This window comes from Stegodyphus dumicola, chromosome 2 (genome assembly GCF_044657685.1).
Source record: "Stegodyphus dumicola isolate Sdum_Otavi_A_Nest chromosome 2, ASM4465768v1".
Classification (NCBI taxonomy): Eukaryota; Metazoa; Arthropoda; class Arachnida; order Araneae; family Eresidae; genus Stegodyphus; species Stegodyphus dumicola.
This window is the reverse complement of record NC_140769.1, coordinates 113,845,614-113,917,702: the sequence shown is the minus strand read 5'-3', so window position 1 is coordinate 113,917,702 and position 72,089 is coordinate 113,845,614. Positions and strand designations below refer to the sequence as shown.

The 72,089-nt window shown below is 33.8% G+C and overlaps 1 long non-coding RNA gene and 1 other non-coding gene across 2 annotated transcripts; both read right to left on the bottom strand.

Annotated features, from left to right (window-relative positions):
- Positions 1 to 33,133: 33,133 nt before the first annotated feature.
- Positions 33,134 to 53,918, bottom strand: LOC146998548 (uncharacterized). Its single transcript, XR_015039323.1, has 2 exons — positions 53,440 to 53,918; positions 33,134 to 33,531 (listed from the first exon to the last, which is right to left on the bottom strand). It is a non-coding gene; the product is annotated as an uncharacterized LOC146998548 (long non-coding RNA).
- Positions 51,630 to 51,702, bottom strand: TRNAS-CGA (transfer RNA serine (anticodon CGA)). Its single transcript has one exon. It is a non-coding gene; the product is annotated as a tRNA-Ser (tRNA).
- Positions 53,919 to 72,089: the final 18,171 nt, after the last annotated feature.

The following is a 72,089-nucleotide window of genomic DNA, read 5'->3' as shown; positions in this document are numbered from 1 at the left end:
GACCATAAGTGCTGGTCTCTGTATCCCGAAGTGCGGCAACGGCTGTACCCTGTGAGAAATTAACTCTTCATATTTGTGTTGTATCTCCACACACACGAGCATAGTTTCAGTAAGCTCCCTGCTATTTAGAAGGATTTGAAGCCTCGACACACTTACCAACAGCATTCCTTTAACTATTGCATTCCAGCACGGAAAACAGTATTCCTTCACCTTCAAACTATTTGTGAATAACATCCTTTAAATCATCCTTATCGCTGTCTCGTAAACCATGTGAATGCTGCTTTCGGTTTTGAAACGTAAAGAAGTCACTTGCGGCCGTATTAGATAAATATGGCGTAAAATGGTTAGCTGAATAGCAGTTTAGGAAATCTGAGCTTTGTGTCCAGAAATCATTGTTGTGCAAATAAAGTAATATTTGTTTGCTATCTCTGCCAATTATCAGCTTGTGGGAGTTCACAGGTTACGATAATAGACAACTATTATTATGGTATTAAGTGGCTTATAATGTACTAGAAAGCCCGGCGGTCATACTAAATGACCGCTGTTCTAATTATTATAAATTGTAATTAAAATTATTTTTGCAAAGGTATCTGCTAATTCAAACTGAATTACCCAGGGCAGGCGGCGAGGACGCCCCTTTGCTTACTCACCCATGGGGATTCCCCCTTCTACTTGCTTAATTGCTTAAAGTAGTGCAGTGAAGGAAACTACTGGCGGTACATTTCTTAAGAGCTCAATAAAGAAAGATTATTTAAATAATAAAATGTTAATTCACATATCACAGATCTCTTTGTATGCAACATTTGTGTAGATCTTTCCATCATTTTTAAGCTCGCCTTGCAGAGGACCATCCATTATTTTTAATTTTACATCCTTCTTTCACGAACTCTTGAACAGGCAACATAAAGCTGACCGTGTCCAAATGCAGGCTCAGGTCAAAAAAATGCCAACACGCTTAAGTGTTTGGCCCAGAGACTTATTGATCGTCATAGCAATGCAAGTTTTACAGGAAATTGTCTACGTCTCATTTGAAACGGCAACCCTGTGACATGGCAACTTCACCCCATTGGCTAGTACAGTTACGCAAGCAGGCAATAAACTGTCGGCGACAAACAGGTACTTAAGCCGCATATGATAAAGATAAATTCTGATTCTTCCTCATCACAACAGTTTTTCCGAAAATCTCCGAGGTAGATTTCTGAGTTCTGAATTTACGGAAGAGGGAAGATCCGCCGTATTTCCATCCTGTGCTCTCATAATTCGCTTCCGGATAAATAAGTTTCATTTGCTACTAACCTGGATAAAGGTTTCTCTCGTTTATTTTAATAGAAAACATTTTTATTTTAATGGAAATTTTTACTTTTTTTTGTAATGTTGCAAATTATTAAAAGCTTTATTCACGAAAATCACTCACAAGATTGGATATATGAACCGAAGTGTCTTCACTTCCAGCATTAGTATTCTAGATGTAAATAGACAGAAGTAGACCTACGACATCGCCGTTTTTCCGGTCAGAATTTTTTCTATCAATCTAACACTGAAAGTCATTTCTACTGCAAACTGAGAAATTGAGGCTCATCTATTTTCCATCACTTAACCTTCGACTTAGGTCCATCACTATTTTCCATACACTATTTTCTATCACTTCGAGTAGTCATATCCACATTGCTGCCTGGTCTGGAATCCTTTCCGAGTGACTTTCCTTTGTCTAAACATACAGTCCGTCAACTGATAGTGGTATGAGAAGGTGCTGTATCACTGTAAGTTATAAGCATGAGTGTATGGATATTTATTTATGAATTTTTTTTACAAGATCTCGGTCATTTAAGGATTTTTTATTAATATAAATATTATTAATAGACATCAGTAACAGAATTACGTTAACATTCTGTCAAATGTCAAAATAACACCTTATGCGTGTGTTTTTCATTTCATACTCCCAATATATTATGCAATTATTTTACCTCATTTTGTTAGTCTTTAATCATACTTATTAAATGTCTGTCATATAAATGTGGGAGTTATCAACATCCAATGCCGAATTAGAATACCAGATGACGTCATTAGTACAGCCCAGCGCAGCAAGAATCATCCCAGACAGCGCTGAGACCTGGTCGAGAGTGGAGGGCAGACGTGAGCAGACGGCTAACACATCTTCAAGAGTTTATAAAAGGACTGTTGGTGCATCATTATGTTAATCCTGCATACCGTTAACTTCATCTTTATATGCTTTTCTTAATTACTTTTATTTCTTTCTATTAAATAAACCATTTAAATATTACTTCGTGCTCTCATGCTGTGAATTAAGTCAAATTCTACAAAAAAATATGGCGACCAACCGTGCGGCCTCGAATTCCAAAATGTTCGAGTAGTAGAACTGTCCTTTGAACTACTGAGTGAAAGTTATTCGATTTATTGGATTACTCGTGTAAAGTGTGGATTACCCAATTGACGACGATCATCTGTCGGGTGAGTACAAAACTTTCTTTCCAATATGAAGTTAGTAGAAATTCCAGAATTGGAAGCAGCTTTAAAGAACAGTAAAAGTTCTGAAATCAAAAGTTTGCATAAGCTTATTTTTAATACTGATGGAGACCGAAATAACCGGAAAAGATTACGTGAATTTTCTGGCTTTATATTTAAACCAGATTCTGAAGAATTTAATAAGAAAATAGATGCAGTGCAGAATAGTTTTACTTTGAATGAGTTAATTAAAATTTGCAATGTACTGTGCATAAATTCAGAAGGTTTAAAAACGGAAGTCGTAACCCGAATTGTCTCTTACCTATGTGATTTATCTGTATTATTTGAAAATATTTTGCATGAAGAAAATAGTGATATTGAAGATGAAACTATTAATAAAATTTCTGAAGTAATGCTTGATGATAATCAAAGAGACAATCCTGGTGGTTTTAATGAGTCTCAAGTAAACAACAGTATGCAGCTTCCAATTCAAGATCATTTTAAACCTCATCTTAGTCTTTCTGATATTGAAAGTATTGTTAATCCTTTTTCTGGTAATGCATATGAAAATGTTGATAAATGGATTGATGAATTTGAAGATGTTATAAATTCTTTGAAATTAAGTGATTTGCATAAATTAGTTTTTGCTAAAAGATCATTAGAAGGTAAAGCGAAACTATTTATTCAGAGTGAACCTAAAGTTAATGACTGGTGTAAGTTAAAAAAGCTTTTGAAATCTGAATATGGTAAAGCTTTTAATTCTGCTGAATTGCATGAAATGTTATGTAAACGTAAATTAATGCCTAATGAATCTTTAGATGAGTATTTTTTGAAAATGAAAGAAATGTGTTCGCGAGGTAACATTGAAGATGCTTCATTAATTAAATATGTTATTGATGGTATTCCTGATTCTGTGGTTAGGAAAACTATACTGTATGGTTGTGAAACAATATCTGAATTTAAACAAAGGCGTAAAATTTATGATAAAATGAGATCGGACAATGATAAGTTTAAAAATCCGAAATCGAAAGTAGACACTCAAGTTAAAGGTAGAAGTAAGCTTTCGTCATCAAGCCGAAATCAATCTAACGTTAATAAGGTCAAATGTTTTAATTGTCAGGAATTTGGGCATTATGCTAAGCATTGTGTAAACAAATCAAAGGGTGTAAAATGTATAAAATGTAAGAAGTTCGGGCATTATTCAACGAACTGTCTAGAGCAGACCCCCGAGACACAACAAGCAGCTTTATTACAACGAATTTGTGACAAGGATAGAATTATGAAGACTGTAGAAATAAATAATCATTTAGTTGATAGTTTAGTTGACACTGGTTCAGATGTAACGATATGCAGCGTAGAGTTACACAAGCAGATTGGTTCTCCTAATTTAAATTGTAGCGATATCACATTAAACGGAATTGAATCAAAGCAAACGTACCCCATCGGCTTTTTCATTTCTGATATTTTAATTGATAGTTTTTCACTGCGTACTAAAATTTATGTTGTTAAGTCATTATGTAATCAAATTGTATTAGGTTTAGATGTATTGAATCAGTTTAACTTCTCTTTTACCGAGAATGGCCTTCAAATAATTTCTCATCGGAATAAAAGTAATGTAAACTTGATAACTGCTGAGTCATCTCGAAATTCTAACGTTCGTTGCGTTATGGGAAATTTGAATATTGCTGTATCATTGAAGAATGCTTATGATCCTTCGCGATCGTCTGGCGTCTCTGTTAATGTAAACAAAAGTCCCGAAAGCGGAAGTAGCTCGACGTTTAATTACCTTTCACATCTGGTGAATGCTATTTCTGTCAACGAGATTGATTTATCGCATATTTCGAATGCAGAACATAAAGAAAGACTGTGTAATTTAATTAATTCGTACCAACCACGGAAAAATAGACAATCTGACTTCAAGATGCAAATAAATTTATGCGATGATATTCCTGTCTGTCAAAATAGAAGATACATGTCTTTCGCGGAACAAAAAATTGTTGACGATCAAATTAAGGAATGGTTGAAAGAGGGCATAATAAAGCCTAGCAATTCTAATTATTCGGCGCCTATTGTTTTGTGTAACAATCGTAATAATTCGAAACGTTTATGTATAGATTATCGGAAATTGAATAAGAAGATTATTAAAGACAAATTTCCACTGCCTTTAATTCCGGAAGTACTTGATCGCTTAGAACAGTCAAAAGTCTTCACGACACTAGATTTGAGAAATGGCTTTTTCCATATAGACATAGACGAAAATTGCACCAAATATACAGCATTTGTAACACATAATGGTATTTACGAATTTCTTAAAGCTCCTTTTGGTTTATGTATTAGTCCAAATGTTTTTCAAAGGTACATTTATTCAGTATTTCGTGACTTGTTAAATGAAGGTGTACTAATTATTTATATGGATGATATAGTCATACCGGCTAATGATGAAGTTGAATGTTTAGACAAATTAGAAAGAGTACTCAAAACTGCTTCGGAGTATGGATTACAAATAAATTTCAAAAAGTGCCAATTCTTAAAACGTAAAATTGAATTTTTGGGACATGTAATTGAAAACGGAACTATTCGACCATCACCTTCCAAAACTGTTGCTGTTCGAAACTTTCCACAACCGCGTAACTGTAAACAACTACAAAGCTTTTTAGGACTAACGGGATATTTTCATAAATTCATTCCTCAGTATACTAAAATAGCTAAACCTCTTAGTGACTTGCTTAGAAAAGGTATTGGTTTTAAGTTCGATTCCGAACAACAGGAAGCTTTTTGCAGATTAAAAGAAATTCTCTCTCAGGCACCTGTTCTACACATATTTAGGCAAGGATATCCATTAGAACTTCATACTGATGCTAGTAGTCAAGGCTTTGGTGCGGTATTACTCCAATTGTCTGATGATGGTAATTATCACCCAATCCAGTATATGAGTAAGAAGACTTCACCGCAGCAAGAGAAACTCTGTAGTTACGAATTAGAAGCCCTTCCAGTAATAGAAGCTCTGAAGAAATTTCGAAACTATTTGTTAGGGACTAAATTCAAAATTGTAACTGATTGTAGCGCTTTTCAGAAAACTTTAGATAAGAAAGATTTAACTCCTAAAATTGCGAGATGGGCAATGTTTATTGAAGAATTCGATTATGAAATTGTACATCGTTCAGGAAGCCAAATGAAACATGCTGATGCTTTAAGTAGAAATGCTTTAATTTTAACATCATACGCATCCGATGTAACTGAGAAGATTCGGTTAGCACAACAACAGATTGAAGATGAACATGTGAAATTGATAAAGAATTTAGTTGCGAAGGGAGAAGAAAATGGATTTTTCGTGAGAAATGATATTTTGTACAAATTTGAAAATAGTAAAGATCTTCTAGTAGTGCCAGAATCCTTACAGAACGAAATCATACAGAAGGTACATAAAAAAGGTCACTTTGCTGTAGATAAAACTGTGAATGTTGTAGAGCAAGAATTCTATATTCCCAGACTGAAATGTAAAGTTGAAAAAGTAATTGCTAACTGTATAGAATGTATACTGTACAACAAGAAGCAAGGAAAAGCAGAAGGATTTCTTCATCCTGTACCGAAAGAAAACGTTCCCTTGAGTACGTATCATATCGACTTTATTGGACCTCTTCCATCAACGAACAAGAGATACCAACACATTCTAACTGTTGTCGACGCTTTTACGAAATTTACTTTGTTCTATCCAGTGAAATCACCAACTGCGCAAGAAGTTATTTCAAAATTGAAGCAACAACAGACTGTATTTGGAAATCCAGCCAGAATCATTTCAGATCGAGGTAGTGCCTTTACATCGAAAGAATTTTTAACTTATTGTACTGAAGAAGGAATAGAACATGTCAAAATTACTACCGGTATTCCAAGAGGTAACGGACAAATTGAGCGAATTCATAGAATTTTGATTCCTGTTTTCTCAAAATTATCACATGAAGATTCAACGAAATGGTTTAAGTATATTTCAGATGTCCAGAGGATAATCAACAGTACAACTACAAGAAGTACAAAATATTCACCGTTTGAGCTTCTCGTAGGCACGAAAATGAAGAATAAAGAAGATTTGAGAATTAGTGAGATATTGAATGAAGAATATCTAAAGCAATTGATGCAAGAACGTGATGAAATGAGAGAAGATGCGAAAAACAACATTTTGAAGATACAAGAAGAGAACCGAAAACAATTCAACAAGAAATGTAAAAAACCGAAACTATACAAGATTGGCGACTTGGTAGCCATTCAGAGAACTCAATATGGGACTGGTTTGAAACTACGACCTAAGTTTCATGGACCGTATAAAATCATAGCTGTTCGACCAAATGACAGATATGAAGTCGAGAAAGTAGGATGCCATGAAGGACCAAATTTGACATCTACTGCGGCTGACCATATGAAGCCATGGTCAAATTGATTTGATGTTTGTATCAGCTCAAAACTTAAGGACCTGATACTCTCTCTTTCTTTTTTTTTTATCTTTGCAGGTACATGATAGTGATGTCCATTCAACAGACATCGAGGACGATGCCTCTTCAGGCTGGCCGAAGCTGTGGGAGTTATCAACATCCAATGCCGAATTAGAATACCAGATGACGTCATTAGTACAGCCCAGCGCAGCAAGAATCATCCCAGACAGCGCTGAGACCTGGTCGAGAGTGGAGGGCAGACGTGAGCAGACGGCTCACACGTCTTCAAGAGTTTATAAAAGGACTGTTGGTGCATCATTATGTTAATCCTGCATACCGTTAACTTCATCTTTATATACTTTTCTTAATTACTTTTATTTCTTTCTATTAAATAAACCATTTAAATATTACTTCGTGCTCTCATGCTGTGAATTAAGTCAAATTCTACATAAATATGACGGTAAAACGAGAAAAGGCACAAGTGTTTTAAATGAAAATATAGGAAAGCACTTTTAAGGTGGATATGCAATAAAATTACCTAAATGTACATATATATTTAAACTAAATTTTTTACCTGTTTTTTGGGATGTTGCAACTTATTAAAAGCTGATACTGAAATCATTTGAACATATCGACTGCTTTAAATAGATGAAAATTCTTATTTACGAGAATCGTTCTCAAGATTGAGCATTTTCTGTGAATCACAGAGATGCGTTAAACTAGTAGTTTTAAACCCGCGGATCGCGTGTGTTACCCGAAGCAAATTTATGCGGTCCGCGAATACATTTATTTCAATTATGTGTTTGTTTCAAATATGGTGTTGCAAAAATTTAAAGATTTTAGTCATTTGAAGTTCAAGTTTACATTATTTGCATTACCATTAAAAACACATTACCGTTATTTGCATTACTATTAAAAAGGGGCATGAATAAAATCCGTAAGTATAGATAATTAATTTACAGTGCGATAGAAATCTTATTCAAAGATTTTAACTATGCATATTTTATTAATATTTTTACAAATTGTGCACCTAGATAGATAACTTTAGTAAAAATGTATGTGAAATTGTTGTATTTTTCTGTACAATGTAGCATGAAAAGTTGAGAGTAAAGGTGCTTTAATGGAAAAATAAGAATACAGGAGTAAGTCTATTTAACGTTGCGTAATGGCACATTCAGTTAATCAATTTTAAACAATTTCCCATACTGCTCATGCCCAGAAGAAAATTCGGCGTAATTACGACTTTGGTGCAATTTTAAAAGAAGACAAATACGGTGTGTGGTTGATATTCTGTTATCTGGGCGAAAACAGTTCGGGGTTTTAAAACTTGTTAGGTTGTAAGTTTCTTTATTACTTAGAGGGTAACTATCGATTGTAAACTACTCAAAGTTTCATTTAAGAATTGATTACAAAAGCGGAAGCATTACAGGATATATTAGCTGAATCCTTATTGAATATACTTTTGAAGAATAAAAGCAATTGCGTATGGTAAATAACTATATGTTCCATTCGTATATACTATAACTATTCGTATATACGAGTATATAAAGAATAAATCCAGTTTAAATTGCTGAATTAAAGTCAAGGAAATTATTATAAATAACTGATATTAAGTATAACGTTTATGAACAAAATAAACCAAAATGAAATGAAACAGAAGCAAATGCATTAAGCACAAATAAATTTCGGTAGTATTGTTATTGTAAATAGTCGATAAAACCTTCACGATAAACAGGCTGGCTATCTCGCTAATTTGGCGAGAAATCGTCCGAAATTACCAAACTTAACAATCATTTGGCGACATTTTGGCCCGGTTCTTGTATCACAGTAATATGTATTGTAATTAAATAACTGTAATTGATTTAAAATATAACTGTAACTGTATCCAGTCATCGCATATGCCTTCGAGCGATTTCAAAAAAGCAGAAAGTACTAGAAATATCTCGGCGGCCGAGGGAAAGATACTATATAAGACAGGAGAGAGTGTCTGCTCTCAGTTGTTGTAGTTGTTAGCTTACAGCGACTTTCGAGAGTTGCGCCTTTTAGATGCGTTTGCATTCTGTTGTGTTTAACATTTTTAGTAGTTTGAAGTGCCCCTACGGAATGTGCTTTGTGATATTGTGAAGAACTATACTAATATTTTTGTGGAAAGTTTATAAGGGGCTTGAATAAAATCCGTAAGTATAGAAAGAGGTATTTCTCCCGCCTTCTTAGCGTGCTTTAATTGGTGTAGTGGTCTGCGCCCTGAGCAGGGGTTTCAGAGGTCCGTGGCTCGATTCCCGGCGAAGGCGATTGCTAATTTTTCAATCTCTCCTGCTTCCAAAAAATCCTAATGTCTCTACAGGTTACCAAACTGTGACGTGTTTATTTGATAAAATAAATTTTATTAACCTATCATCGGACCTGTGTGCATTCAATCGATTACGTACCCGTTTGCACGCAACAATACTTTTTCATACTTCAGGTAAAAAATAAATAAACTCAGTTAGGAATTTTCGCCCTGAGAATAATTGCTTTGTTTGCGAATACATATGTGAACAGCTTTTCTTTCACAATTGAAAATTTATAAAAAAAAAGGAATTGGATTGATTTTAATAGCTATAAAAGTGTCAAGATGCAGTTAGAAATGAAGAAATTTGTAAATTTTCAATTATAAAGATACTTTTTTATTTAGGCGTCGGCGAAAAATTTAAGTAAGAGAAATAGTTTAAACTGTCATTATTTATTCTCAACTTTTGCTCCACTTGGAAAATTTTCACTAAAAACTTGCAGCAAAATTTTTATAATTTATATATTTTTTGCTTGTATTTAAGTAAAGTATTTCATAATTAATGAACCATGCTGGAACTATTATAAACAAATTTCAGTCTGAAAATTTAATATTCAGAAATCGGCTCTATTAATTTTGTAACATTAGGTGTGCAATTTTGTAACATTAGGTTATTTCGTAACATTTTAACGCTCAGCAGAACTATTACAATTACGAAATGCTGTTATATATTAATGTTTAGTGCTTTTAGAAACAAAGCAATACTCCTTCAGTTTTAGAAGTTTTTTATTTTAATACTTATGCCATAAGAAATCAGTTGCCGAAAATTTCCCCACGTTCGTTATTAAAGGAAAAAGCACACATAAATTTACTCATTCTTTAGTTTCCGACTTGAAGTGACACTATTTTCTTGGTTAAACTATAACGAATAGTCTAGAATCATTCTTTCAAATTTCTTAATAAAATTTTTAAACATATTCTTACAGAAAATTACGTGAACTAAAAATCACCAGAGTAGCGCAGATCATATAAATAATGATCTATGTCAAGGTTCCTTCCGGATTTTGAAATATGAATTTCAGACTTCTTAAAACGTAACAGTAGAGGTCCTTGTTAAACTGCCTATCACTTAACTGATTCTAATAAAAACACCAAATACCTTCTTTTACAAATGTCATAAACAAAGAATACTTGCGCATTTAAAATACATAAAGTTTCTAAAACTGAATTATGTTTTCGTTTAAATTATGAATGCATTTCAGCGCGAAGCAGTTACACAGGTTTTTAAATGTGTCTCAGTTCCCCAGGAAACATAAAATTTTATTACCATGGATGAACGCAGCAAAGAAAACAGTACTTTAATAAATCTATGGAACAGTACATTAGATACAGATCAGAAAACATAAAAGTCAGTAATGCAATTTTAAAGCAACATTAAGCCAGATGAAGAGTAATATTTGCAGCTTTATGAAAATAAATCTTCAAAGCGTTCTTTATTTTTTCTAAGCGAGAATACTTTTAAGCGCAAAGTCGAGTGACTTTTAATGCAATTGCGTTTGAAGTAAAGGCAATTCAAGAAGATTTTTATAAAAAGCCTTGAAGCAAGCTATTGTTTATGCTAATTTTTAGCTCTTTGAAATTGTAAAAGCTACTTAATTTCTGTTTAAAAAAAATGAAATACGCCTTATTCAGTGTAAATGTTTTCCAGTTCTAAGGTGCATGGTAATTCTTGAAATGCTTTAGACTGAATTCGTTTAAAAGAAAAAAAAAAAAAAAAAGCGTTTTTTTACACATACGTACACATTATTCGAAAGCATTCGGACGGCCCTTTGGGCTAAAAATATTTAAAAGCAGCGTATCTTTAGCATTTCCGACAGACAGTCTTGGGCGCTGGAGATTCCACACAGTGTGTTGCCCCTACTCCCTTTGAAATCGTTGAGTTTCGTAATAAAAAAAACTAGTTAAAGTTTAAAAAATATTAAATAGGTAACAAAGCAAATTGAAAATTCAAGATTCGAGCTTTCAGGTGCCCATATTCGGGTGGAGGACTATGTTATTCAAAACTTCACAGATGTAGATATCGTTGTTTTTTATACTGCGAGAAATATACATGCAGTTTCTTCATCATTTAATTTCTTTAAATATACAGGGCGATAATACTTGTTAGCAACAGTTTTAAAAGTGATACAGCTGTTTATAGTGATTCGACACAAAATACCGTTTCGAGAATTATAAGCCCAACTGGGCTAACGCCCCTTTGGACTAAAAATTGTTTGAAGAATCAGTTTACTAATTTGTAATTTTGCTTAATAAGAATTTGGTTAAAAAAGGCATTACAAATTATATATCACGTACTATCTGTATCAGACCTTAGTATAAGCAATGTATGTATATGATATTTTTCCATTGAGGTGCCAAGAAAATAATTTTGGTTTGAACAAACAGTTATGTTTATTTTGTAATTCTTCAGGCAATCTTATATTTTTTTTTTCTTTTGATGATTTGTTTTTCGCAGCTGACGCTTTTGAGTTGCTATAGAAACAAATTCCATATATTTTTGTTTACAACTGTTAGTTTACGGTCACTTTTAACATGGGGTGCAGAAATAAACATTCTCGACATATTTTAATTTTTTATTTTTATAAACACAAGAAAGCGACTGAGGCTCATAAAGAGATATGTGAAGCTTATGGTGTTGGTTGCATAACAGAACTTATGTACCAGGATTGGTTTAAAAATTTTCCCTCGATAATTTTCAATTGAAGTTGACCAACCTTCTGAAGCTGATGATGACAAAATTAAAGCCATGATTGAATCAAATCGTGAATTACAAATGTGTTGTGTATTTTGAGCTGCTTCCAAGCAACTAAATGATCAACTCAGGTGTTTACGGCCAACAACATATGCAACTGTAGGAAAGAATGAAAGAGAAGAGGCGCGGACTCACAAATCGCCAAAGGAATGTTACACCTCGACAATGCTAGGCATCACACATCTTAAGCCACACATACGAAATCATGAAATTTATTTAAGAAACACATACGAAATCATGAAATTTATTTAAGAAACACATGCAATCATGAACTTATTTAAGAAATGATGTCTCATCCCCCATATAGCCCCGACCTTGCACCATCGGATTATCATTTATTTCGAAATTTACAAAATTTCTTAAATGACAAAAATTTCACAATATTGATGACCTCAAATAGCACTTGGTAGAGTATTTTGCTGATAAAAACCAGAAGCGGAATCATGAAGTTCTCAGAAAGATGGCAAATGGTTATTGAATAAAAAATTTTATTTCATACTGTTACGAAACGCACAGCCGCGGTAAGATAGCTTCCCCGCAAAGTAAGTTTAGGGTTTCCAGAAAATGGCAGAGGTGGGATTGCCATATATGGCGAGAAATAGCCCATTTGGTGACAAAATTGGCGATATGCCATAGACGGATGGAGAACCTTCTAGAACGAATTCTTACCGGTTTGGACCAGAAGGTTCTCGAACGCAAGCCAAAAGATATATAAACCTTGCTGGTATGCGGGGAGTCAGTTAGTATCCAGTTGATAGTCGGTCAGTGCCCTAGTCGAGTATGCTAAAAGCGAGTGTCTCGTAGTCTAGTGCCGAGTTGGTCGTCGAGTGCATCGAGATAGTCTCTTAGTGTATCGCGAGTTAGTGCATCGTCCAGTTTTCATCTTAGAGTATGCTGAGCTCCGAGAACGACCGAACAGATTCGGGAGCTGTATTCTAGTGTATCGTCGCGTGCATCACGAGTTGCATAATGGAGAGTCTCGAGAGTACGTAGAGTTCCGAGAACGACCGATCAGAGTCAGGAGCTGTACTCTAGTGCTTTGCCGTGAAGCTGTCTTCACTGTTATAGCTTGATAGCCTGAAGGCTGTGTCGCTAATTGTTTCAGCTTGTTGATAAATATTTTTTACGACTGTAAAGCGTGTTATTGGAGCTGTCTTGAATAATACTCGCTAATAAATTGTGTTTGGATATTTCATCAAGCGTCTTCGTTATTCACTCCAAATCCAGGAACCCGTACGTAAAAACAAAACGTAACAATACTAAAAACTGAAAAGATTTTCGTCCTAAGTCGATATTTTGCATCAGTCTTTCTAGATGTTATTTTCGGCTTTAGTGTAGAATTGGGTGCCCCTTCGATTCGCAACAAATTTTCTTCAAATTTGGTGTGAAACCCCATTTCTGCTTACCCTAATAGTTTTAACTTGTTTTTAGTGTCCTGATTTTTTTAAAGTGAAAATAGATCGATGTGTACATGGACAAAGTCGAGGCAGTGCGCAATGCCTAGTTTGGGTAAAAGTTTACAATTGGGTGCCCCTTGTTTATTGGCGATTCTTTTTTGATGCCAAGATCGGCGCCAGAAAATCACAATTTCAAGATGGCCGCTACACAAAACCAAAATAAGAAGTCGAAGAATTGCGTAAGATCTGTGTCCATGTACACATCGATCTGTTTTTACTTAAAAAAACATCCTAGAATTGCACAAACTAGGCATTGCGCACTGCCTTAAATATGTCCATGTACACATCAATCTATTTTCATTTGAATAAAATCGGGAAGCTAAAACAAAGTTAAAACTATCGTGGTAACCAAAAGTGAGATTTCATCGCCAAAATTTTTTTTTAAATGTCGCCAATCGAAGGGGCACCCAATTCTACACTAAAGCCTTATTTTCATACATCCCCTTAGTATATGAGATGTTGGTTTACGATATTAATTCCATTTTTCATGTGCAAATATGATGCATGAAAATCTTATATGTCTGAGAGATAGTCTCATGAATATATTTCCCATTTTCTGGGTTGTATATGTTTTTGAAATATGAGCTTATGCTGGAAAATTGAATTCGTCTTTTTCGCTCTGGCTTATTCTTTTTTAGTCATTTTTTTCTCCATGCAAGCATATCACTGGATTTTTTATAAGAACATATATCTCCAGTTTTATTTTAGATTCATATAAGGAAATGTCACTATATCTTGAAAATCTGTTTCTAATACTTATCCTTCTAATTAAGTTGAATACATGCCGTTTTTCAAACTAATCATTTATTTACGTCCTTTCAGTAAGTGTTTGACTGCAGATAAGAATAATAACAGACAGTTGGGAGTGTTAGAAAATAATTTAATAATTTTGGTCAGATTTGTGAAATATAATTATTGTAAAATTCTAAAAGCGATCGCGCGGTATCTGTCACATACTTTTTAAAGCATGATAGATTATATCCAGTAATCATATTATGTTATGTGCAGTACTTAAGTTATGCGTTTTTAACCGAATATTTATTCAAAATATTCATTAACAAAATCGAAATGCAGTCTAAATCTTGAGATCTCAGTCCAGCATCTCAAACAGTTTATCAGGTTCAATGTTCCGTCTTACTTTCTTCGGGAACATGCAAGGACCTGACTCGGAACAGAGAGCTTACTAAAGCTATGTTCAATAACTGTGGAAAGTAGACAGGATACACAAGAAGGGTATACAAAACCTTTTATTTTTTCTCTATTTACAATAATTTCCGTACTTCGGAATACAAAGACCCACTACTTGTGGTCTAAACGTAAAAATATAAAAATAAAACTAAACTCTAATTTAACTTTAAAATAATAAACGTGGAAGATTGGCCTTATATTAATAGGAAGCCGTATGTAGTACAGAGAACTGTGAACACTACAATACGTTTAAAGTTATCAAGAGGATTAAACCTCTGACCTGGAAGGCAACCAGCAACTGAGTAAAACTTCTAAGGTAAGTGGCCTGCTTCGACTAACTGCTTCCTCTCTTCGCTTGGCAAAAAGCCACAACTTAAGTACTTGGCGTTCGCCAGACAAACTTTGCATAAATACGTTAACGCTTATAATTCTGCCCGGAAGTAGAAAATAAGAAGTGATAGTAAAGATTTAAAATAAAATAAACGTTAGTAAAACTTAAGATCCTTACAAGTTTATCATTGAAAAGTTTTTACAAAAAAATTTTATTAGATAAAAAAATGCCGAACGAATAAAGCAAAAATAAAATGTATTTTTTGCTTTTAAATAAGCATAACTTTTACTGCTGTCAACTCATTAAATTAAACTTTTACTGCTGTACAACTGAAACTCCAGTTCAAAAGGAAATTCGATCTTAAAACATTATTTTCTTTATCTCTTAATTTCATTTTTAATGTAAAAAGTTACACTCAGAAAAATAATATAAAAAATATATATTATCATTTCATCAAATTTAAAAGTAAAAATATTAAAAGAGATTTGAAATCTGTATGTTGCTACAAAATTTCATCATAAAAGTTAAATTTAGTGTGGATCCAGCATTACCGAGAAATACAGTTAAAATTTCTTGCAATACAGTAAAACACAAAGTTTTACTGTACAAACAACTACCTTATAATACGATATCGTTAAGACGTCCAGGTAAAATGAGTTTTTAAATAATTCCTGTTATACCGAGCAATGTGCTTTTACAAGAAATAAAGAATTTAACGAACCAACGTTTGGCAAATCAGACAAAGTGAAATGAGTTTGTAAAAAATTTATTTCAAAAACGCAAAACTGAATATTATTTTACCGTAGAAAGATACCACATCTTTCTGGCATACTCATGCAATAACAATGCTGTATGTTTCATGCGACAATGAAACAGATGAAATAAAGAAAAAAATAATTAAAGTATTATAATAAAAATAATTATAGTATTAGTCAAAGTAGAAGTTTAAACGTTGCAACAATTTTAATTTATCTCAATCTCTCAAATGCAACTCTCATAGCGATGTGCTTTTATGTAAAAATAAATAAATATAATTATTTGCGTATAATCCGACGCAATCCACTTTTAATCCGACGTTAGTCTTTGACAAATATTTTATGTTGGGATTCTCGCAATAAAGGCTAGATCCAAAACCTAACACAATAAATAACGTCTACCCGACGTTACTTCGGTAGCTAATAAAATAAAGAGCTAGTTTGACACGTAACAAGACACAATTCAATTATGTGGAAAACGTACATTAAAACATTTTTCTGGCCATCCAACCAGTACAGTGGTTAGCGTCGCTGACTGCCGTTCCGAAGGTCTCGGGCTCGAATGCTGGAGAAGGCATGGATGTTTGTAAATGTGATGTATCGGTGCGGCTTGGAGGCGTTCTAGATATGCGGCGAGCCGAAGGTTCTCTCTTGCGGTTTCGTGGAAGGGAAGAGAGGTGGAAGACCCTTGGACCCGTCCCCCCTGCGGTGCTTTCCATCAAAATTTGGGGCGAATTGAGGTAAATCGCACTGTCACCTGAACGGTGCTGTTGCCGACGCCTGGCGTATTCCTGGCCACGAGGAATTTCGTGGGCTTGAGCTGACTACGTCAGACAAGTGAGCATAAGCAACAACAACAATATTTTTCTGACTACATCTGGTTATAAAGCAAATTACATCTCGTTGATACATTCTAAAGATTTCAAACGCACCAATCCATCTCGCGACGTCAGTCTTTAATCGGTGCAGGTTGGTGAGTAAAATGATACCCTTCGCAACATATCCTCTCTTTACAGTATGCATGTAAATAAGTTTATCACTAGAAATAGAACAGTCTTTTTCAGCAGCACCTCTTGAATATCGTCCCGGGATTTCAGCTGAGCCCGCACACGGCAAGGTTAGACGTTCCCCCGTGATTCATAGCTGATACCTGAAATGATCTTAATGAGGTAGCATGTAATCAGCTCTACCATTTTAGTTCCAGTATAACTCGTTAAGTATTTAAACAGCTATAAATGATTTTCAATAGGGAGTTAATTGTCACATACCCCTAATTAAACAAATTTTCAGGATGGTATGACTTTTTCCTCTCTAATTTATAAATTTTAAGTTTTCGTTCAATTAAGCAGTTTTAGAGTTTGCTTTTAAATATTTTTTTAATTTCTTTTAGAAGGTCTTTCTTTAATTTTAAATTGTCGTTTCATTTCATTAAGTTGCTGCTACCGTGCATTTTTAATAAAATTGACTATTTCTCTAGATTATTATGTTCCAAGAAAATTTCCAGAATGTTAGTCATTAGGTTATTTTGAAGTAGATTTACGTAAAAAATGAGCAATATCCTTGGTGGGACTCGAACCTGGACCTCTCTAATAGGCGCCGGAAGTGCTACCGTTATACAACGGAGGCATGCTAGAAGGAGGGAGAAAATACCTTATATACTCCCTCTTTTAAAGAGCGACTGGGGATCAGCGAACAAAATTGCCAAATCCTGGTGGTGAAGAATCATCATCCACCACTTTTAGTTCGTGTGCCAATGCAGAGTCATTGGGTTATTTTTGATCTAGAAAATGTGAAAAATGTCAAAGAAAATCCAGAAAAAAATTCAGAAATGTTAAAAACTCTCTCGCCTTGACTCGATCTTGGACCTCTCGATTATGCGCCGAGCGTTACACCACGAAGTCATGCTGGAAGGAGAGAAAAAATACCTTATAATGCATAATTTTTTTTATAATTTATGAATTTTTCATAAATTATAAAAAAATTTTAAATTTTTAAATTTTTTATTTTTTAAAAAATTATTTTTTTTATAATTTATGAATTTTTTTATAATTTATGATATGTATTCAATATCGCCAATCAGTATTTTAAACGCCGCCAAATACGTGTAATTTTTATTTTAATTTACACTTCATTTTTATGTTAAATTTGTACTATACTTCTAATTCTTCTTTCGACCCATCAAAATCATAAATTAAGTTGATTTTAAAGAAGGAGCGAAAATATAAATTACACAGAGAACGTTTGGCACTGTAAATATCATACTGCTTACTTTGTGACACACTTAACAGTTATCCACGGGGAATTTTTCTGCCTTCTGGTGTTCATTAGTATTTACACTCAGAGATCAAGCTCTTGTGTTTCTTCTATGCAGGGAATCTCTAGCATACAAGATGAATAAGAGCAACCAGCTGAAGTGGCAATGAAAAGGACATTTTGCATATTGAGATGTGAAACCTTTTGAAATATCTTGCAGTCGAAAAACACGACTGAAAGCCTTTAAAAATTTAAACTGGATTGTAAAACACACTTCGAATGGAATAAACTTTTTTGCCTTCAGAATTTATAAAGCCTCGTCATGAAACTTTATCAAAAATAAAGTGCAATAGTTCTAAAAACTATTTTTCAGGATTTAAGACATAAATCCCTTTTATAATGTGTCAGACTCAACATAACAATAACTGTATGCACAAACAGAAATATTGAGAAATTGTGTCCTTTGATAATTTTATTTATTAGAGAAAATTGTATTTTTATGTATAGCGATAGCTTTTTACTGTTGCTAGATGGATATTACCCTTTTGTAAAATTTGTTAGAACTTACAAATTATATTTCTTTTCAGACGAAAGTTATAATAAAATTCAAATTGCCATATTTTAAAACACAGTTTGATATACGGCGCTGCCTAGCGATCTGATAGTGTACGAACTGTCTATAATTTAATTTTATTTCTAAACAAAATAAATGAAAAATTTAAACTTTACTTTATATTAAGTTTATTTATCTTTATATTACCTGTACGAACTATATATTATTTAATTTTATTTCCAAACAAAACCAATGTAAAATTTAAATTTATCTTTATATTAGACATTAGGAAAACCAGAAGCCAGAGACCGAGTAACTAAAAACGTTAATAAAGAAGCTAAAAAATATAATAATATATATTCAGCCCAAAGTGTGTTAGACATAACTCTGAAGACTGGCTGAATTTAACGGCACAAAAGGAGAGCAAGAAGAAATTAAATTAACTAACTAAACATAACTAAACAAGTATTAGAAAAGACTAAAATATAAGAAAATGGACAATACAACATAAAGAAAACATATAAATACAAACATGAAAAAAGACATAAACAACGAACACGAACGTAAACACCGTTGACAGTTTTCATAATTACACAACAAAATTTTTTCTAATTGCTAAATGTTAAAAAGGGTTCATCTAAAATCTTGAAATAATAAACATCTCTCAAGGAAGTGTTTTGTGTCCCCCATCTCTCTATAATTCAAGCAAAGTTTATTATCTCAAATTTTAAATGTGGAGAGATATTCCAGGAAGCTCCCGTGTCTAGTCAAGAATTGGTTTACCATTTATATCGTTAAAAATAATATGTTCTTTTTTCGAAATAATATTTGAATTTACAAGATATTTTATTCGTTTTATGCAAAATAACCATTTATTTTCCCACTCTTTAAGGTAATATTTATAAAAACTGGATATCTGGAATAACTATTGGGGTAGCTCAGTCTATCGCGTAAAATATTGCCACTGTGGTTTGTAATACATCTATTGCATAACGGCTTATGCACATATTTGTATGCGTGAAGTTATATGCTTTAATGCTGCAGTCTAGATCTGACTAATCACTTTACTTTGTCTTATTACTATTGTATCCAAATTCAAATTATGAATTTAGCTTAGAAATGCAAAAACCAGGCAAATGTTCTTAGGTTTTTATGATTATACCTTTAAAAAGTTAAATATTCAATGCAAACGCTGATGTCTCAAAGTTATTTTTTAGATTTTAATTGGTTTCTTCATACAAGAAACAGTGCAGAGAACAGTTACTACTTCTATATCTTTGAAAATTAGATTGATATACTGTTTATTTTCCTTTTATTTATATTTCAATGACGTTATTCTTCAGCAATTATAAAACTTTGCATAAATATTTGGGATTTGCATTATGTTTTTAAGCATACCTCGAAATTTTAAAAGTTCTGATACAAAGTTTTCATACTTTTCCACGTTTCTTGCGGATCAGTCTTAATGTAAAGGAAATAAAATCCGACGTAATACAGAAGAATCTGCTGAATCCTTACAGGTATAAAAATTAAAGAACGCAGTATCACATACTAAACGAAAGATTAAACATGAAATAAGGGAAAAATTAGGAAATATTAGTGTGTTTATAATAATAACACTCTCGAGTGTTTTGATCTCGAGCATCAGCTACACAGAATATCGGAATGTTAATAAAATAACACATAATGAAGAGCATGACATTTAAAGATAAGTATTTGAATTTAATAAAACCTAAAATTTGTAAATATTTTCGTCCTCCTTCCAGCATGTCTTCGTGGTGTAACGGTTAGCAAACTCGGCGAGTGTTCGACAGGTCCAGGTTCGAGTCCCGGCCAGGGCATTGCTCATTTATCGTGTTTCTTAATTCAAAAAAACTTAATGACTCTACAGTGGCGCCCGAACTAAAAACAAAGGTAGTGGAGAACGATTCTTCACCACCAGCATTTAGCGACTGGAACTCTAATCCCCAGTCGCTCTTTTAAAAGATATTTTCTCTTTCCTTTCAGCATGCCTTCGTGGTGTAACGGTTAGCACACTTGGCGCGCATTCGAGAGGTCCAGGTTCATGTCCCGGCGAGGGTATTGCACATTTTTCACATCTCCTCCTTTAAAATAAGCTAATGACTCTGCAAAACAACTAAATTGAGTAACTATATATTTCTATATATAGATAATATAGAAATATATAGTATATATTTCTATATTATCTATATAATTTAGTAACTATATATAACTTTATATTTCTATAAAGTGCAGTTATTTTTATGAAAGTAATATGTTGTTCAGTGTTTGATTTCCTTGTAGGCTTTACGATCTTGGGAGTATTGTTACAAAATTTCCGTTTTTGTTATTTAATGAAATGTGAAATAATTTGTTGTACTGTGAAGCTACGGTGAATGAGAAGCTTTAATTTTACTTTTTTTTAAAATAATGCATAAATCCATGGAAAAAAAACGGAAAAAATGAAAAAGAGAGAGGGCGTAAGGAAGATATTCTTGTAAATGAAGATGCATCGTCATCTCCCAAAACGCAAGGTATCGGCTTTTCGATTAGTTAATCAGATATTGAAAAAGTGATAACTCATGTTCTCCTATGAAGAGCTTGATGGGAAACTAATAACTGATAATATACCGATGAAGATTGCGGAAGGATTAAATACGATGCTGTAAATCTACAAAGATGCCAATGGGAGTAAAAATCTCATTATTAATTCTTATCACTACGAAATGGTAAGCACATCGAATAAATTAATGCATGCAAGTGTCATTCTAGTCGCACCTTGTATTTAGACGGTGGAAATAAACGTACTTTGAACGACAACTAGAGATTAATATTTGATTGTTGAATAATTCGATATGAAATAATATGAAAGCATCCCTGAATTTTTTGGAAATAAACATTCTGAAAACTTTTCATTTATAAAGTTGTAACATAAAATGCATTTATTTGTATGTGTGGTGAAATCATTTTTCCAGAACAAAAAATATTAAATTAAAACTTTTCCATGATTTTTTTTTACTTACGCTACCTATACACTTGCATGTTTAGCTTACTTATTTAAGTAATTCGATGCCTTAAAATTGAAGAAGGAAATGCTAGAGAGGTACATTTTTCCTGATGGAAATATTTAAAATGAGAATAAAGTCGCATAAAATATTGCAATTTTTTAACGACTATACATATAACATATATTTAAAAGGCGTCTGTTATAATTCTTTTCTACAACGATAGGAGATATTGAAGATGATCATTCTCTTTTAGTAGTTTTTAGATCTTTTTCCTTTGCTCCAAACTGATACTTTAAAGAAATTCTTAATTATAATTTTTGATGTCTCTTTTCCTCACACCAAGATGAATAATAAACATTCACAGCGTTTAAAAAATATCTGGTAAAAATGTTAAGGCAGTTAGCGAAATAAACAGGTTATGTAGTGGAATGTCTGTGCAGAAATGGCCAACTGAGGTCGCACAGGACCAGCAATTCTTTTGCTAGCGCAATTCATCATTCTTCGTGCTGTCTCTGAACAATATGCATCACTATACGAGTCCGAAGCTCGTCGATATGCATTTTGTCTAAGGGACTGCAGGTAAAACGGAGAAATTACTCAAAGGAAGTACAGAAAGCAATTGCTGAGTACCTCTTCTGAGCAGGTACTGACATGAACAGACTGAGTTTTAAATCATGTCAGATTTTTGGGCGGTAGTGGGTGGCGTACCCGGCCAGACATTGTGATCTGGTAAAAGAGGACATAGCTGGAACGGGTCTTTCTCTGCTGGTTTTCATTTATGCGAACTATTAAAGTTTGTGCGAATTAGAGCTTTTTATTGATTATTGTAAAGTTGTATTGGCAGAGGACGATTCGTGAACTGTCCTCTATCCGTCCACGTGGCATTATTTTGATCCTGCCCTAAAACGGGTACGTTACTTGTAGTTTAAATGAGACTTGTGTTAAGTCTTTTGTTTGATTACAAAAAATTTTTATGCATATAAACTGATTACACGGCAAATTGCTTGTAAAACTTGAGAAAGTTGTGATCTCTATATATAATAATGTTGAATTGCCTTAACATTTGTTATATGCATTGGCATATATGTAATCTGAATGAGATATTTGTTATATTTTTAATTAATTGTATGATATATTGTGCATGTAGCAATTGATTTATTGGCAAAGTTTGTAGACTTTGAAAGAGATTTATTATCTTTTATTGTGAAAATTTGAACGCATGTTGGCGTTTACTATATGATTTGGCATATTCGTTGGTCTGTATTTTGTCTTTGGTCTTTCTCTGCTTTGTATTTTTTGATTTTCTGTATTTTTGTGGGTGTTTTCTTTTTCTCTTTCGGGTTGGTAGTTTGTGTGTTTGTGTATTTTATTGTAATTTTATTGTAATTAGTTTTTAAGTTAATTAATGTTTAAGGTTATAGGTATGTAAGTCCGTGTTTAAACTACATTTGTAGGTGCACGGCATTTTATTATGTAAAACCCTTTTAAACTGTCCTACGACAGGTGAAGGTGTTAGGCCCTGTGGGCACCATTTTTTTTTCATAAATTTGAATGCTTAGAGGTTCTCCTTTATAATGTATTTCATGAGTCTTATTGTACTTTGAAAAAATTTTTTTAACTTATTTGACTTGTACTTATGTATTGATTTTATCTTTGGATTGGAGCCCGATTCCGAGAAATTAGTAAAATAGATGGCGGGATCAGAAAAAGGTGAGTTTCGCGAGGAGGACGCATTTGATAGAACTTTGAGAGAGACTAATAGTATTAATGAAGTTGTAAAGGAACTTTATAAAATAGTCGATAAAATTAAAACACAGAAAAAAAAATCGGAGCAATGCCTCCGGACAAAATTACTCTGGGACTTGATAAGATCTTGGAACTGGCTACGGCCCAAAGTTTGCATGTCTTGGAGTTGGAACTTAACGCTAATACTAGCTGCGAGATAAAAGATATTAAGAGCGAGATTCACGACCTGCGAGGAATAGTTACTGAAAACTTTGAAAAATTAACTTCTAAAAATGAACAAGAAATTGCGGATGTAAAAGGTTCAGATGAACTGACTCTTAAGCCTTTGATTCCAGACATAGATGTATATGATGAGATTGTAGGGGAAATTGATCCTAATGAGTTGGGAATCCACATTCATAAATCCAGGAGATTTGAGAATGGTGAGCTTAGGCTCAGGCTGGCCAACAAGAAAGAGGTATCAAGACTTGAGGAGGCCATACATAAAAAGAATCTCGCATCTAGGATTTTCATGAGAAAGAAGCGCTTTATAAGACCAAAAGTGATTGTTTATGATACCAATAAAGATTTAGAAAATGAAACTTTGATTACGACATTCTGTAAGAACTGTGAATGCAACAAGAAATGTGTTAGACATTTATTTAACATTACTACTAAAGAAGGGAAATTTCACAGAGTGTTTACTGTTGATTCGAAATGTCAAAGAGAAATTTTGAAAAATAAGAGGATTTTGATTGACTGGCAATCTTTCAGTGTAAAACTGTTTTTAAGACCTCGTCAATGTACTAATTGCTGGTCTTTTGGTCACACAAAAAGACACTGCAAATCTGAGACATGTTGCTCTCAATGTTCGGGAAGTCACTTTAAAAAAGACTTTAATGAGAAAAGTATAAAATGTGTTGATTGTGAATTCTCTAATAAGAAGTATAACACTAAATATAATGTGTCACATCGCGCCATTGATAAGATTTGTCCATGCCTTGTGAGCGAAAAAGATTTTATCTATGAGCATCTGGATGTTGATTTTAATATATGAATTGGAATTGCTTCGGTCTCGGGTTCCAATTTCTTGTATATATGCTTTTAAACTTTTTAATTCTTGTGTTTTATTTGATTTTTATTAATTTTAATATGAAGATTGTTAGCTTGAACGCTAACCACTGTTCTCTTGCTGCCGCCCAGCTCCCCGTACTAGATAAAATCTTGGGTTTTGTCCCTGATATTTTATGCCTACAGGAGCCCTACTTAATCAATAGAAATCTGGCCTTTAGTCAGAATACATGGTGCGTTGCTTTACACCCTGGTGGACGCACAGCCATTGTGATTATAAATAAAGATATTGAGTGTGCTTTTGATTTTAAATCTGATGAAATTGTTTGTATTTCAATTTTTGGTGTAAACAGGATTGGCATTGCCTCCTGTTATTTTTCTCCTGCTGCGGATGTTTCGATATGCCTTAGTCGGTTAGAAGATGTCTGCCCAAATTATGAGAGATTAATTATATTTGGTGATTTCAATGCAAGGCATTCATCATGGGGTGCTCCTAATATTGATCCTAGGGGGACCTTAGTTTTCGATTTTATAATTGCCAATCGATTGAATCTTTTGAATACAGATCATTCGCCTCCATCCTTTCCTTTTCTGTAGGAGTTGGGTGGACGGATTTAGTAATGGTTTCTACGAATATGAATTGTCATCCTGACGATCTGGTGATCTCGGAAGAAGAATCTATGAGTGATCACAAATTTTTAATACTTGAGATTGATAGAGATATTCCAGAGCCAAATCACTTCGGAATTACAAGAAATTTATTGAGAATAGAGAAGTTTTGCCGTGGCTATAAATCTGAAGTTTTAAAATATCATGATAATTTAAAGAAGATTAGATCGGCTGATGAGATGAATGAATTTGTTGAAGATTTTGTAAGGAGCCTACGAAGTCGGATTGCTCGAAAATTACGATCTAGGCATAAGAACAGGACTGTTTTTACTTGGTGGAATGACAGCCTTTCGAAATTACGCAGACGTTTGCGTGCTCTAAGGAAAAAAATCTCAGGTTTCTGGCATCTCTGATGCAGAGAGAATACAGAGGAAGATAAATTATAAAAAAGAGATGGCTCTGTATAAACGTATCATACGAAAGACCAAATTTGAAGCCACATGTAAGATCTTTATGAATAACAAGTTTTATCATGACGGATTTTTGAAAATTGCCACTGTTAAAACTAGAAATAAAAATATGATAGTGGCTCCTGAGATAACGAGCAATAAAGTCGAATTAAATAGGAAAATTTTAACTGATACCCTTGACCTAGGCACACGTGAAAATTTTGATGGTTTTAGAGTCATTTTAGAGGGTGATTCCGTGATGGACCCAGATTTGAAACAAGAAGAGGTTTTATGGGCAGTACAGGAGTTCCGCAGTAATAGCGCCCCTGGGCCAGATGGCATTCATGCTGTTTTTATAAAGGTTTTTTATGGTTTTTATCCTGAATTTATATATCTTCTTTTTAGCAAATGTTTTAGATTCTGTGTTTTTCCAGATGCTTGGAAGATGGGAAGACTTATAATGATCCCTAAGTCGAATGGAAAGAAACGTCCTATTGTACTTTTGGACTTTTCAGGGAAAATATTGGATAAAATATTGGCGAATAGAATATTGTATTGGGTTTTGAAGGACAATAAGCTAAGCCCAGACCAACATGGCTTCCTTCCTTGTCATAATAGCGATACTGCTTTGTATGAAGTTACTAACTATATAATAGAAAACAAAACTGATAAACATGTTGTTGCTCTTTCGCTTGATATCTCATCGGCTTTCGATTCGATAAGTTGGTCTTCCCTTCTGCACACTTTGTTTGATTTGCAGATTCCAGGTAATGTTATTAGAACATATATGACGTATTTTGAAAACAGGACAATTTTGTTTAATGATATTGGTCTTGATGATAAGGATGACGCCATTATGAAAATTTTTAAAGGTTGCCCGCAGGGTTCCTGTAGCGCACCCCTGTTCTGGAACTTGATCATAAATAAATTGCTTAAATCCGATTTTTCTGAAAATGTTAAGGTTGTTGCCTATGCTGATGACATTCTTGTTCTTTTAAAAGAGGATTCTTTAGAAAAGCTGGAGAGATTGTTTCAAGAGACTACTTCATATCTTGAAAAATGTAGGAGAGATGAAGGTCTCCAATTTTGCTTGGAGAAAACCAATGCTTTATTCTTCCCTAGGGGTGGCAGGAAATGCAGAACACCTCAATTAAGATTTAATGAATCAAGGATCAAATTTGTTGCCAATTTGAAATACCTAGGTGTTATCCTCGACTCCAGACTTACTTTCGCGGAGCATTTTAAAGCTGTACAGAGGAGGACTAATGAAATTTTAATCAGGCTTTTACAAACGTTCATTTTCTGCGTATACTTTGAACATGAAGAGTAACATAATACGTGAAATTTATAGAAATGTTATTGTACCCATTATTATGTATGGCATAGGATCGTGGGGTTCGAGGGCAGGGGAACTCTGTGGAATACGCTTGAAATTGAACACTATTCAAAGGAGCTGGTGCCTGGCTATGACGCGTAGCTTCAGGACGGTCTCCACCGAAGTTTTATGTGTCCTGGCCGGCACTCCGCCTCTCTCTATTCTCTATAGCATGTATTATGATAAGTTTCTTTTTAGAAATAGCAGCATTGATTTTAAATTTTATGGAGACACATTGATTACCAGGCATGCATTCGAAAAATTTAATAGATTACTTATACATCCTTCCTGTAACATTACCTGTGATTTTGATAAAGATCCTCCTGGTATTGGAATGTTTGATATCTATACAGATGGCTCGGGGATCGATGGAAAAATAAGAGCTGCTTTCGTTGTGTTTTACTATGGTACCGAAATCCATTATGCATGTTATAAGATGAATCATTATAACTCGGTCTTTCAGGCCGAATGTTGTGCTCTCGAGAAGGCCCTAAACTATGTTAAATCTAAAGTTCCATGCTTTTCTGTTGTCAATGTATATAGCGATTGTCTTTCTCTGCTACAGGCTTTATCTCGTCCTATCCCTACAAATCTCACCATTTTTAACATTAAGAAACTGTATAAAGATATTCTTGGAAATGCTACCATTAAACTACATTGGATTAAAGCCCATGCAGGTTTTGCCGGTAATGAGAGAGCGGACATGTTGGCCAAGGAGGCTGCTCTGTCTGACTTAACTAATTTTATTGAGATTCCTGGATCAAAAAGGATTGCCAGTGGAGTTATGCTAGAGGACTGTCTAAAGAGATGGAATTGCATGTGGTTTGCGTCAGAGAAGAATAAAGATAATTTACAGTACATACGGATAAAGAGACATATGCCGCTCTATAACAACATTGATGTCAACCAATTTCTCTCTGGCCATGGCAGATTCCCTACCTATTTGAAAAAATTTGGTCTACACGAATCGGACCTGTGTCCAAAGTGTGAAGTCCCTGCCGACTCAAATCATTTCTTTTATTACTGTGATATTTTAAAGGATTTAAGAAATCTATATGGAATCACAGATAGTCATGTCTTGGATATGAGGAAATATGTTAAATACGCGGAGGCCGTTCTGAGCTACTTGAATGCAAATAGAAATGAATGTGGTATTTTAATTTGATATCTCTATTACCTTTATGTGTACATCTTTGGATTTTATTATGAATGCTTTTACTGGAAGATTTTAAAAATTTGACGTTGTTTTTAATGTTTTTTTTGTGTCTTTAGTAATTATGGATATTTTACTGATTTTATAATTCATTGACTTTGTATTGTTTTATGAATTTACATTGTGATTTTAATATTTTATCTTTGATATTCAGAATGTATACAGAAGGTATTATTTTAGCTTTGTGTCTTTTATTGTGAAGCTTTGTTTTAGATTTTGAAAATTTTAACTGTGTTGTGAAATTTATGTATTTTATGTTTATATTATAAGGTACAATATGTGCCTATGGAGTAAGACATATGATCTGAAAATTTTATTGTAAACCCGAAAGAGTTTTGATTTTTTCTGATTTTATTGTGTTGTGTCGTTTATTTTACACACTTCTACTGATAGGTTATTGTTAGGGCAATATTGTACTTAATTTTGTTAGCGTTAGCTCATGGAGTGTTAACCAATGTGTAACTAAATGCTTTGAACATGAAATCATCCCTGAGAGATATATTAATTGTTTATAATACTATATTTAATGCTTAATTTTTACATTTTGAATTTATAATTTGTATAGTACTACTGAGAACTAGTCTCTCAGCAGTCAAATCGGGGGTGATCCTTCTATCGGTTCAACTCGTTAATAGTTAGTTTTAACTTCTTTTGGGAATTCCTCGAAGCGCGTTTAGTTTTGCCCTTCCTGATGTTTATTTTTGGGAGTGTGATTTTATGTTTATGTGTGTGGTTTAATGTGGTTGTCTGTTGTATGTTTGAATTTTGTTTGATCTTTCCTTCTCTTTTTAGTTTATTAAACTAACAATATTATTTTGATTTAGATTTCTTTGGTTTCTCTCACTTTCCTTTTGTTTGAATGTTATATCAGCTTTGTGACCATTTAAGGTCTGTATTTTTTGGTTTTCTTTTGTTTCCTTATTCTAACGTTTAAGTTACCGGATTCAATCTTTGGTCTCCCGTGATTTAGAACAATATCTTTGCTCGGAGATCATGGCCGGGCCGCTGGACGCCATCGTTTGTGGATGGATGGAGGAGGGTCCTTATAACCATGAGGTAAACACTGCCAGGCGGGTGGACCTCTCTCTCCTTTTCTTACCTCTTCTGAGCAGCCTTCCGCAGCCCAATGTGTAAAATGCAGTTCGGAGACTCAGGGTCATGTAGTTATGGATGTCACTATAAAACAGCACGGGGAATGATGGTTTACGTCAGTAGAAATGTATTGCTTAACAGCGTCTTATGTCATATCAAAGGGCCATTTCTGACCACTGATTCCTTCACAAAATCTGCTTAACTCGGTCCCTCTGTTTGCTTTATATGTTTTACAGATCATTTTGACACATCCTGTATATTTCAATGAAATGAAACATTTCCGTCTCTTAGAATAGGAATAATATACCCCCATATCACGGGATAGTTAATCTTTTCATGGAGGAATTCTTCTCACTCAAGGTTTTAAGAAGTCAGGCTTCCATATTTCCTTACGTAATAGGGTAAGGATTACTGCAAGAACCTGTAATTTGGTATAAACTGAGCAACTTCTACCGAGAGCAGCATTATGAAGGTGCGTCTTCATAATGCTGCTGTTGGTAGAGGTTGCTAAAGCGTGAAAGAATCTGTTTCCTAAACTCAACGTTAAAAATAAAGTTTCAAATGATATACTAAAATTAATAGAGAGAAAATAAGTGAGTAAACAAGGTATTTGCTCTAATATAATACTTTATAAATAAAAGTCTTGTTCAAACTTTATTATTGCTATATCTCACATTACTTGATATCTTAAAAGCAGTTTAATGCTATTTACTGATATAAAATCCCGTTAATACTCTCAGTGGATATTTTAAGAACTATCATGATGGAGAACAGCATTCATTTTCTAATGAATTTCGATGGTACCACAAATGTATTTTCTCTCCGTTTCGCTCAAAATGTTCGGTTGGGTAATTTTTCAAAGAAACTCCTGTGTATTTAAATTCCTATGCCCATTCGTAAGGAAAAGTATTTGCGACTACCGATTCAGTGTACTTGTACTCCTCACATAATATGACCATAAACATTCTAATAAGCATTCTGAGAAATGCAAATACTTCTTGAAGTTTCAGCTCCTAAAAACAGTTGCTGGGAAAGGCAGAGACAAGAAGATATCTTCAGGACTATTTCTTTGAATGTTATTGATGGCATGATTATGAAATGGGACTAGCGAGATATTTCTCATATTTTTAGCATTTTGAATAAGCAAATTCAATATAATCATCAGCCTTTCAGATCCTAAAATTTCAATAACTTAAGCTATAAAAGTAAAGCCAAATGTAAACCATTAAAAAGGTATTGCTGTTTTTCATGTTGTACAGAAATAATTCAACCGCTCCTCAAAGTTAAACTGTACTAAAAAAATAATGCATACTCTAACTTACTGGCAAATGATTAAAATTGTTTGTTATAAATTTAGAAAAGCATTCTTAACATAAATTTCTACAATGATAAGTAATTAATCCTAAGATATTAAAGTAAAATTTGTGAAAATTTGAGTAAAATGAGAAAATTATGTATCTTGTTTTACAACTAATCTTTCTTTAACGCAATATATGGAAGATATGGAAGCTTCACGTCTAAAAGAGCACTTTTCAAGTCCTGTAGACTTCGGGGAAGCACTGGGGGGCTGTATTTCGGCGAACCAAATAATTCCGCATATGAACAATTCACTTAAATTCAGTGCTTTTTAGTAAGCTGTCCAATGCTTTCGAGTGGTTGCCTCTGTTTTCAGACTTCCCTGCTCCAGAGGTATGCGACCGAGGCATTTTGATTATGTAATGTAGAGGTTACAGTAAATTGCCTTTGTAATTTACTGTAACCTCTACATCGTCGTAAATAAGGAAATAAGAGAAAGCATTCGCTAAAAAAAGTGAAGGAAACCATTAGGGGCTGGAGAACGGAACTGAATAAGAGGTCTCTTGGGTACAAGAGATGACTATCTACTGTTAACGCCAATGAAAAGTAGAGATGCTTGATTGAGGTGAGAAGTTTTGTTCCGCTAGAAAATATTATGGCTCAATAAAATCAGTAAACAACTTTACTTGGGGTCACAAGACCTCGTTCATATATCAACGAAGGTATTGCTTTTTTGATTGCATAAACTTAACCGATAATTACAATCATATGTGTTCTAGGCTTTAAATGCAATAGAAATTATTCAGTGAGATCTAGAATGCATACTCTCTCTAATATAACACAAGTTTTAAAGCTAATATAACTTCGTAAAAGTATTTATTAGTTTCCACGAAATACGTTTTTCGATTGCGCAAACTGAATAATTTTTTACAATAAACTGATTCTAGATTTTAAATGAAACAGAAATTATTCAGTGAGTTGTACTGTGTATGTTTTATCTAATATAACAGCTACTTTCAATCAGGCACAGAAAAAATGAAATGAAGAAAACACCGTCTCATTTATAATATTTTTATTATATTATTGTTACGAATTTTGTAAAGAGACACATAATTTTAGCGCAGCTATATATAAAACCGTTGTAATTTTTTTTGTGTAATGAAACATGAAAATCTAAAGAAGCGAAGCTTACTAGAAAAGTAAGAATTCAAGGGAAGTCTATTTAACAGATCGAATATCTCGTTAAATTGGCAAGTTGTGACGACTAAATTTGTAGCCAAACCGCCCAAAGTCATCAAACTTGGCTATCATTTGGCGACATTTTCATGGGGTTCTTATGTAACCGTAATGGATATTGCAACTGAGTAACTGTAATTGATATTCCGGGTAACTGTAACTATATTCTATATTACTGGAAGGCCTGAGATGCCTTCCAGTAATTTCAAGAAGTAGAAAGTACTAGAAGTATCTCGTTCTCAGTTGTAGTTATTAGTTGTTAGTTCAGCGCAAGTACACAGTACTGAGATATCTCCCGGTTAGCTTTGCTCTTTAGATGCGCTTTGCATTGCGTTGTGTTTAACATTATTAGTAGTTTGACGTGTAACTACTGATTGTACTCTGTGATAATATGAAGAGTTGTACGACTATTTTTGTGAAAAGTTATAGAACTCTGGAGTGTTTCTTTTGATGATATAAATTTTATTAGCCTATAATAGGAGCTGTATGCATTCAAACTATTACGAACCTGTACGCACAGCAGCATTATTATATTTTTCAGTATATACGTAGTGCTACGTTCAATATTGATGTTAGTTCAAGTTTAAAAAATGTAAAAAATTGAATTTTTTACATTTTTTTGTTTTTGTTGAAGAATTCAATTGTAGAGGATGCAAAATTCACTCTATAGGAACAATCATATATATTATTTCTCATTCTAAATTCTTTTATTCTTCTCTCTCGCGCTTTTTCAAAACTCGCGCAGCAAAACCTAAAGAAGTTTTCTGAAAGGAAACAGAAAAAGATCAAGAAAGGAATTGAGCAATAATATCATGAGATATTGGATAAACTGGACGTATTAAACCTAACGAATACTGAATAATTTCTCAATGAATTGTTAGCAAAGTTTCAGACAGTAAGTCAGTTGCATCTAAAAGCTTCAGTTTGGAATACAGCATTTCAAAGAATGATTTGCCCTTAAAGATTTTACCATATGGTGATCGGCAGTATTTTTCATAAATTTAAAAAGTACATAAAATTACTAATTAGATATAATATGATATAAAGGCATTTTATTTAAATCAATTAGATTAAAAAGTTTAAAAATATTCTTAAGGTCTGGTCGCCCGGACTTTATAGTGGTTAGGGTCGCCTGAATGCGATACCGAAGGGCCCGGGCTCGAATGCCGAAGACACGGATGTAAAATTTTCTTTCTCTTCATAGGAGGTAACGAAGCCACCTGTTAGGTGCCTCCACAATAAAATGGACACCACTTGTGGCTTTAGGAGTGGCCAAAGCCGTTACAGGCAACTGCCCGCCATTTGGGGAAAACATTTTTAAGGACTGCGTTTATTGTTTTTAAATCGCCTTATTTGTTAATCAAAAAAAAATATTAAATCTGAAATAAATCTTACTCTTTGCCGAATGGTGACTCACTGGCACCTGAAAGATAAAAGTATTTGAGTATTTTATTTCAGGCAGTGGCAATCCATTTTATTTAAATAACCTAGCTTGTTGATCAAATGTGAAAACTAAGTGTCTTATGATATGACAAATGACAATACACTAGACTATCGAAGATAAAACTATTTTATTTATAACAGTTGTAACACATAGCTTTCAAACTGCTGCAAATATTACTCAGAATTCATTAAATTTGCTCAAAACATGCAGTAAATAAAACACAAATTCAAAATTCGATTCGGTTTTCTGGAAGCAAATGTTTGAGTGAAGATTTATGTGTATTCAAAATTCGAAGGCCCTGAGTTCCGCTGTTTTTCCACGATTACAACAAGCAAATAAACGAATATCCATCCATCCATCAATCTATGCTTAAATCCATCTATCCATCCACACATATGCATTGGTTCTTCACTGTTTAATATTAGCGAATGAAGTTTTTCAGGTACAAATGGCACCAATTAAGGCAGTTGATAGGCACTCCAGTCTTTCGTAGTCTACTATTCGCTCGCTATATGAGAAAAAAATATTATGATTAGCTGTACGATGATTTGGAAAGCTTAGTTATGGCCTCGTCTTAAGCATTAATTTTAAGTCTTGCATAACCTAAATTCTAACTCAGAGTTGGTTCATTATTCAGCATGAGCAATGGAAAGATGTTATGTATATTTAAAGTGATATGACAGCCTGCTTTATTAATTGTAAAGTTATCTGTAGGATTAATTGGAGGGCTTAGTTATGGCCTTGGCTTAAGCGTTCATTAAGTCTTGCGTACCCTAAATTCTAACTCGGGGTTGGTTCATTATTCAGCATGAGCAATGGAAAGATAATATGTACATTTAAAGTGATAAGATATCTCGTTTTATTAATTGTAAAGTTTACGTTGGCAGCTTAAGTCAGAATTCTTTCGACTAAAAGTCGGAATATTTTGAAGCATTTGTACGACTTTGTGCAAAGAGTTTCGTAATTCTGCCAGAGGTTCTAAATTATGATTCGTACTTTATTTCATTTGCGTATTTAGACCAAGAAAAACTTCTTTAGTGCTATTCAAAATGTTCTAACAATTTAAATTTCTGTCAAAATTTTAAATTTTCTATGACTTTTCAAGCTAGCAGAATAAGAAGGAAAAATAGACTTAATGATTAAACGTCAGTGTAAAATAATTACTGAGTACTAATTAAATTTATGTCGTTATAGACGATACTGTAATTGTATAAAGAAATGAGTATTTTTTAGCTATCCTAAAGCTGTCGTGTTACATTAAAGATTACAATTTAAATGAGAATGATGAAAGCCTAGTTGACCACATTGTAAGCGGAAGCAAAACAATTAGTAATATGTAACGTTTAGGGTAGATAAAAATCCTTTATTTCAATAACTGAAAATATACGAAATAAATCATTACACACTTTTACAAGAAAACATCCATGGCGTTTTAAAAAGCGCAAAATATTTCCTTAAAATGACGTTGAAACTATAGCACATCTACAGCTCGTGTCAGTGTTTCTTAAGGCAAAACTAATCCTGTCAGTCAGACGCACTTAGGCAAATCAGAGCACTATCGCAACTGAAGCTTATTTGCTAATTATTTTTTCGTAACATATTGCTTGTCTTCTATAATATTGAGGAAACAATGATAGAGCTTATTAAAGCTGACAGTTCGCTAACACTAAATCATATGCATCTCTGAAGTGAAGAGTTTTCCTACATTTCTTAATGGCTGCTGTAAATCTTAGCTGTCAGTCTATTTTATTCATAAGTGGAAGCTTTCTTATTTCCAAAATGCTTTCTAGAAAATGTTTTTCAAGACAGTTAAGCTTCTGAAAAATGTCTTCTCGAGTTTTTCAACCGTCACTTCACGGATTAAATATACTTATCAATTCTGGAATGCCAGATGATGTTATTTTTCTGGTGGAAAATATATCCCTGACTTTCGTTAAAATTTAAGTAGCTGTCAAAATTCACTTTCATGGAAAGCTGCGAGTGGGTTACTTAACACTGCATTTTAAACCGAATTTTATGCTTCAAAACTAACACTAGCGTATTGATCGATTATTGTATAATATGAATAAAACTAGGCTTGTCATTTTTTGTTTTGACGTTTAAAAGAATCCTCAAATACAAGTACGTTAAATCTTTTATTCGTGACGGAGAAGATTTCTTGTTTTAAAATTGATCCTTTAATTTAAATGAATTGTACTAGATTGATAAATTATTTAGGCAGAAAGCCAAATTACGGAATATTGCTTTAGGATCCATATATTAGAAATTATAAAATTATATTATAGAAAACGTATTTTTGACATTCTTTAAAAATTTATCAATCATTTTTTTATAAATCAAATTGGAAGTTTTAATGCATTTTGAATTTTTTTAAAATATATATATATCTGAGAGAGAGGGCGAATCTACTGCAGTTGCTGTTCAAATAAATTGACATAGATAATAAAAAAAATCTTATAAAGTAATAATTTTGATTACATTAAACATCTATAACCTGCATTATTAAATCAGATCGGTAAATTTTTAATCTATATTGTAGTAGCGTATTTTCCGTAGAAACTCAGAAAGCACTTTCTCCCTCCTTTCTGCATTTCTTCGCGGTGTAAAGGTAGCACACTCGCGCGTATTCGAGAGATCTAGATTCGAATCTCGGCGAGGACACTGCGCATTTTTCATATCTCCAGCATTAAAAAACGCCTACTGATTCTACAAACTATTGAAATTCTTACTGAAATAAAGCCCAAAGAAAATGTAAATGTTTCCAATAAAAATAAATACGCGGAATATTGTTTAAAATCTGCATTTTATATTTGCGCGGTGCTGACGATGACATTTTAGGACAAGTTTATATAAACTCAACCATGAAGCCCTAGAAACAGAAGGAGCGGCAGAACTCGGAAATTTAGACTATATGCTTCTTTTCATATCCTCAAAGTTGCGTTACCTGCTATTTGGATTCCAAATATGTCAATGCCTTTGGCTCCTGAGGTGTGTTACACCTGAGGTGTTAAGCAAACAATATCGTATAGCGCATCTTTGAATTCTAAAATGCATTTGTGCCTTTGGCTTCTGAGGTGTGTCCCTGCACTAGACAGCACGTAGGCAAACCATACCGTGCAACGAATCCATAGAAAAACCCGTTTTTCTACCATGATGCGTTTTAATATATCTTTTCTTCTTTGCTAGACAACGTCTTAGTGTCGTCTGGTCTCGAGAGCAGATCTTAATTATGCTTGTTTTGCGTTTTTAATTACAATTTTATCATTAAAAAGACTATTGATGCTAATGAAATATACTCATGTGCGTGTATCCTACCATATGATTGCATTTGTTACACTAGCGCTGTAGGAATATGACATTAACGATGCAAAGTTTTTAGGAGAGGATAAATGGAGCGGTTATGTGTATGCTAATTCCATCAATGGGTGTAACTGATGGGTTTAGTCATCGATAAAACTTCGAAAGTCTATCAATAAATGAACTCTTGAAGAGTTATAATTTCACATTTTCGTAAATAGTAAAACTACTGAAATCTAAAGGAAACGAGATTCTGATTTAAAACTAAAATTTTAAAAATGTGGAACAGAGAAATAAGAACATACTTGAATGAATTGCTTAATCCTCCCTCCCCCAAAAAAATATGACATCATATGTATAAAAAACAGTGTTGATTAATAAAAAAATCCTTTTTGCTGTACTTGTGTAATTTTTCTTTAATTCTTTTCTTGTGTATAAAGTTCCACGCACGCCATGGCATGTGCGGTGTCGAAGCTTGGTAAGGTTCTTTAGTTGGGTCCATGATGCGGTAATACCATTGTGGAACTTGAATGTTTCTTATGTGTTAGATATTATGGATTCATTCTATATAATTTATTTGAATTTAATAAGAATATCAGAGTGATTTTCTTGATTGCAACTAGTGTGGCCAAGATGGTAGATTACGATGACGACGCTTTTCAGGCTTCAATGGAATCCTTTTCAAATATTAGTGATGCTGCCTTCTTTCCAAAGTGTAGTATCAACCAACAGTTATGGGAAGATGCAAGGAAAGCACTGGGTGAGTTGGAAATTCTTGTTATTAAGCAAACTGAAAAGATTATGTCTGTAACTTACTGCAATATTTACAAAGAAATTCATATAAATAATACCCAGAAAACATCTTACTGAGAGCTGGTAACACCATCCATTGCTTTAAGAAATGATAAACAAAATGCATAGAATTTTTCCTATATAATGCCGGCTGAAAACTAACTCGAAAAATGTTAAAAAAGTTTTAGGAATCAACTTGATCCCAAGAAAGGAAAAAATGGAATTCGTCACATTAAAAGCATTTGCGAAAAATAGAACTTTGATCAAATGTGCCTCAGAAAGGGACAAAAAGAACTAAAGAGGATTCGGCTGTATTGAAACCAAACGTTTCTAAGCGGAAATATCGCCCTGTATTAATTAAAAATATTCTGAATGATGTTAAAAATTCAGAAATACTGGACATTCTGAAACTGATATTCGAATAAATCAAGATTACGTTTAGGTTTGAAGCAACTTTAACATATAACATCTGTCGTTATTGAAGTCAGACGAAAATTCTTAAACATGTACTTGCCTTGTTATCATTGAAATTGTTGTGGAATATGTGCAATATTTAAATTTTGTACCATTAGCAAGTGGTTTTCATCTCTCGGGTATAATCACAAGGCTGTAGACTGTAGAAATAATTTGTCTTGCTATTTTTGCCCTGGAGAACATAAAAGCTCAGAATGTCAGAGTCTTAATGAACAAGTTTGTGTGAACTGTATAAAAAAGTTGAGAAGTGAATCTAAAAAAGTAGAAGTTGAAGAGAAATTTTTCTCTAGCTGCTATAGTAGTCACATCTTTATGAGAGAACGAAAGCCTGCTTGAATTGATCATGGCAAATGTATTTAAGGACTGCTTCAGTTTAATAGTTCAGCTTAACTGCGCAAGTCAAAAACGATATTTAACAGCTTATTTTTAATTTTGAAAGTGATAGTATTAGCTTATTCTTATTCAATAGTCTTATTTTTTTTGGCAAGCTTCTTGGTCTTCCGAATTCTTACATACGCTTCTTTGACAGAAACTCTGTAGCTTTTAAACCAGCAATTACTTTATGATCAAGTGTGACTATCGCGTTTTCATCTTTTTATAATTGTGATTATAATCCTGCTATTGCTGACATTTCTTTAAAGGATTTGAATTCAGGCTTTTGTGTTATTATTTTCAGCTTTCTGTTAACACTGATGCTGGTCTGGGTAAAAGAGATTATATTTTTTCAAATAAAGCGACTTATTTGGTGCACGGATGCTAACAGTAAATCTGATAATTGTTTTAGTCCTACGACTGATTCCACAGGTATTAAACTGGCCGAATCCTTCAGTACGTGGCATTTTTGTGAGTAATGAAAACTACGGATTATTTTACCTGCGACTCAAATAAAACGTTGTGTGATTGTTGCTGCACAGAAATTTCTACAGCGTGTTGGCAAGCGGTATCTACCCGAGTATAATGAATTCCTTATCTGATCATGGAATGATTTCTTTTTTAAATGAAAATTACTAATGGTAACCATTCTTTCAATGCTTCTGGAAAAATAAATTTCTTCAGCATGAAAATAGCAAATTGGAAGTATTTTCATAATATTCGTGCTAAGGCAGGCGTGATTGTTTTAAACTTCATTTAAAATTGTGCTCAACCAGCTATGTTAGAGTTATGTGTTCAAGAGCTTATAAAACTTTATTGTTTTTGCCATGGAACGTGAAAACTTTTGGAAAACTGTGGTTTCCATAAAATTTCCTGGTGTTCACTGAATACGAAAGCAATTAACTTGCATACGAAAGCAATTAAATGCTACTAGAAGAAGGTATCAAAAGACAAGAAATTCTCTTTTAAGAGAAATGTATAGAGTACATTATTTTCAAATTAGGCTGAAGTATAATTTTAAGCGTGAGGAGAATAGATTAAAATCATGGAAAGAGTTTCTTGCTGATAAAACGGTATAGAATATTCAAAAGAAAATTTATGCTTATGGAATTAAGACCAGTTTTGCTAGAAGGCTTGAAATTTCAGGAATTGAAACTTCTCTTGTAAGTTTTACTTCTTTTGTTAAGGGTACAAATGACACCATCATAGAAAAGTCGTCCCCTTGTGATTCTGTATTACAGGAATTTTACATTCATCGTATTTTACGTCATGGAGCTGATCTGCTATATGATGCAAATAATGAACTTCCTTTCTCTGCGGTTAACGCTAACTATGCGGTTGGAACCTTAAGTTTGAACAAGCCATCGGGATCTGATAGAATAGCTAATGAAACAATTAAAAATGCTGATATTGGTTGCCCTTTCTAACTTGCGTGCTTTGTTTAATACGTGTCTCAATCTTGGCATTTTTCCACGAAGCTTGAAGAGAGCGACAATTATTCGCATTACTAAAGGTGCTTAGATATCGAAGATACATATCGACAACATTCATTTTATCAGTTTACTTCCATATTTGGCAAGTGTCTAGAGAAGCTATGCACAAATAGACTTAAATTAACATCTTCGTCGCTCTGATCTTTTGAGTGGGGATCAATTTGGGTTTACTCCGCAAAGGTCTGCTGAAAATGCTTTACTTCGATCGATTATGGAATATTGTCGCCCAGGGAAACCATAGGAATTATGTAAGCTCTTTCATTTCCTTAGATATAATTGGCGCATTCGAAAATGCATATTGGCTTAGCGTTCTTCATTTGCTTAGGTGTCTTCAAATTCCTAAAAATATTTTTTATTTAATGAAGAGTTTCTTCCAGTTTCACTCTTCTAAACTTACTTTGGATAATATAATGAAACGGATTAATTTGGAGAAAGAATATCCTCTTATTATGAATGATTTGATTTGAAATTTGAGAAAATTCCAGACGTCACTATAATGCTTTTGCAGATGATTTACTTATTGTTGTACAGCGTAAGATTATTATTGATGCCTGTGTTCATTCTCAGAACATATTAAACTACATTTATAAATGGCCGAAACTCTGTAAACTTGAGTTTAATCCTTCGAATTTGAAAATTATGATGATATATGAAAAATCAGTGTCACCTTATAATACTGATTTAACTCTCGGAAGTGAGCCTATTGAAGACGTGCAGTGTATCAAATATCTAGGCATTGTTATGGACAATAAACTAAAGTGGGAAAACCCCATATTCCTTATATATCCAACAAAACTGAAAAAACGTTTCTTGGTTGACTGTGAATGTCAAAAACAATTGTAAGGCTAAACTCTTGTTCCCAAACTGATTTGTAATCAATGCATTGTATCACTCATTTCCTATTCCTCAAGAGCTTGGGGAAATTAAGGAAGAAAGGAAACTGTAAACATCTTAGAGGTTTTCAAACGAGATTTCTTCTTCGCGTTATTCAAAGTTATAGAACTATTAGTTATGAGGAAACAAATAACAAACTCATCAATGAAAATAAATGACAAGTTCTTCAATGAGCAAACAGACTCACCAGTGAAACAAATATAAAACATTTGTTTTACTGATGATAGTAAGTTAAATGGAAGGGATGTCCTTGCATTTGTTACCTGTGAAGATAGTAAAAAGAATGTTGCACTCCAACATAAAATACCGGATGAATGTTCTGTTTTCCACACCAAACTTCTGATCTTAATTCTTTCCTTTAAATGAATGCAGAACACTTGCTGTAAACATAGGAGGTTTAAATATTTTATTTGTATGTATTCACTCTCTTCTTCTCTCTTTCTTCTATGTGATATATTTTAAGCAGAAAAACTGACTGAGAAAAATTCAGTCCATTTTAGATGCGTGGGGACAAACTGCATATATTAATTTTACTCACTTTAAAGATCACAGCGGTATTCTTGATAATGAATATCACGATAAGTCGTTTGTTTGTCTGTTCCCAAGTCTCATTGGAAGCGTGTTGTTTGAGATAAAGCTATGGTTGAATACTGAAAATAAATAATTGCTTTATTGAAGGTCCAGTAGACAGATTTTCCCAAAACGATTTCCAGCGTTTATGTAGAAGCAAAAATCATGGTAATGATGAACAAAACAGGAGTACATACCAAACGCCGCTGATACTTACAACTAATGCATCTTCCCATGCACTCCGAATCTTCTGCATAATTATAAATACTGTATTTCACTGCTTTCACAGAATCACAGTAAGCAGCATGTAGCCTCTTTCGCTATGTTTCATTTGTTAGCCCAAAGAGGCAATAACCCAGAAGGGCTATTAGTCTCAAAACGGCATTTTGTGGGGTTTCACTATAAACGCCGAATTAGTTTTTAAATTGTTGCCACCAAATATTATCACCCTGTCTTACATTTAAAGAAAGTAAATAATGACGAATCTATATAAACGTACGTATGTTTCTCGCATTGTGGAAAAACGACGGTACCTAGAGCCATCAAATTTTGAATAACGTAATCTTCCACCAGAACATCGGCACACAGATGCCCAAATTTTCAATTTCGAATTTGTTTTATTATCTTTTTCATAATTTGTAAAATGTTAACGAATTTTTGATTAAGAAACTCAACGATTTCAAGGCGAGCAATGGCAACACTGTACAAAAAAAAAAAAAAAAAAAAAAAAAAAAAAAAACCACTTTTATCTCCAGCGCGCGAGACTCTCTATCGGAAAATTTAAAGATAAGTTGATTTTAAATGTTTTGTGATATTGGCGGTAGGGATCGTCTGAAAATATATATAGCATTTTAAATTAAATGGTTTTAGTTAAAAATACTTTGTCAGTAAACCGAAAAACTTCCCTGCTGCCATCCCAGTAGATTAAAATAAACGATATTCCACGAACCAAAGATTATATCCATTTAAATAGATTCCTGTTAATTCGTAAAATTACTTTTCAATTTAATTTTGTTATCCGTCGATTAAGTTATGGACACCCTGTACTAAGATAGGAAAGATATCTGTCTACAAATCTTTTCCATTTCCTCAAGTGAAATTACTGAGGAAACAATAAATATATCGTCATGTTTTATTGCAGATGTAAAACTCTAGGCTCATCATTCTTCTATTCGAACTCAATCATTTCTTCTCCGAAGGTGCAAATATCGAGCGAAACAAATTGCAAACGTCTGCTTCTCCTGACAGAATTTATGTCAACACTAAAAAATGCTGTTTATTGCAAAATCGATGCCATTCGACACTTTTGCAATCTCTTTTCACATTTCGTGAATTTACGGCAGTAGTTACGAGTTGGCTAATAAAAAAAAATTAGGATTTCTTTTTACAGTGGAAATGAAAGGAACCGATGTAAAATCTGAGATTTCTGGTCATAATTAATATATTTTTTAAGAAGTTTAAAAGTAAGAAGTCTGTGCTTTCTTCTAATTGTAAGGACTGTTTGATAATGCCATGTTGTTTGATGCTAGGTATAGCAACGTTAAAAATTACTTCTTCTACTATTTTATATTTTTACAATATATATTATACATGTATGTGCATATATATATATATATATATATATGTAAAGGATAGATGTATATAAATGAGATAAAAAAATGAAAGCAAACTTCTAATTTTAATTCGCTATAACCGCTTTCGTTTTTTTATTTAATTCGGGGTCTTCTTTTCTCTGTCTTAAAAGTAGCGCTATAAATCTGAACTGCGTCATTCAAATTAATCATGCGATCTTACGTAACCTTTAATGCAGATATCTCTTCCCCAATCAAAGTAATGTGTAAACCAAAACCTTTTCTGACTCTCTCCCTTCTTCCTCTGAAGAACTGCGACACTCTCTCTCTTTTCGCTTAAACTTTCATCCTGTTAAGACGCTCCAGAAATCATCTATATTCGCTTCTGTCGCGATAGTACCGAAATTATTCTGGAAATAGGTACGATTGGAATACCAAGTAAATTGTGGCCACCAATGTGAATTTAAGTAAATATGGAATTTAACCAGGCTCGACTGTTTCTTCATCAAAATGGATGGACGCTCTAACCATCAAGTGTCTTCGCAATTAGCATTTCTAAGCATCTACGTCGTAATGTTTCTGCATCAATGCTTCCAAAACTGTGCTATCATTACATATATATATATACTATATGTATATATGTATTGTTACGAAATGTTCGGTCGCGGTAAGATAGCTTCCCCGCAAAGCAGGTTTAGGATTGCCATAAAATGGCGAGGGACGGCAGGGTTGTCACATTTGGCGAGATTTGGCGACAAAATTAGCGATATGCCACGGACGGATGGAGAACTTTCTGGAACGAATTCTTACCGGTTTAGCTCAGAATGTTCTCGAACACAAGCCGAAAGCTATATAAACCCTGCTGGTCTACAGTCAGTTAGTGCCTCGTCTAGTGCGAGATAGACAGTGTCTCGAGTCAGTCAGTCCGTGCGGAGTCGATCGAGTTGACAGCCGGGCAGCGAGTGCCGAGTGGGTCGTCGAGTGCATCGAAAGAATCTCTTCGTGTATCGCGGTTCGTGCATTGTCGAAAGAGTGTGTTGAGCTTCGGGAACGACTGAACTGAAGAGTCGGGAGCTGTGCTCTGTGTGTCTTCGAGTGCATCTCGAGTTATAACGTGGAGAATCTCGAGAGTACGTGGAGTTCCGAGAACGACCGAGCAGAGTCGGGAGCTGTACTCTGGAAAGCAGAATCGGGTGCTTTTCAGGAAGTTGTCTCCACCGTGATAGCCTGCCTGTTGACGGCGTGTCGCTCAGCCCCTGCTATCTATTTGCCACTTATTAAAATGCAATTGCATATCTAAAATTATGGGCACGTTTAGCACCTTTAATCTTCTGCTGGTTGTGAAGATATGTGCTAAGTAATACATCATCCAAAAATTATGTTTAATTATAAAGTTGGTCGTGCTTCTTTTAAAATTTCATCGGATCATTCCACTATGGCGCAATTTGCAATCCTCTACGCAGCAGTAGTTTCGGCCATGACTAGAACATGGATTGTTTTTGTCTCCCGCCAAAGGTGTGTATATATATATATATATATACATAAATACAGATACATACATATATATACATACATAAAATAGAGATACACACACACACACATATACATATATATGTATCTGCATTTTCAATTTATCATGAATCTTAGATGGACAGATTTAGGTCTTCTTGATATATTTCCTTTATACGTGCCGTTAATGAATTTCGAGAAAACGCGAACTATTATTTTTGTCTTGTTATTTATTACAGTTACACAAGCTAAAAATCTCTCATTTACATTAAGAAATTTTGCTTATGTAATGTAACGCTTATTATCTGAAATTACGAGTAAATCGTAAAGAAAGCACCCTGAAAAACAAGTCTAGCATTAAAATTTAGTCTCAGCATCAGAAGAAAAGAAAGGAAAAATAATATCACGTTTGAACAAGGTACGATGATTAAATAATGGGTTTAAACAATTTCATACAAACCTCCATAAGCATAGGTTTTTGTCATTTTGTTTAAACATTAAACGAATCTAACACGTAACTTGATTTATTTAAAATTTTGAGACATTTGAAACTGCAAATTAAGTAGCGATATTATAGCTCAAATTATATTACTAAAATAATTTGCATAAATATTACCAATTGTAGAATTAATTCTCCTTGAATAATTATTTATTTGTTAAAATAATGTTTGTTTAATGAGGGATTGTGCATTAAGATGAATTTTCAGTAGAAATTCTACAGATTTAAAATGATTTCTTGGTAAATATCGTCATTTCTTAGTATTTTAACAACTATTGAGTGCATAATTGAGGTAATAGTAAAAATCGCAATCTTACTGAAGTTAAACTAGGGTTACGAATCTCATTAACTGTTGTCTTTTACTTCATTACATACTTCTGAACATATATTTTGCCACATGTCTGTTACTTCATAGAAGTTTCAGCATTAAAATATCTTTCTCACGTTGGAAGAAAAATGTTTATTCACTAAAGAGAATAATGTGAATTTTTTAAACATTTTCATTAAATAGAAAGTATGTGAATTTTTTTCCAACTATTTTCTTTCTTTCTTTTGTTAATTTTTTAACTTTAATTGTTTTAATTTTGAAGTAAAAATTGTTTTTTTGATGTCTTCCCGCATTTTTATTTATAATAAGTTTTCATTGACAGTAGGTTTCAGTAAGATATTCACTGAAACTGAACTAAAAACTTGTTATTGTTTACCCTTCAAAATATGCAATCATGAGACGTGTAAAAATGTAACACATTTTTAGCAATAACTGTTCATATACAGTAACTGTCCAATAACTGTCTGTATTAACATAGTTACTCATAATTGGAATAAAGGAAATCAAAGTTTCTACTTATACATTAGATGGCGTTGATGTAATTAAATGTACACCGCGCAGAGAAAAGGGACATTTCTATATCTCCCGTTCTACTGTGCGGATTGACGAAATTCGAATTGCGTTTTTCATGTCTCGAAAGCACGATTTAGGATATGTATTAGATTTATATTTACCGTTGTTCTAATATAAGTATTTTGACACAAAACCGAAGTTTTTCTAAAATAACATGCATTTTTTTTCTATATTTCGAGTCTACGACTCAAATTATGCCAAACTGTCAAGTCTTGTAAAAATCGCTCGAGTAAGTTTTAAAAAATTAGCTCTCAAAATTTTAACTCCTCAATGTTAATTGAATTTGATGTATATTTATTAATATTCTTTTTTTTATTAAACTTACTGATTCCTTCTTCGAGAATTCGAAGTTTAGGCTTAATCCAAATATAATTGTCGCATTTTTTATGATTTATTTTTAAAATTTGTATGTTTAAATATTTTTTATGAATTTTTCGAACACAATTTTCTATTATAAGCTATGAAAGTTTTAACATTATCTATCTTAACGTAGATGTAGTTCTAGGCACACCTGCAAAAAATTAGTTATTTTATTTATAAATTGTCTAATATATGCATGAATTTACATATTGGAGCGTTTTGAAATCTGCCTTTTTTTTTAGCAATAAGAACGCCAAGCGATAATACGCACTTTGTTAAAATTATTTGAAAGTATGAATGATGCCTTTTTTCCCGCTCATATACAATGAAAAACGAAACGAAAAATAGATTGCTATAAATTAAGAAGTTCGCCAAAAGTTAAAATTGTTCTTTGCGAAAACTGAAAAAATACGCCAAGAAAATTTTAAATTTCTCCGTAAATTTCGCACTAAATTTTACAAAATTTGATATTTAGGCATAATTTGAGACGGAGAATCGTTTCATAAAAAGTTCGATTTTGTGTCAAAATACATATGTTAGAATGATGGTATTGGGAGATACAGAAGTGTCTTTTTTTTCTCGCAGTGTTGTGCCATTATATTCGTGTTTATTACAAATCAGGAAAGGTGATTTAATAGAAATATTGATATATGAAATAATGTTAAAAAGTTAATATTATTTATTTGCTCAAATAGTATATAGCATTGATTTTTAAGCTTGAACATGGAAAATGAGTACACAGCAGGTAACAGAGATACATACAGTAGATAATTTCAGTTCTTAAGAAACTCTTATCCTTGTTTTTAATTATCATAGGTTTTTCATAATTCATTTCAGAAATAACGTTTTGTGTGCAAATATTTATAAGGTATTTTCTCTCGCCTTTCCGCATGCTTTCCTGGTAAAACTAAAAGCACACTCGACTCGTATTCGGGAGTCCGGAATTTGAATCCCGGATATGGTTCTGCACATCTTTCCCGTTCCTGCATCGATATAACCTAAAGACCTTTTTTATGGCGATTGATTTCATAACTAATCGTTTAATTGAAGTAATCTCAAACTTTAAGTAAATAACCAATAACTCGTAATAAGAAAAGTACAACAATTGCTACCAACATGCTCGCTTTCGCCATATTACAAGAAAGCCTCGACACCAGAGAGAGCAAAACAACGAAGGATAGCAAATTTCGAAACTCAGAGAAATAACTGGCGGTTTTTTTTTCTGAAAATAAGCTAGAAAGGTTGATCACTTAACTGAGGTTTGGATTGTAAGACAGAGCTTGTTTCTGCTTTTCAAAGCCAAGTTACTAGGTTTCGTCACTTCTGATAAGATTCGACTATATTATTCGGCTTTGCATCATAGTTGCAGTCATTTAAATTGTTACACCGACTGAAATTCTGAGCCAACTTAGTGTTAGAGGTAAATTATGTAAGCTTGTCACTTTTGAATTTGACTGTAAGTTGCATTGCCACATGTAGTGGCTGATTCTGTGAGCACGAGGCGTGCATTTTATGTTCAAGTTTTGATTTAAATAAAAGGTTTTGCCTAACCTTTCCAAGACTCTGTAGTTGCATTTCAGACACAGCGATTATTCCCTGAATTTCTGTTAAAGGTTTGATACCAATTTATGATCCCAAAGAAAGTCAAGCTCTATAACTATTTTCTCAGTCTAAAGAACTAAAACTGTGCTGTTCTAATTGGGCTTATCGTTACTTAATACCTTTATTAACAACTATCATCTACGCAATTATGAAATATTTGCTGCCGAAATCCTGTATCTAGTGAAATAAAAATATAAAAGACGAGATATATCCAAAAATACTGAATATAAAATATCCGATCCAATTAAGCAAATATGGCAGACCGATAATGTGTTACTCTGAGATGAAATTTCAGAACGGGTCAAAACTCCACAGGACATCGCACTTTATTCCAATTCAGACTAAATTGATAGCGAACGCGTTCTCTGCGAGCACTTTTGTAGTTTGTCCTATGTCCTTATGTGAGTAAGAACTTGTTATCCTTAGATCCACGAAGGTATCCTTTTCCTTACCCAGATAATTTTCATGTGCTTTGTCGTAATCAAATAATCCAATTCCAAAATCTTGATCTCTCGCCTCTGCTTCCGAAACATACAGCATTGCTTGCTTTTAAAATTTAGGTATACTATTTATATAATCAACAGCTCTGTAGCTTAAAATGTGTGCCTCCTTCTGTACATTATGTCTTCAAAAGTTACTCGAAAATGAAAGAAGCAGTGAATATTCTTGCTCTATTTATTTTAAAATTACGAAATAAATTGTTCTGATGACTAGTTTTTCAGAGTTGTAAGAGTGAATGTTTCCTCCATTTTAAAAATACAGAATTTTCCGAAATATCTGCTATTTTATTAGTAAGTATTCAACCGTTATAATACAAAGGATTACTACACTATGATTAAAAAAATAATAAATGCCGATTAATCAGAACTTTGCATTTACACTATGTTTAATTTAAAATAGACTTGCCTTCAAAACGTAAGTGTATATTTTTATCAGACATATCTTGCGTACTGCATTTGATTGAAATGATGTCCCTCTAGTTCAGTGCACTCTACTTCTTACGTTCGGAAGAATTGTACTTGACTCTTAAGGAGTGACATCTAACCTCCCCATAAGGGCGAAATAACACCCACCTCGACGGAGCGTTTTCTCGAGAGTGAAACATATCGCCCGATATTCGGAACAAATCACACACCTACTTCTCAACTACTTTTTAACTTTATTACTCAAAAATATCCTTAAATAATTATACATTAAAATTTATATAAATCATTTTATTAATGAAAATTATAACGTAATGTGCAGAGTTCTGCAGTTTATATTTTCAGCTTCGTTAAAAAAAAAAAAAAAACGACTGAACGAGATTAAAATGGTCCTCGCCTATTTTTCCAAAAATAAAGTAAATTAAACCAGGCATAAAAAGGTAATCCATGAATTACCTTTTTTATGGCGATTGATTTCATAACTAATCGTTTAATTGAAGTAATCTCAAACTTTAAGTAAATAACCAATAACTCGTAATAAGAAAAGTACAACAATTGCTACCAACATGCTCGCTTTCGCCATATTACAAGAAAGCCTCGACACCAGAGAGAGCAAAACAACGAAGGATAGCAAATTTCGAAACTCAGAGAAATAACTGGCGGTTTTTTTTTTCTGAAAATAAGCTAGAAAGGTTGATCACTTAACTGAGGTTTGGATTGTAAGACAGAGCTTGTTTCTGCTTTTCAAAGCCAAGTTACTAGGTTTCGTCACTTCTGATAAGATTCGACTATATTATTCGGCTTTGCATCATAGTTGCAGTCATTTAAATTGTTACACCGACTGAAATTCTGAGCCAACTTAGTGTTAGAGGTAAATTATGTAAGCTTGTCACTTTTGAATTTGACTGTAAGTTGCATTGCCACATGTAGTGGCTGATTCTGTGAGCACGAGGCGTGCATTTTATGTTCAAGTTTTGATTTAAATAAAAGGTTTTGCCTAACCTTTCCAAGACTCTGTAGTTGCATTTCAGACACAGCGATTATTCCCTGAATTTCTGTTAAAGGTTTGATACCAATTTATGATCCCAAAGAAAGTCAAGCTCTATAACTATTTTCTCAGTCTAAAGAACTAAAACTGTGCTGTTCTAATTGGGCTTATCGTTATCTACATTTTGGATGGCAGCAATGATTTTAACTTAAGTTCTTTTGAGATGAATTGCTTCTGAACGCAATTTAAACATCCTAGAGACAAGTTATCCTGTGGTGGCCATAGGTTTTATATATGAATGCGTCTCTAAGAAACCTTCTCCAGCATTTTCTTTGTAGAATTTAGTGTATGACATTTTGAAATATTGTAGTAGATTCAAGAGAATGTTTACTCTTTTGCAACAAGATAATGAATTCCCTAACAATATCTTGATAAACTTCAGTGTTCATGGTAATTTCTAATACACAACATTAATATGACAGCATTTAACAACTTTTTTTCATAAAAGACTCATCATATCCCTTACTGTCTCCGAACTCCTCATCATCCTATTCCCACTGAACTGATTTGTCATCCTCTCACATATAATGAATTAACCAAATAATTATTTGGAAACAAACTATATAAAATATTAAGGATCATTAAATGCGTAATCAACTTTTAAATTGAACTCCTTGTAAATTAGAAAATTTTGAAATAACCAATAAAAAAATTTTAAACTAGCTGTGCATTGCTTTTGTTGAATGTATATACTTTTAAGCCTTGAAAATTAGACGTAGAAATATTTACGTCATTCTTATACTAGAGGTTTAAACCTTGATATATGAAAAGAATCACTGAAGCAGCGTTAAGGCTTTTATATATGCCCATTAAACATAAGCTTAATCAGCACGATTTCAGCTCAAAACATGTAAATTTTAAATTTTCCATTCTGTTCGTAATATGCGTAAATATGAAAGCCTCTCTAATGGAAATAGCCGAAATGGAAAGACGGTTATCGTGATTTAATGAATCGCGTGCAAATATTCAGTGTTAGGAACTTCCTTTGCCAGATATGGAAGCGATTATAATTACGATGCTCATAAAGGTTTCCGTCTAAACTCCGGCAAATTATTGCCTTCCGTATTTGGCACAACTCAATTTGCGATCGGTAATTGCTGGTCATAACTGTGAAAAGTTTGCTTTATTGTAAGAAGAGACGATTCTATCGGAGCATAATTGTAAAGCGGAACTTCTGATTCTAAATGTGCGTTTTGCTCAGCTAATAACTATGATGTCAGAACGAATAAAAGCTTTCAAGATATTAAAAAGATTAGTAAAAAATCATTGAGGTCGAAATGATTCGAACATAAAATTAACGAAGTTCGTGACGTTAGTGATATATCGTATAATTTCTATACTTTTCTAGTCGTTTAAGGGTAACATAAGCAGCAGTATATAATGAGAAAAGGAAATACCCAAACATTGCTTGTGTTTAAATGTACAAATTCTGTAAAGGTCATAAAAGCAAAGCATTAATTACATAGTGAGATAAAAAAGTTTATTATGCTATTAGGAAACTCATTATTAAGGTTTAATTTTTCAAATTCCTCCCGGTGCATATTTTTAATTAATCTATATACGTTGAATTGGAACAATAGATATCAGTGACAAACGTAATAGAGCTTTCAACTGCAGTTGCTAAAAAGCTAAGGTTGTTTACTTTTCTAGATATGTTATTCAAAATTTTAAATAAGAAATAATCAGTTTTTTCCAATCAACGTTTCCAATTTTCTTCACTTTTAGGGTATTTTTATTGCATTTATGCATAACACACAGCAAGTCACAGAATTAAGTTGCCGGCAGTGCAATCCCCGGCCGTACAAAAAAAATATATATTAAAACCATATAAAGGAAAATGCGTAGTTCACGAGTTTTGGCACACTGAAGATGCATTTCAAGACGATATAGATTATAGCTGCTTTCGCATCCTTCTTGTCGAAGTGTATCCTGTGACGAACTAGAACACATAGAATATTTGTAAATGAAATGGTAAGGTTTTAAAAATCAATAGTAAATCATTGTATTTTTATATAGGCAAACTTTTCAACATAAGCAGTGGCAACTCTTCAAAGTTTTGATGCAGTTCTTCAGTATGTGCACCATTGGTCATGCACTACACTATGAAGACCTGCTAAGAAGGCGGGAGAAATACCTTATATATTCATCCCTTTATAGGTCGACTGGGGTTTAGGGCACCCATTCACCAAATTATGGGCGTGGAGAATCATCATCCGCCACCCTTTTAATTCGGGCGCCACTGTAGAGTCATTAGGTATTTTTTTTTTTTTTTTGGAAGCAGGTGAGATGAAAAATGAGCAATGCCCTCGCCAGGAATTGAACCACGGACCTCTCGAATTCGCGTCGAGCGTGCTAACCACTACACTACGAAGGCATGCTAAGAAGGTGGGAGAAATACCTTTTAAAGTCACTGAAAGAAAAAATTCATCCACTGTGCAGTCATTCATTCAGAAAATCAATGACTCCTGGAAAATTGCCGTTACCATTAGCAAACTTTCCACCTGCTACAGCTTTATAGGACAACTGCAGTGAGTGAATGAAGTAGAATGGTGTCCTCCATGGACATACTAAACGCCATTTAAATATAATATACATTTTGTTCGCATGCAACTAATGCATGCAAATAAATACAAACGAATTATGATCTAAAACAGATATAAATGTAATATTATGCTTTAAAAATATATTACAAAACTTTAGAGAACATATATGATATCTTGATTAAAAATAATAACTGCCAAAGATAAAATTTTTATATGGTGGCACAGCGTTAAAAGAAAAGAAAAGCTTGTTCATACGGAGTTGTTAAAAGGACTTCTCATATAAAATAATGGATTTATTTCCTCCAGTCTTTGCAAAATGACAATGAAACTAGTGCCGAAAATGCCAAAAAACAGCAAATGCCATTTAAGAGAGTTGTTAATAATGGGAGATTTGGATGCTAATCGATGTTGCAAAAAAAAAATTACTTTCGTTATGATTCTTCAACATGTAGAATTATAGCCACTTTAATGACTCTCTCTCTCTCTCTGACAAGTTAAGGTATCTGCCTACGTCCGGAGCACTTTTTTTTTTAAAACATAGAATTCTGATGAAATATATATTTATTTAGTCAAAATATGATATCAAATCATGAAAGTAGGTAAATTTTTAGGAATATTTTCATAAATGTTTGAAATATATACAATTTTATGCACATTTTTAGGAGAATTTAACACTTACGTTAAATGTCGTATATTTTTTCCCACAGAATAAATTTCAATTTTATTTATACTGTATACTACTACAACACTCATCTGTGTTATGAACTAAAATGTTTATGATATTTCTAAAATTTACTAAAATATGTGTAATTACATGAAAAAACACAGTTTTTTCTAAAATATTTCTCATCGTTTTATATAGAAATACTTATAAAACAATCAAATTAATAAATATGACATGGATTGTAGCTTAAAACCTAGCAAATAATATAGAAAACACTTTAGTGAAATTTAATAGAGATACCTTTAGAACATTTTGAGTAATTACATTTCTTGTATGTAAAAACACTAGAAAAATTAGTTTTCCAGAAAACGCATTTAAAGATTTCACATTAACAGAAAAACTGTTCTGTTGTATTTACACACTTAAAATTCTCCACATTTGTACATCACACCCTCCATATCTTTTACTTAAGTAATTTTGATTTCCTATTTGATTTTAATTTTTTTCTGGCTATTTTCGAAATGAGCGACGAATGACGTTTCGAGTTCTTTATTCTTTCGTTATCAATTCCAAAGTAATTTTTAATCATTTCTTGTTCAGTTGATATGCCTAAATATTCAAACACAGGAAGTAACCCAAGATACCCTGAATTAAAAATTAAAACTGCTGTATATGCATCCAGCAATATAGTCTTTATACCTAATCGCAATGTTGCCACACCCAGTTCAAAAAACCTAAATGTTGCCAGTCCCAGTTCAAAAAATTAAGGCAAATAATTATCGCCAGAAACAAAAAAAAAAAAAAGTACCCAGAATTAAAATGAAATGTTTTAGCACAATTTTATACACAAACAGGTAAAAAAAAAAAAAAAAAAAAAAAAAACAGGGATAACAAGATCGTTTACCTTTAAGTTGAGCCTTTTAAATGGCACTTCCGGTCTTTCTGCTTTCACTTCCAGTGCAGTTAATTGGCTATATCTTCTCTTCTAATTATCACAAACGTAAAAATGAGCCATTTTCGGAATCCTACAAAAGTGACCTTTCAAACTGGGCAATTAAAAAAAATCGAATTTTTTTCGCCGAAATCCTTTTTTTAACATAGGCAGATACCTTAATTCACAGTTTTTCAGCCTTATGAAGAGTAAAAATTTTCCAATCATATAATTAATAATCATTTTAAAGCGAATCATTAAAAATAAATTAAAATTATTCATTAGTAAAAAACGAAACCTTTCAATACGATAACTCAAAAGCATTGAAGTTACGCTAAATCCGGAAGATTTTCGTTGTTTTAAAGGATGAATTTTGCTTTTTGAATTTGAATGCTTTAATTGCATTTCGAAGTTTAACTTTAAGAAACATCTTTATTTTGCACCTATATCAGATGGATATATTTTCTTTTCAGTTATCTGAATAAAAGTGTTTTTTTGCAGATAAAATAACCCAGGTGGTTTTTTTCTACTCGAGATAATAGGTTTGATAATAAAATTCGAACAAAATATATACTCTTCAAAACGTCTTGAAGTTTAAATATTTCTTACATAATTTTTATGCAATACTTTTTATTTAATTTGAAATATGATATCCGTAGAAAATCCAATTTCTTCAGTTAACTAATATATCAAAACTTCTATACCAGGGTACTGACACTTCAGTATTAAGAACGATTTCCAAATAGTTCCAATAGTTCCAAATAGTTCAAAACATACCTTATATTTAAAATGAATACGTTTCCTTTTTATATTGTTTAAAGTATTTTCTCCCTCCTTTCTGCATGACTTCCTGGTGTAACTGGAAGCACACTTGACGCGTATTCGGGAGGTCTGGAACTCGAATCCCGATGAGGGCACTGTTCATTTTTCACGTTTACATAATCAAAGACTCTAATCACTCTACAGTGACGCTGGAACTAAAAGATTATTGAAGATAATTTGTCACCACTAGGATTTGGCGATTGGGTCCATTTATCACCAATCTCCCTTTAGAAGAGGTAGCATATAAGGTATTTTCTCTCTCTATTCCGAATTCCATCGTAGTGTAAATGGAAGCACTCTTGACGCGTATTCACAGGATCCGGAGTTCGAAATCCGGTCAGGGCATAGCTCGTTTTTACCTTTCTAGCATTAAAAAAATCTTGATGATTCTACAATCGTTTTAAATTTATTTACCCTCATTACTTTCCTCATAACATTATATATTTCTTGCAGCAACTCGAAACATTTTTTTAGTGTCATTAAATAACATAACACATTACATTACATTTTGTTTGTCTAAATTTTTAGTTACGAACTGTAAATTACAAGCTTTCGTTCCAAATATATGCAATAGAATTGCAAATATTTATAACTGGAACCCAACCCGTTCGGTATCCAAAACGTCTCCGTATTTTCTCCCTTCATCGTTAGGTAAATAAGTTTTATTCTTATTTAAATTCTTGTTATTTCACCTTTGAAGGTACTATATTTTTAATTCTCTAGCTCCTCTTCCACAACTGCTCTACAGCAAAAAATTCAAACTATACGCAATATACACCTCTAGTGCCTCGATTTCTGTGTAAAGGAAAGCATAACTCCAGGACCTTCTTTTTTGACTGAAAGCATCCTGGGAATACTAGAATTGTAAAATCCTATCAGTTTTAATTTAAAACATCTATCTTATTCCTCATTTGTAAGGTTTTAGCTCTGCTTGCCGAGTGCTTTCATGATGAAACTGAAAACACATTTGGTTAGCATTCTTAAAGTCCAGAGTTGGACTTCTGGAGAAGCTATTGCACATTTTTCACGTCTATTATTTCCATATAAAATGCCTAATGTCCTTTGGACATCTTTCATCTACGAATAATCTTAATAAAGCCTGAGATTCAGCTTTCAATTGAAATTCACTATTACTTTCTTCCCTGGAAACAAAGTCTAAATACCTCAATAAAAGATTCCGAATCTAGGAGTCATAGAGAAACTCCTTGTAAATTATTAAATACGATGCAAGAGGTACATATCTTTTATAATGAATACCTTGAATATTCCAAATTCATTCTGTAATAGCAAACAAAAATATTTCAGCTGTTTCTGTATTACCTTTCTGTCAGCCATTAGAAGACTAATCCTCTAACCAACTGGAAAAATAGTAGATAAGGAATAGTTTAAGCAATTTAAAATTGTTATCATGTCGACTAACGACTTCATTAACAAATTTAAAGGTGTCTTTATTGACAAAGCCTTTTTACCGGCTTACTGAGTTGCCGCACAAAAAGGTTAAAACATATTTCTGAGTACTTGCCATACCATCAAATAACAATGCCGGTGGACTCATCAAAAATGATTCCAACCGATTCAGAAATTATGATGAGCGATAGATCTTATGCTTGTCACTGTTTAACTCTACAGCACCCGATGTACATCCTCATTTGACTTAGCCACAGATAAGTTTATTGGCTGCACCAAGCATGTAATCCTTAAATCCAACTCACTCGAAGGGATTTCACAAGTAAGGGGAGAATGAAGCGTTTTTACAAAGCCTCACAAATTTATCATAATTTTTCCTTATAATTCTTATGAAATTAACTAAAGAATTGGTTCTCTCATGTAATGAAATGGAACACATATAATAAAATAAGAGAAATTATTAAGAATTCTAAAAGCGACTATCTTTCAGCTTTTCCAGGATATCAAATACAAAAACATCAAGGTTAAGAGATTCCGTACCAGTAAAAGATTCCAAAGTTAATAACTACTAGGGATGCAAGCTTAGCAAAGGTACTGCATGTTGTACTTGATCAATCTAAAAAATAATTCCAAGTGTTTTAAAACTTTTCCATGTATAAATTTTAGGAGCATTTAGGGAAAGGAATTATGAATCACCCTGTATTTTCAAGTCATAATATTTTTAGATCGCCATTTCTCTTCCTTCACTTAATATTTCAACAAATGTATTGTTACAGGAGTATGGATCTGTAATGGATTGAGTGCACAAAAACCAACGATAGCTTGGTAAACTTTATTTTACCAAAAGAAACACCCTAAAGTTCTGGAACTTTCGACAAAAATAATCGTACATCTCTTCTCAGTATCAGAGAGTACACCCAGTAGTTACATTTCAAACTACTAAGAATGTTAAGCGCAGCCCAACGCAAAGTTACAGCTATGCAGGGACCGAACCAAAATGTCGAGGAAGGGCAGCTGAATTTGGCGTCTTCGAGCCATTTCTCACCAAACGTGGCGACAAAAATTAGTCGCCAAAACCATTGCCAGTTGGGCGATATCTCGCCAGTTGAGGGAAACATGCATTTATCCTCAGCACTAAAAGACTCGCCCCTGTAACATTATTTTTCTGGCAGAGCTTAGTTTTTTTCAAGCATCTCATGTTACGTTATATAAAAGATATACTAAAATTTTACACACAATTCCACTAAAATTATTTACATATATACACAATCCGTAGCAATATTTTTATTTGCAATTAGTGAATCTCTTTCTTCGGATGTAAAAGTAACATAACAAGGGAAGTAAAGTCTATCGTTAAATCTTTTTTGTTAGCAAAATTTACAGCTTAATTCCTAAAGCAAACATTTGTTGACAACCTCTTTTTTCAACTTGGTCACGTTGCATTTTTTTTTTGTTTTTAACAAAGAAGGCAATTTCAGGAAATACATTCTCTAAGAAATAAGAACAATTAGATTTCAAACAAACATTATTTACTCAGCAGAAGATATTTGTAGAATTTTTTTAAAGAATTATTCACGAAAGTGGAAGTGAAAAGAAACGGAAAATTCCTTACGCAAAAACGAAAATTCTCTGCAGTATGCAAATGCTAACGAAGGTGAGAAATGTGTGCGTTTCAGCGTTTATTTATTTATTTACTTCACGTGCTGAAATTCCTCTGGGAAATTCAGGTTAAAATTTATTTGTGACTGCTTTCCATATTTTAAAGTAAGCATATTAGAATGCAACGAGAAAGTAATTTTTAGTAAACTATTCTTCGAAACAGGATCTCATAATTTATCAGACTTTCGGATTTACCTTCGGCTGTCCAAACTTTTCAAAGCGCATTGTTGAATTATTCATGCTGTAGTAATAAGGGATTGCATAAATATGCACATCAAAATTTCAAAATTTATGGTAGATCAGCTTAGCTGTCAGAGTTTCCGATCCAGCGAAATTATGAAGGCAGGTTATTTTATAGCATTTAATAATAGTATATTCTTAAAACCGAAACTACCTTCATATAGGTGACATATTAACAGTAAATTATCCTTTAAAACTTGAATGTTCATATATTTTAATAAAGCAGTGCAGGGAAAATATGCTTTAAAAATATGCATACTGTTGCATATGCTGTTTTTCTAAAACAGAGATATGAAAAAGTGCATGGAGCACCAGGACTTCGCCTATGGATTTACAGATATTGCTTCGTCGCACTTCTACACTGTTTTTCTAAAACAATACCATAACAACTGACAATTAAGAGTAGGATCCGGACACCCGGGAGGCTTACACAGACTAGTCGGGTATTGTCCAAATCCGGCAACTGTTGAGAACAACGCCCTAAAACAGAAAAATTTAACATTGCCATGCTAGGCATACAAGGGCTGGTTGCATCGTACATAAAAACTTTGTTGATACTTGCTTACATACAGGAGACGAAGGATAATTGATACACATATTAGATAAACATACTGATTCACAATAGATAAACATACATGATACATAATCATACAACTGAATTGCTGAGTGCCATACATAGGATTACTGATAATGATTCATTATACAAAAGCGTACATAACACATAATGATATTACTGAATTGTTTCGTGCCATACATACAGTTACTGTTTTAGGCTGCTATCACACGTAGGTCTTAAAAACTAAACATGACTAAAATATATGGACTGGTTTGTGTTGAACTGCCATCTACTATAAATAAGGAAGGTTCAGAGTAACCTATAGTAAGCTATAAATCCTTTTTCATTCAATTTTTCTGTGCGTACAGAAAGAAATTTTTAGGTGTGTCCAGACCGGACACACTGTGCCCCAAAGGGTTAAAGTAGGATATACGTAACGCAAAAAAAAAAAGTGGTAACAACAATGATAATCAAGATTTTTAAAAATTTCCCAATGGCCAGTTTTACAAACTGTTGCAATTCCGAGCAACATGATATATTTTACTTGTTTTCAAATTTCTAACAACACAAAGAATTCTTACATGGAACTGAGCGATTTATAACTATAAATAAGCACAGAAAATCAATTTTCTAATGCGAGAAACATGAAAAATCAGATAGTGTATTTTTGCCAGGATTCGATCCATGCACTTCCAGGTGCCAACGAATATACCAGCTACATACAACAGAGAGAATGAGATAATACTTTGCATCCTCCGATTTAAAGGACGACTTAGAAAAGTGAAGAGATTTCATAGACTAAACCTATGTGAGAACGAGTTATTAGATAATTTTTAGAGATTTATAGAGATAATTAGGAGTTTCCTAGTGTGGAAAATAAACCGTGTCTCCGAATCACATATTTTCGACTTGTTATCTAGACGTATTAGCTATTGCACAAGACGAGATGTCACAGAAGAATGCTATAATTCTTTACGTATGTATTTCTGAATAATATTATTAACCTTTATTATTTTCATTACAAAAAAAGACATTTTTAACGTCATAATATTACGAATTTTGTATTCAAATAGATAATTTTAGTAGGATAATAATTAAAATTGTTGTATTTCCACATACAATGCTGCGCGAGCAAATTTTAAGAGAAAGCTGTGCCAGAAAAGTTAAAATGCAGGGGCACGTTTAAAGCGATAGTATTAAAATTGTAACTTCAACTTTTCACACACTTCAAAATCGTAACTCCCCAGTCATTGCTTCGCTCAAAATTTTCACAAGGATTCAAAGACGTAACTAACGACTTAATTATTCACAACATTAATTTCAAAAACAAATCGTTTCTTTCCTTTTCCATTCTTAACTGAAAGAAACAAAAGAACGTTGATGAAATTTATTCTAACTTAGCATTATTATTTATGAAACTGCTTTACTTCTGATAAATGATAAGTGGCACTGTCCCTTTACGTGGGCACTGTCCCTTTACCGTAACGGTTAATCAGTACAGCACCACGTCCATTCTTATCTAGAGATAGCTTGAGTGGAGCCACACAGGAGTCTCTCACCGAGCGCCCAGACCCAGCCCGGATTCGTCCAGAGGTCAGTCCTACGACCAAATCACGCCCCGGGATTCTCGTCATCCAGGTCGTACATACCTCCCATGCAAGGGCGCTATAAGTACAGATGAGAATTTACAGAACTGCTTCCGAGAAGAGGAACTTATATCTGGTCGCCCTCGAAAATGGTAGTTTGGTTTGGCTGACGTGATTACGGCAAAACATCGAGGGCTAACTGCCAAAAGGGAGGGATTCCTTCATGGAGGAATAAGGGAAGCTGCATCGTATATGCGTTACACATGGGGAAAACCATTAAAACGCCCATGCAGAAAGCTCATTCGCGTGATTCGAACCTCGGACCGAACCACCAGTGTTCAGCGAATTTGCCGCCGAATCGCTGGTAGGTCTATTCGAAAATGATTTATTTAAAATCTACATCAATGTGAGGTCATGTTTTTGCGTAATTTAAAATTTTACTTTGATAATGTCTCTCAGTTTAATGTTCAGAGTTTTCTCGGGTAATTCATACTCTTATTTGTTTTAAAATGCTGCTGATTCAATAATATTATAAATTTGATTTGTGTGCATGTATATAATTTTATATTATTATAAAAGATATTTGTGTAATACGTATTTCATTGTAATGAAACTCGAAAGTAATAAATAAATTGTGAAATATATGCACATTATCCACTCGAGTTCCTCGCTGAAATATATCTTTAGTGATATATCTTTAGTACTTATAAAAAAATGTAAATGTATCCTGATAATATAATTAAGTAATTTGTTTCAATATAAATGGCGTACGTGAGCAGACATGTTTATCCATTAGTGCACAAAATTTATATTTTTTGAAATTATAAACTATACATAAATTATTGTTCTAGTTATGAGCTTTTCTAAACATTAAGTAAAAGAACAGAACGAATACGTGTAAAATTTTCTTATGTAAAGATTTGTTTTTTCAGTAACTTCATCAAGAATGAATGCTGCGATAGATGTGGTACCATAAATTTTTCTTTTCGAGAACACAGTAACGGAATTTATTTTGCATTCTGAGAATTCAAACAGCTTCATTTTAATTTATGGAAATTTTACTTAATATCTGCGTGTGAGTGAATGGTTTGTGCAACTACTATTTAAATTAAATTTTAAATTTTTCGTTTGGTTAAACTATCAGAACTTGTGTTCCTCTTTACTTGCCTTGGAAACATGAACTGTCCTGACTCGGAACAGGGAGCTTACTCAAGCTATGTTCAATAAATTGTGAAGTAGACAATACACACAGGAAGGGTATACGAAACCCTTTATTTTTCTATCTTTACAGAGATTTCCGGAACTTCGGAATACAGAGACCAACCACTTGTGGTCTGAACGTAAGAATATAAAACTACTAACTAAAACTCTAACTAAAACTAACTTTGGATTAATATACAAGTACCTAACTTTAAGATTGGCCGTTATTTAACAAAATCCGTATGTAGTACAGAGAGCTGCTAAAGCTACGATACGTTTGAAGTTATCAAGAGACTAAACCTCTGGCCTTCAAGGCAACCAGCAACCGAGTAAAACTACTATGGCAAGCGGCTTGCTTCTAATAACTCCTTCCTCTCTCTCTTGCTTGGCAAAAAGCCACAACTTAAGTACTTGGCGTTAGCAAGACAAATTTGCATAAATAAGTTAAAGCTTTTAATTCTGGCCGGAAGTAGAAAATAAAAAGTGATAGTAAAGATTTAAAATAAAATAAACGTTAGTAAAACTTAGGATCCTTACAAAACAGACTCAAATTTTAAGAGATGAAGCATTAATAATAAATTTTGTACGAAGTTAATAAATGATTTATGTTAGCTATAATGAAAATTTCAAAAATACTTGGTTGTTCCAGGTAGTAAAATTTAACACGTCTATAATTTTTCCTTTATCAATTTTAGAAACATTTTGTATAAAGCAAATAAAAGGTGCTTTTAGCGTCTAATTTTCCTATTTCTATAGAGGAATCACACTGCCAAGTATAATAGTGTTACGAATTTTGTACATAGATAATTTTAGTGAAATTATGTGTGAATTTTTTGTATAACGTAGTATGAAAAACTGAGAGAGAAGATGCTCTGACGGAAAAATAACAATACAGAGGTAAGTTTATTTAACATTAAATATATGACTGTCTCGCTAAATTGTTGGGATATCGCCAAGCTGGCGATGTTTTTGTCGACTCATTTTCGTCGACAAATTTAAGGAAAAATCGCCAAAAGTCGCCAAATTTGGCGAATTTTTTTATCCGGTTACTGAATAACTGTAATGGATATTGTAACCCTCATATACCTTCCAATAATTTTAAGAAATGTGAAGTAGTAGAATATCTCCGCGGCCGGATGAAAACTTTAGAAGACATAAGAAAGCGTCAGTTTCTCAGTTGTTAAGTACAGCGTGATTTCGGAGTACTGACATCTCCGCGTTACCTTTACTCGTTAGATGAGTTTTACATTGCGTTGTGTTTAACGTTCTTAGAATTTTAAAATGTAACTACTGACTGTACTCTGCGATACTGTGAAGAGATGTACGACTATTTTCGTGAAATGTTCGAGAAGTGTGAAATGTTTCTTTGGATAAAATTAATTCTAACAAGCTATTATCGGTTCTGTGTGCATGCAATCTTTACGAATCCGCGCTCACGCATACCTATGATAAGGAAAATGTTGTTGCGTTATTTAGTTTATGTTTTTATTATTCCCTTAGTTATTTAACCTGAAAGATTCAGAAGTTACCTTTAAATTCTTTACATATGAAATAAAAAAAGGGATATAAAACCAGCTCATTTTGTTCGTGAAATTTTAAACCCTTTATCAGGTTCAATGTTCCTTCTTACCTTCTTCGGGAACATACAAGGACCTGACTCGGAACAGAGAGCTTACTAAAGCTATGTTCACTAATTGTGGTAAGTAGACAGGATACAGACGAAGGGTATACAAAACCCTTTATTTTTCTCTATATACAATAACTTCCGTACTTCGGAATACACTGACCCGCTACTTGGGGTCTAACGTAAAAGTATAAAAATAAAACTAAACTCTAATTTAACTTTAGAATAATAAACGTGGAAGATTGGCCTTATATTAACAGGAAGGCGTATGTAGTACAGATAACTGAGAACACTACAATACGTTTAAAAGTTATCAAGAGGATTAAAACCTCTGGCCTGGAAGGCAACAAGCAACTGCGTAACTTCTAAGGTAAGCGGCCTGCTTCGAACTCACTGCTTCCTCTCTCTCGCTTGGCAAAAGGCCACAACTTAAATACTTGGCGTTCGCCAGACAACTTTGCATTAAAACCTTAACGCTTATAATTCTGGCCGGAAGTAGAAAATAAGAAGTGATAGTAAAGATTTAAAATAAAATAAACGTTAGTAAAACTTAAGATCCTTACATACTTCCCGCCAGAGTTAATTAGTTTGAATTTGAGGTCTAAAACGACCTTGTTGAAAACTTTTAGCTCTAGAATCTAACGCGAGGCCAATCTTTTACAAACATACTTAGCTAGAAACTAGAATATTAAAAGAAAGATTTTTTTTTTTTTTTTTTTTTTTTTTTACAATAGCAGCTCCCAGGATATACAACAATTTTTTTTTCATCTGTACTGCATCTAAACAGGAGCTTTTATTCAATTCTGGTTCCTTCCAGAGATCTGGAACTAGTTACTAAACTAGTTTAATGAAATGTTACACAATGACATTGCAAATAACATATAGAATATACTTCTCTTAACATTCTTATTTCATTCATGACTATTTTAATTATCTCTCCCCGTGCTCTCTGACATGTGTTGTAAAAGAACACCAAACACGAATGTGTTTCTGTCTACGTGTGCCACACTTCCTCCTACAATCAAAACACTAACGTGTTAAAATTCAACATAACCTGACCTCTAAACACACCCTAATTTCAACTCTAAACCCTGAGGTACTATTCTAAAAGTGGCTAACTCTAAAGTGTAGCGTCGGAGAGCCTAACTACATCATTCAACCTTTACCACATATTCGTTATGATTTAATCTTTACAGTCACACGAATAAAAAAATTTTAACATTCACTTTTACCATATCACGGTATTTCTTAACATTTAAAATAACAGTTCACATTGTATATAAGAATATATCAACATGCCGTTAATTTTACACATTTGAAAACATACATTAGTAGTACATTGTTAACTTCTATTCTTTTCAAAGCAAGTGCCAATTCTTTCTACATTGAAATAATACATTTCAAAAAGTCTTTCAGACTAAAACTTCTCTCTTGCTAGAATGTTTTAAATAAAATTTATACAATAACTTTTTTTTCAATATTTAAGTCTTTACACAACGCTATTATACATCAACCTTAGTTTTACGCGCGAGTAATTTAAAAACATAATACGAAAATCGGTAACAACTCATTTCTCGCCCTTTTGGCGATAAAGGTAGACCTCGCATGAGGTAAAACTTCTTCAAATCTTCCACTTGCAGTAAGAATGAAAAATTAACTTAAGTTTGCAAAGTAATATAAAATTTTACTTATCTTTGTGATATTCGGACATCCTTTTCTGGGCCCAGTCTTTAAAGGTATATCAGATAGTTGTGTGATTTATCCTCCTTCTTGTACGGGCTCGCCCTTCAGTGCCTTCCTCTGGAAGCTTCCTTTTTTCACCAGTTTGGTCACCCTTGAATACCTTCTTTTTCTCCTCTGCTTGTGGTCTTGGCCGTTTGATGGCAGCTGGTCTTGGCGGAACCGGGAAACTTCTGTCGTGTTCCTGCTTGGATCTCGTTGTTGGCCGTTCAAATTTTCCTTGTAACTTTTCCTCCTCCGCTGATGGCCCTTCCGCAGTTCGGCTACATTTACTGCGGAGAGTCCTGTCGGATGAGTCGATCTTCCGTTTTAGAGCCGGGTTATAGTTGCCGTCATTTCTCCTGGTTCTCTTCACATACGTCGTCCTTCTCCCTTCTTCATTCTGGGGGTGTTCGTGAACTCTCTTTTCTGGACGGTGGAACGGCTTCTTTTTCTTGCTCCCTTCAATTTTTCCGCGGGAAATTTTCTTTTCACTTGCTGCTGCCTCTTACTGGATTGCCCTTGTACTTGTCGTTTTTCCACCTCTGGAGCTTGTGCCTGCTGTGTCTGCCGTGCCGGATCCTGCAAAAGATCTGAATATATTTGCATTTTATTACGATCGAAGTAGGGCTTGATTTGATCAATGTTTGCGGAACAGGTTTCACCATTTCTGGCTTTTAACACTACTACAGCGTGAGTTATTTGTTCTATAACATATGGTCCTTCAAATCGTGGAAAAAATTTGGCAGTTTTATCTTCTGGTGCTGAAGAAAGTGAATGCTTAATTTTTAAAACTTCATACCCTACTTTATGAGTTACTCCCCGTCTTTTCAAATCATAATAGAGCTTCTGTTTTCTTTGTGCTACTTCCGTATTCTTCTTTGCTTCCTTAATTAGTTTTTCTATATCACCCATTTTAAATTCTGGGGCTCTTTGTTCCACATAAAATAATTTATCTAACGGTGTTATAATCTTTCTGCCTAGAAATAACTCAGCAGGAGTTTTGCCCGTTGTATCATGTTTTGCGGTCCTAAGGGCGAAAGCAAGTTCATTGACATAGTTATCCCAGCTTTTATGAAAATTTTTAACATAAGTATGGATAATTTTCACTATATTTCTATTGACCCGTTCCGCTATATTTGATTGCGGCCGATACGGGACCATTTTTAAATGACGTATGCCCAGTTTTTGGCACATGTCTTCAAATATATTACTTACAAATTGAGGACCATTATCCGATATAATTTTTAACGGCGCCCCGTATTTTAAAATATATTTATTTAAAATAGAATCAGTAACTAATTTCGCGGAGTCTCGTTTTAAGGGAACAATTTCGGTCCATTTACTAAAATGATCAACCATAACAAGGAGATAGCGACTTTTATTTAACTGACTTTTTGGGAAAGGGCCCTATAAATCGATGCCAATTATTTCATTTAGAAATTCGGATTTAATACTATTTAGAAACCCGGCCGGGCGGAAATTAATATAATTAACTGCTTGACATGTTGGGCAGGACTGGACATACGCCCTTGTTAACTTTTGCAGTTCAGGAAAGTAGACTGCCTCGCGTACGCGTTGGATAGTTTTTCGAATACCAGCATGAGAAGCTAAAGGGCTGTCATGGAGCTCCTGCAGGATATTTAATCTAAGACTAGCTGGGATAACAGGTCGAAATTCGTTGTTGGAATTCGTAGTTTTTGTATAGAATAATAGACCATCTATTAGTTCGTAATGGGCCGCCCTATTTCTTATCGCCACAATATCTTGGTGGCTAAAATTTTCAGGATCCTTCAAATACTCATAAATGCTTCCAAACTCAGGATCCTTACCCAGTTCGGTTATTACAAATTCTCGGGAATTTATTGTACATGCTGTAAGCATTGCCACCTTTACGGTATTTCCTTGTTCGTCTATTTTAATTCTTGATAGGGCATCTGCTACGATATTTTCCTTTCCAGGGGTATGCTTGATTACCAGATTATATTCTTGCAGCTTGAGTGCCCATCTTATTAACCTTGGGGATAAATTTTTCCCTGAGTACAATCTAGTAACCGCCGCATGATCAGAGTACACTGTTATCGGCGCCTTTCCAAAATAGACTCGGAACTTTTGCACTGCTAACAGAACTGCAAGCGCCTCTCTCTCGGTCGCGGAATAGTTTCTTTGTGTTTGATTTAAAGTTCGACTAAAAATGCCACGGGCTGCTGATTTTGCGAAAGTACCGCTCCTACCGCATAATCCGAAGCATCCGCTGAAATTTCTAAATTTTCATCCTTTTCAGGAAATTTTAACACAGGGGCTTGCGTTAATGCTTGTTTTAATTTTTCGAAAGCACTATTGGCTTCGGCCGTCCACGAGAATCTTGCCTTTTTCCTTTTTAATTTTAACAATGGCTCAGCGATAGCCGCAAAATCTTTTATAAAGGACCTATAATATAAACAAAGTCCTAGAAAAGAAGAGAGCTTCTTTGCCGTGTTTGGAGTCGGATACTTTTGTACAGCGATTATTTTTGATTCGTCTGTCTCGATTCCTTTTTGAGATATTTTGTAACCTAAATATTTTAATTCAGGGGCTGCAAATTTGCACTTTTCGACATTAACTTTTAGACCGGCCTTATTTAATAAAGCAAACACCTGTCGTAGATCCTGTACATGTCGGTCAAGATGATCACCAGTAATAATGATATCGTCTAAATAGATAAATGTGGACTTTCCAAGAACAGGCCTTAACACAATGTCCATACATCGCTGAAATGTTGCCGGTGCCCCTGAAAGGCCAAACGGCATACGCAAAAATGCATAAGTGCCAGACTTGGTTATAAAAGCAGTCTTAGGCACGTCCTCAGGCCTAACCCCTATTTGAAAATAACCAGTCGTTAAGTCTAAAGTCGTCATAAATTTGGTTGATTTTATGTTCCTTAGAATTTCTTCAATGATCGGTAACGGATATACCGGATATTTAGTTATGGAGTTTAATTTACGTTAATCAATCGCGAATCTCCAACTTTTTGGATGCGTCAAAGGATAGTCATTATTTTTCTTACATAAAACCACCGGGCTAGCATAACTACTTGAGATGGGCGTTATGATCTTTTTACGTAGCATATCGGTAATATGCCATTCTATAATTTTTTCCTTATTCTTATCATACCGGTATGGTTTTTGACGAACTGGCATTGCATTTCCGGTGTCAATACTATGGTTAGTAACCTGAGTAAATCCTGGAATATCACTAAATAACGAAGCAAATTCACTTACCACTTATCGGATTCTTCCTTGCTCGTCATTAGGGAGGTGGTCAAGTTTTAACATCGGCGGTTCAGCGTTTTCTGTACGAACTGGTTTCATTGTCAACTTAAGGGACGCTTCATTAAAATCCAGCGTAGCTTGTGCTTCTGAAAGAAAATCTATTCCTAAAATTAAATGTGCTTGCAGATTCTTTATTATAAAAAACTTCACCTTTACTTGTTCGTCCTTGATATGGATATCCAAAGGTACTTTACGTACGCACTTACATTTTTCTCCTTGCGCCGCTAACACTTTCGTATTATCCAAATTATATATGCGGTATTTGCGAAAATACTTCCTAAAAAAATCTTCTGCCACACAGGAACACTGCGCGCCTGTTTCCTGGAGTGCGGTGGCTGGGATATTATTCACCAAGACTTCAATCTTCGGAAGAGTCAGATTTTTCACCATTACTGTATTTAACTTTTAGGAAGAGGGGTTTTCTTGGCCTTCGGATTTCCGCACCCTCCCGTCAGCAGAAATCCGTTTTAGTTTAAATTATTTTTCCTTTCCGTGCTTTCCTTCTTTTTCCACTGGCCTTGAGACTTTTTTCCTGGGTTGCTATTGAACTGTCGACGTTCGCCGGCTGTTTTTAAATGCTCGGGTTTCCTTGCCCACTGATTCGCTTTTTCTCCGTAGCCGTGTGCTTGAGTTTGCTGTAGTTTTGGCGTACCAAATTGGTTTCGCTGTTGATATTGGCGTCTTCTTTCGACGTCCGCCGTTCTTCTACTTTCAAACTGGATTGCTAGCTCAAATAACTTTTCCAGTGTAGTCGGATTTCTCAATTCAATAAAGTCTTGCACTTGGGGTAGTAACCTCGGCAAAATCACTTGAATTATTTCAGGATCCGGACGGTTTCCATACAAGAGCTTGAAAACGTGAATTTTTCTTAAAATAAAGCTCGAGAGGTTTTCGATTATTTGTTGATATATACTGAAAAGTTCCGTTTCTAATTTCGCACGATCCCTTACAACAGGGAAGGCTTTTAGTAGGGCAGTCTTGAAATTTTCGTAAGTATAGGTGGGACTTCCTGCTTGACCCAAGAGACTTCTGCCTATACATTTGAACCAGTTAAGCGCTTGGCCCCTCAAAGCGCTGGTAGCTAAGGTAACTTTTTGAAACTCGTGCACGGGGTAGAGCATGAAGTGGTCATCCAATTTTTCCAAAAAACTGGTTACCGGTGAGTTTCCATTAAATGTTGCTTCTGGTTTCATCGAAGCGCGCATGGTCTGGACGATGTAACCAAATCCTTCCAGGGCGGCAGCTTGCATTTCTGGATTCTGAGCCGTTTCTGCAGGCAGCACAGGTTCTTCTTGAAACTCGGCCATGGTTATTCTTCTTCGTTGGGCGCCACTATCAGGTTCAATGTTCCTTCTTACCTTCTTCGGGAACATACAAGGACCTGACTCGGAACAGAGAGCTTACTAAAGCTATGTTCACTAATTGTGGTAAGTAGACAGGATATAGACGAAGGGTATACAAAACCCTTTATTTTTCTCTATATACAATAACTTCCGTACTTCGGAATACACTGACCCGCTACTTGGGGTCTAACGTAAAAGTATAAAAATAAAACTAAACTCTAATTTAACTTTAGAATAATAAACGTGGAAGATTGGCCTTATATTAACAGGAAGGCGTATGTAGTACAGATAACTGAGAACACTACAATACGTTTAAAAGTTATCAAGAGGATTAAAACCTCTGACCTGGAAGGCAACAAGCAACTGCGTAACTTCTAAGGTAAGCGGCCTGCTTCGAACTCACTGCTTCCTCTCTCTCGCTTGGCAAAAGGCCACAACTTAAATACTTGGCGTTCGCCAGACAACTTTGCATAAAAACCTTAACGCTTATAATTCTGGCCGGAAGTAGAAAATAAGAAGTGATAGTAAAGATTTAAAATAAAATAAACGTTAGTAAAACTTAAGATCCTTACACCTTAAATAAGAAATGTTTCTTAATTATTAAATAGCCATCCTCCAGCGAAGTCTATTATCGTAGTTACCATCGTAATATATGTAATGTAATATACGATATACGAGTACCCCTTGGCCAATAATAATTGGTCGCATGGCTAACGCAGCACACCCAACACAGACAAACAAAAAATACAGTCAAAAGATTAAAACACAGATTGAAACAGATATACAGTTAAAAAACATCAAACCAAAATTCCCAGTATTTTTCTATTGCCATTTACAAAGTTTATCAAATCCTTAGCTAATCTAAACTCTATTGCGGCAGTAGAATTTCGTTTATGATGCCATGTTTTACTCCAACATGTCGCAATGATACACAGTCTTATGATATGTCGTGCACTACCTTCAGCACTACAAAAACAACAAAGACATTACTTTGCAAAATTTAGAAATTAGATTTCATTATTTTGCAAAATGAAATCTTTTCAAGTACGCCCGGAAGCACCCGTGTCCAGTAATTATTTGACTGTAAGTCACATATCATTCTAATATTTTTAGAAACTTCAAAGTTAAAAAAATAACCTTTCCTTTTTCACGAAATGCTCCATTTCTCTTTCTAGCAATCATAATAAAAATCCTTGATTTTACCAATAACAATTCTTTCCTATGCTTGAATATCGAACGCATCCCCGGCATTACCCACAGCAGCCTCTTTGACCAGCATGTTGGACCTCACATTGCCTATAACACCAGTATGGGCTTTAACCCAGTTCATTTTCACTTCACATGCTCTTTCAACTTTTACGAGGAGATCTTTTATATTATAAGGTATTTCTCCCATCCTCTTGGCATGCCTGTGTGGTGTGGGGGTCTGCACTCTGGCCGCGTATTACAGAGGCCCGCGGTTCGATTCCTGGCGAAGGCGTTGCTAATTTTTCATCTTTCTTGCTTCTCAAAAAATCCTAATGTGTCTGCAATATATGAGACTAAAACAGTTAAACAGTGTTATTAGCAACTGTTAGTGCTTCCAAACTAGATAATGAGTCTGTATATATATTAATACATGTTTTTACAGTCAGGCTTTCTCTAATCCATTTAAGAGCAAATATGATACAGTTAACATCGTAAAAATTGTTAACTTAATTCAGAATTTATTTTATTTTATTTATAAAGTACATAAGTGTGTTTTCTTTGCTTGTGTTTTAGAGGTAAACACACGAATTTCTTTATATGCGAATTTGACTGGCAAAGCCAGACTTTTTTTGCAGGCCAAAATGCTCTGCTGCGCAGTTAATAGTTTGATTTTGGGGAGCGCCGAAAATTAAATGATTGTTCATATTGGTTGTCTTTATCCATTTCATATGGAAAGTAGTGGGGGCAAATGCAATTTCGGAAAGAATTTTCTAGCTTTTTGGCTCGCTGTTTTTCAGAAAACCTGAGATCAGAACTTAGTGAAGTTCTTAGCCCCTCGCAAAACAAAATTTCATTGCAACTGAATAGCAGCTTCAGCTCAGGTTGGGGATGCACCCAAAAACTCTTACTGGAGAAATACAGCTTTCATTACACTGGTCTTTCTGTCAGGAATTGAGACATTTTATGTTGACTGGTGGAAGAACATTTTCCTTTAGAGTTTTCCTTTTTAGTTTAAACATTTTCCTTTAGAGTGCGAATGGTTTAGATTTTGTTAAATTTTAAACTTGATTGGCTGAGTTCTTCCCTGATTGGATTACTGACTTTAAAAATTTATAAGACCCTGATGAAAAACTTCAAATTCTCAAAATAATTACACATGCCTTGATATTTTATAGTGGAATCCTTCAGTGTTTTAAAAAATTACATCCAATAAGCTACATGAAAAATCTTTGGACCACTTTACCATTATTTGCAAGGTTGTGAAACAGAAATATTTCTGAATGTTCTTTTATGAAATTTAACTTCCCTTTTCAACTAGCTGACAGCCATGAGAGTTACTCTAGAAATCGTAAGAAAGTCTTTTCCTTCTTTGGAATCTTGTTTCTTGGAAATAGTTTGTTTACCTTTCTCTCCATCTAACTATTATATTGTAACATTAAGAGATATTGCGTAACTCAGGCCTAGACATACATTTCTACATTACTTTATTATCATAAGCATTGTTGCTACTTTTGTTGAAGTATTTGCTACAACGACCACAGAGTCCACGGATTACTGACTGTGCTTCTTCACTTGCTGCTTTTCGTCGGAAAAAAGGAATGGCCTTCACACCCTGAGTGACCTTACCAAGAATAAATTCCGGACGTACTTCACCCATTTCAGGCATCCCAGGGGCCCCCTCCTTCCACAATGAGGCAATCAGCAGAATTTGGGCGGGGGGAATGAGAAGGATTTCGTGTTTCATTGATCTTATCTGATAGCCGCAGTTCCCTACAACATCTTGGCAAATGGATCTCAATGGGCGATAAACTCAGTTTCCATGCTATGTAAGTTAAAGCTAGTTTCGCTGCACCATCATGTCTATCTCCAGTGGATTCCATCTCATGTATATATTTGTGGCAATGAAATAGCGGATGAAATTGGCAAAGGTAGGTTGTGCTTCTCTTACCTTTTTGGAAATATTTTTCC